This window comes from Perca flavescens, chromosome 1 (genome assembly GCF_004354835.1).
Source record: "Perca flavescens isolate YP-PL-M2 chromosome 1, PFLA_1.0, whole genome shotgun sequence".
NCBI lineage: Eukaryota > Metazoa > Chordata > Actinopteri > Perciformes > Percidae > Perca > Perca flavescens.
The window spans coordinates 24,115,293-24,187,074 of record NC_041331.1 but is presented as its reverse complement, the minus strand read 5'-3'; the positions used below and the strand labels follow the sequence as shown (position 1 = coordinate 24,187,074).

Below are 71,782 nucleotides of genomic sequence, written 5' to 3'. Positions count from 1 at the left end.
AAGGGGGAGAAAGTATGAGGGTGGGGGTTGAATTTCGCTACCAGCATCCTTCGCTGTCACATTCTTAAACGAACAAGTGTACCATTGGCTTTCAGCACCAGGGACAGCGCCCGTGTTTTCTTCTTTTTGCCAGCCGTGAGTCTGGAAACCAGATGTTACCCCCAAAGCATCAATCTCAAACTTAACTCAATAAAACTCGGAATGCAATCAGATTCAGAAGCTATAAAAACGAGCCAAGCAAAAGTTGTAATGTAAAGCAACACGTCGGTTACCGATTCAATCCAACAACTTAATAATGAAGGCGATACAGTAAACGCTCCTATATGGTTTCTTAATAATTCATCACAAAACATCAACTCCGCTACAAATATGTAATGCTTGCAAACCCAGTTAACGATAAGGTTCGCAAAATTCCGATCTATAGCTTTAGTTGTCCTATAATCACAATAAACAAAGCGCCGTACTAAAGATGAACAGTCTACTTTGATTACATTTGTCGTTTGTCATTGTCTTACTTCCAATAAGAAAACATACAGCTGATCAAAAAACAAGCAACCGCACTTAATCCCCTCGTTAAACCCAATAAACTCTGCTGACCATCAAGTTAAAAACTCACTTCCTACCTGTCGTTGGTCTTTACTCTTAAACACACTTGTTTTAATCGTCTGCCATAACACACTGCTTGATTTTTTTTTCCTTCTCCGCGGAAACTCATTGGTTAGACTGGCGAGGAGGGAGTAGGCTATTTAGAGAGATGGGGAGTGGAGAGAGCCCAGCTGCTGATGTAAGGATGAGGCTTTCGCTGGGACTCGATTATTGGGAGTTCGGTTAAAAACAATGACTGTATATATTCATTTTACAGTCTATGGTTGAAAATCAAATCTTAAAAACAGGACACGAGACTATGGAAATGCAATACAGGGGATTTTTTTATTGATTAGGAGATTTGGCAGCTTTCACAGAGCATGGAACCCTGAGATAAAAGCGGGAAATATGGGCATAGCGTTTGTGTTATTTGCTTCCGGCTAAAATAATGACGAACTTGAGATATGAACAAATCAGTGAAACACATGTAAATCTAAGGGTAAGACTTGCAATATCCTTCACACTTCCTTTAAATTGAAGTTAGTCTCTTTGCACCAATAATCCCAAACATGCTTAATTGAGGGGGCTTAATATATAGGCTACATTCAGAAAGACATATCAATCAGATTTTTCTCCAGCTTCAGCCTACTGTAATGAATGTGTCATACTAAGCATTAGCATCATTGATTAGCATTATGATAATGTTTACATATTGCATACATGGCACAGTTCTGCATACAGTAAGGTAAGCATTTTACACTATATAGATAGATGTTCCAACTAAATGTTTACAGTATGGGCTCCATCATCATGTGAACATAAAAAGGGGAAACCAGATGATAATCCTCTCAGTAGGACCTACTGCATAGTTTGTCAATTTGCACTTAGAAAATAAGGCTTTGTCTCACCTCAATAATAAGAATGCCAGGGATACAAGTGAGACATTTCACAGCAAAACAACAGGAACTTAAAGGACGGATCGTCCAGTAGCAGCACATCACAAAGAAATCTCCATGTGGGAGCTTCAGACAGACTTTCTGCTCTCTTAACTTTATTAAAAACACATACACCCACATGTATACTGTATATGCACATACTCATACTTAACTTTAATGTCTCTCACATTAAAATGATCATGAGCTGATTCTTTTGACAGCAATGTATGTTACATAACTTATTGTTTCTACACGTTTAAGCTTGAACCTTTTCACAGTCCACCCACAAATGTATTATTTTCATGAATGTATTTCCAGACATTGCATAACGTTTATAGATTTTTAGATCGCGCTGACTAAACAGCAGCCCTTGAGTTTTTGCTACACCAGGGTGAAGGCCATGAAAGACAAAGGAATAGACTAAATGACTTGGGAAATTTGGGTTCATCAAAATTCAGTGCAAAACCAAAAATAAAAGTTTGACTGTTTAAAAGTACCTTTCATGGTTACAGTGCACTTTATGATAATATACATGTGTAGGCTTCAGCATTTTTGTTCCTGAAGGCAGTGAAATTACATGATTCCGAAGCTATGATTCTGAAGTGTCCTTCAAACAGAAAGAACATTATTTTTCATTAGAGCTTTGCAGAATTACGGCTGCCTTTGATTTCAAGAGGACACGGCTAATTCTTTGAGAGTTGAGCCACTCAGAAGCTTTCAGCTGGTAAAATGATGATGTGTGCAGACAGGCAGGTCAATCAAATTATTCCAACAGCTTAACAAATAAAATAAAAACTTTGCTCCCTGCTTTTTAATGATCTGCTCTGTAAAGCTGATAACCATGCAACTTACCCACCAAACAACACAAATGCCACACTAATTGCTCCTACAGGTTGATATTATTAGTGAAACTCTTTAAACAAAAGTAACAAATACACGCCTGGACACACTGTGTTTAACATGGAGACTGGCTGCTTTCTGACATTGCCATCCTGCAGTTTTTTTTCAACCCCACAGCCTCTTCTTCCATGGGTATTCAGAGTCAGTAGGAAGTGAATGCTTTGGGGCACACACCTGAGCCCTGTTACGCCACAGCTCCAAACAACGGCCATCTGCTGCTGCTGCTGCTGCATCGGTTCAGCACCTCACAGGACGTTCCCTGTTTTTACACATGGATTATCTATTCAGATTCCCCCCCGCTGCTTCTCCCCAGTCACTGACCACATTGCGTGTCTGGGGTGTTTGTGTAACATCATCCACAGTTTTCCACCAGCAGCTCCCTCGGGCAGAGGTATTTTTGCACATAGGTAGGTTTTTAGGACATTATCGATTCTCAAGTCTTTCTAATTGGTGATGGCAGCTGCAGCATCCCTGTTAATGGTAATCAATCACTGAGCTTGTGTTTCAGCAGGCTCAAGCTCAAGTAACAGCTCACTGAACAGAAACGTTATCTCCACGAGTTACCTCTGTCATACTGACCTACAAATACTGTGGTCAAAATGATCTCAGTTCCCTTTTTACCTGATGCACACTTCAGAGGGGTGACGCTGACACCACACACACACTACCTCATTGATTTCAGTTGGACAGAGCAATATTAAGTAGTCCATGTAGGAAGTATTTGAGAAGTATTCACCAGAGAATGTTTTCTTGCGTGATAAAATACTCAATCAAATATCAAATTTGCCCATTGTTTTTTTTTTGTCAATAGACTTCTCAATTAACTGACTAATAGTTTCAGCTCCGTACCAGTCTTTAATCATATACATTGACTGAACACAATTCTCTCATCAGCCTGTTCCTGCTTATCAAAACTGAGGAATCATACATCTTGCACCACAAGTGATATTGACTCGTGTACCATCTGGTATTGCTTTTATCACAGTTAATTATAACACATATAAAAGTTACATCACTGGCAAATAATAAAATGTGGAAGTTGTCAAGACTGGTAACACATTTAGAAAAGGTGGAAAGAGGAAATAGTTCCCAGAATCCATAGTGTCCTGTTACATGCAGTGGTGGAAGAAGTACTCAGATCCTTTATTTAAGTGAAAGTAGAAATGCCATAGTCTATAAAAAGTAATTAAAAATAATTAAACTCCATTACAAGTAAAAGTCCTGATTTCAAAATGTTACTCAAGTAGGTATTATCAGCAAACTGTAATTAATGTATCAAAAGTACTTGATATGCAAAATGGATCCTTTCAAAGTGTTATATTATTCTAGAATATTATATTATTCTGTTTGTATCACTAACAAATACACGTAAGAGCATTTTAATGTTGATGTTCGTCAATGAAGAGCCCATTTTAGATACTTTGTATACTTCTGGGTAAATTAGTAGTATAGTACAGCATCATATAATATGTTTTTAAAATGTAATAAGTAACTAGAAGGCCGAACTAAAAGTGTCAAATAAATGCAGTGGAGTATTTCCCTCTGAGATGTAGTGGAGCAGAAGTATAAACTCAAGTTTCTCAAGTAAGGTACAAGTATGACAAAAGTCTACTTCAGTACTTGAGTAAATGTATTTAGTAACATCCCACTACTAGTTACATTGTGTTTTAGTAAAACAGATTATTTTGCAGTTCGCTATCTTATGGATAAATTTAGGACCATCCATTTAAGTTTCCGTTTCAGCAATATCAATCACCCCTGGTCCAAAATGTCTCGACTGTCCACTCACCTTTATTATCTGAATTATTTATTTGCGTTCAGACAGCTAGAGAACACAGAGAGACACTGAAGGAGACACAGACAAGGACATTTAGTCTCACCCATCCACATTTTTTCAGTCTGTGTAACACGCTCGGCTTGGGATCATTTTTGATAGTGGATATTTTCTAACGGTGATGACGACTAACGCATTCGAAATAGGCAATCTCACTCAATAGGGCAGTTTCTCTGATCCTGTGTTGTTTTCTTTATTAACGTTTGAGTTCTTCATTGAGAACACCACACCACATCCACCATGAGCACATAGTTCAGAAATGTCCAGTGTCTTGTTAGTCATGGCAATGTTTCATATTAACAGTCCGTTTGGGTTCATGTCTGCCATCATGTAACCTTCTGTGTGAAAATTCAAATTCAACTTTGCCCACCCTGCAGAAGCGGAGTGTAAAAATTGTCCCACTGGGATGGGATTTTTTCTCGCTTCCTCTGCCTTGTGGGCCATCATTGACCTTCACTTCTATGCATTAACATACTGCAAATAATGTACAGGTCTTTGGATATTATAATAGTCGGTCATGTTTAAGAGGCTCTGCCTGGTTTAGACTCTTCAACGGTTATTTAACTGTAAAAATGCATAGAAAGCAACACACACACAGCACTTGCATTGTCTCCTTTGTGGTGCAGGTAATATATTTTCCCAAAGAAAATTCCTACACACACACACAGAGGTCACAAGTGTGGGTGGGAATTTTCATTTTACCTGGACGTTTTAATGGACATGTACGAGCTTCTATCACTGCTTCCTTCTACTAACTTACTGACATATTAACTCAATAAATGAAACAAGTAACACACTGTTAAATTCTATGGCAATTACACTGTCATATTAGGCAAATAACTAATAGATTTACAATTCCTCAATCCCTGCCCTTTAATGCTTTTATTTCTCCATTAATGAGATACATTTTGTGACTCTAGTGCCACCTACTGCTGTAAATATGAGCCTAATATTCTAGACTCTGAACCCTAATTCCACATTTTAGTTAATGGGCTGTAAATTTCAGACTGTCAATTCATTATCTGAAAAATCTTTAAGTACAGGGAGTGTAAATTATATATATTTTTTTTAACTTTTGTGTTACTAACTGCTCTGATTTCACTCCACGTGTCCAGGATTCAAATCTTTGAAGTTACTGAAATGTCCACAAAATAAGATTTGATCATGCAATATATAGGACTTAGATACGGAGAGGTTTATGCCGCGACGCAGAGGTCCAGGGTTCAAATCAGACCTTTGACGATTTCCTGCATGTCTTCCCCCTCTCTCACCTAGCTGTCCTGTCAAATTAAAAAGGCAGAACCCCCCCCAAAAAAAAGGTCATCAAGTTTCAGGTTTGTGGATTTATGCATGCTGGCTGGTTGCCATGTCTTACCGACACTTGAATTTAACAGAGCCATTGTAACATGCCTTTCCTACAATGACAAGATTAAATTTCTGCTGTCATAAAGGTCTATTCAAATTAGTAATATTAGATTTTTTTTTTTTTTTTTGCAATTTGTTTGTCTGCTTTGTTTTTATCTTTTGGTCCTTAGTAAAAATGGTATGGCTGAAATAAACTTATTCCAAATGTTTCAATGTTTTTACTTCTGTCCATAGGTGCAATCTGAACCCAACAGTTATTTTAACACATTGACACATCAAAATCACATCTCACCTGCGTTATCTGTAAAAGTGATCCAAGTTGTAGAATTGACACTCCCTGATCTGTATGGCTGTATTATATCAAGTCCCTAATCTATGACTACACCATTAAAACTCTGAAAGGAGATCATAATCATGACATTATCACATTCATCGTTTTTAACACTTTATTTTGCAAAGTTCCATAGTGACTATTTTCACTTCTTCTTTTCCACGTCCTGCTCAGCAGCCTCTTTGGCTCTCTTGGCACGTATGCCAAAGAGACGAGCATTGGCGCGGGCCATACGCAGGCTGGCGAAAGCCTTGAAGTTCTTCTCATCCTCCGAGATAACCCGAGCCTTCTCCTTCTTGTGCACCTGGGAGAGAATAAAAAGATAGTAACCATGTATGACACTTCTAGATATTGCTTAATATCTCTCTGCCAAATGACAAAATCAAGCCAGTTTAACAATGACTGGTGCAAATAGAAGCCCAATTTTATACCATCAATATTTTGGGACAACCAATTTGCTTTTCCAGCTTGATTGTAAAAAGCAGTCATCAGAAAAAAAGGTTCAAGTGTTTCATCAAAGAAATACAGAGATTCCGGAGATTTGTCATCATCTGACTGCTGTGATGCAAAACAGACTGTTCTCATATTTTCTCAACAGTCATCACTAACGACATGATGGCGTATGAAGGTTAAGGTCAGCTGGTGTGCAATTTCAAACATAAATGCAGGCTTATTTTCCACATGTAACTAAATAACATTAATTTCCAGTGATCTCACTGTAATCTATCCTAATATACTTTTGGATATGATGTGTTGGCTGCTAATGCAATCTTTAGGGAATTAAAACTTACTGTTTTGATGGGCATGACTGGACCAGCGAGCTGAGTGGCCATCTTGAGTTCCTCCTCCTGAAAATATTACAAACAGTTAATTCTTCAAGACAACAAAAAACATCCATATTGCTCAGCAAGGCAAGTTATGAGGCAGATAAACATCTAGCCATCAGCCGCATTTGGGTGTTCTTGGGTGAAATTACTCAAATTAAAAAGGCAAAGTCCAGAAAAAAAGTAAGGTTGGTTATTCCTTTGCAACCACAGCAATGGGTGTTATATTACATACCTTAATAAGTACTGAATCAAATATGGGGTGTACAGGGATCTGATTTGTATAAGTAAAGGTGCACTGATGAGTGAGGCATTCAGCCTCCATTGTTGTTCTGACCATTTAATGGAAGTTTCTGTAACATAACAGGTCCTCAGTGATATCAGCTAGACAATCTCATAGAAAACTTTGAAATTCATCACTACATGGGTGAATGTATAGTTAAATTTGATTGAATTTGAGAATTTTATTAGTGTGTCCCCAGTTTCATTAGGTAACCCTCAAATCCCATGCAATCAAATAAAAACTCCTGCCAAAAAATAAAATAGCATTAGGAATGCAAATTAGGATATTTCACCAAAGTTCAAATGCCAAGGTACACAGGTTAGGGCTAAATCTTTGAGCCCTGTCAGAGACAAATCTCTATACTTTAACATGCACAGGGAATAAATTAAATGTTTTCTACAGGGTTCTTTTGGATTTTATACATTACTCGTAAAACCTGTTGAATTCGTTTTTATAAGATTGAACAATAGTAAACAAACATCTCAAATGTGTACAATTGAGAGATGACTATGATGACTTACCACATGCTTTTGATGAATGTTTAACACTTGTTTTTCTCAGAAAAATAAGACCACACAATCAAAAACCTAAAACAATCAACATGAAAAGACACTTACAGTGCTGTCTCCCTTCTTGGGAGCAGAAGCTTTCCTGGGGAACAGGATGAGCTTGGAGCGGTACTCCTTCAGACGCTGCACGTTGGCCTGAAGAGATTCTGTGGATCTGTTGCGACGGCGAGAGTCAACTGCGATGCCGATGGTGCGGGCTGTCTTTTTGTGGATGCCAGCTGCCTGTAGAGAGGAATACAGCACAATAAGAGTTAAAACATAAGAAATTGATAAGATACTGATGTTCAATGTTGGACATTCAATTTTGAGTAACAAAATGTAGTCATCAGATAAAAAGGTTCAAAGTATTCATCAAGTAAATACAGAGATTCCGGAGATTTCTCATCATCTGACTGCTGCGAGGCAAAACACCAAGATGGTGGTTATAATTCTGAACATGTCTGCCAATGATTACATGTTAGCCCAGGTATGTGCCATTTTCTATTTACATGGGAGAGAATTTCACTTGCAACTGCAAGCTCGCAGCTCAGCATTTACTTGCACATTGGCCAACAATGAGTGTGCCTACATATAAATTCATACTTCAATTTTTGAGCCTAGTCCTGACTGGCCTGAGTCTTAGTAAGGATAATTATGTGTTTTGTAAACATAATATAGCATGTACCAGGGCAAACGTTAATATCAGTATTTGCAAATAAAGACAAAAAAAAATTAAAAAATACACTCAATAACACTCCATTAGTAATGATTCAACAATATAATGGTGCACAGCGCTCCCCACTGCCTCAGTTTCTTTAGTGGCCAGAAATATCTTGTGTGCCCATTTTAAAAGGCCTGACATTTTGCAGAAAATTGGCTCAAATTTGCTCAGACAATTTGGCTGCTGTGGAGGATCAAACTCCTGGATGCGACTTGTGATTTTACTACACCATAGGCATCCATTTCCCTCTACAACTTGAATAGAATTTGGTGATTGAAATAAAGGGTTATTACTCATGAAGATGAGGCCGTCTGACAAAAGCAATTGGTACTGTATATACTGTGAACTGTGCAAAGTAGACTTAACAGTCACTATTACTGGCATTTGAGCCTACTTCTTGTGAAGGAAAGCAACAAACAGTCCACATGTTCTGAGGTGATGCACATCAACAGTCATTTAGCCTTCCTCCCACAGGAGGCACATTCAGGGGAGGAAAGTAAAGGTAGAGTTTGGCAAAAACATCTAGTCTATGAGCAGCACTTTGTTTTTCCTACAGCCGTTTTTTGGTTGGGTGGGATGCATGATTCATCACAGAAGTTGAGCATGACCTGTTTTAGATCCACACTAATAGTCAATAGCATTTCTGAGCTGGAGGTCACCTTGATAAAACGCTAGTTTTTAGAGTCTCAGTCATGATGACATGTAAATGTGTTTCTACCTGACAAAATCAAGACAAAATCAGTTACGTTAGTGCTTTCTGCCCTGTCAATGGATTAAATTATTTGAAACACCGTCCAGTATTTTTGGACAAAATTACTGGGTGACATTGCTGAATAAATAATCATGCATGTTAAACATTAAACAGCTAGACAACTAGAAAGGATTACCTTGAGTTCCTCCAGAGTGAAGCCACGTCCAGAACGAACCTTGGTGTGGTACCTGATTGTGGGACACCTCACCTGGGGCCTCAATGGTCCAGCGACAGGACGGGGAGCGATTAGACGGGCCTTAGCCTGACGAGCCTTTCGCCTAAAGATAAAAGGCATCTTAGTCAAAACTACAGTAATTAAAGCCCATTTTCAGACCCAGGAACTTTAAGAACTCAGAAACTACAAAAGTCTGGTTTGCATAACCCTAATTGTGTTTCCACCCATCTCCACTATGACAATAAGGCAAATAACAGAATTAGGAAAAAGACATCTTTTTCAGACAAACAAAACAAAGTGTCAAAGTTCTGTATGTTAGTATTGGGTGACTGAGGTATGAATGAATTTAATTAAATGGATGCTAACGAGAAAAGCATTAGTCCAAAGGAGCATGATTGAGCGTTTAGCAGTTATTTGTGCTTTCGTACATCAAAGAATTGAGACAATTTTCAAATAGCTGTTTTGTTTCTCTCCCTCCCCCACTAATAGTCCTCACACTTAAAGTCTAGCAGAGGAATTGACTATATACCTTTGTGTTTAAGGTTAATCGTTGCGTTTTGTTGGGATGGTCCTGTAGTGGGAAAAAGGGTGCAAGCAGCAAACCGTGTACTGCAACCTAACTGTAGGTTAATCTTGGACTTGATCAATCCAAACCACGTCTTGTTTACAGACATGAATGGGATCCTCAATATAACAAGGTAACTATAACAAGATTACTGATACTTTCACTGAACACAATCGAAAAAACTTTTAAATGCACATGCATTCACATCAAAGCAGGATCACCAATGTAAAACTTGGTGTACATTATATACATCTGCTATGTCCTTTCAAAACTCCTGTGAGTTCAGTGTAGTCCAATGGCTGCAAAACAAAAGTTGGAGACCAGATGTTTTCCAAGCAATACATACGGATTTGCCTTGCCTTCAAGAAAGACCCTGGTTTTGACTAGAACAACTCACACATCCACTATTTTGTTTAAAGTCCACCATAAGATTAGTTTAAAGTTGAAGTTTGTATCACTATATGTTAAGGCATGCACACAAAATAAATATCCTGTTGACATTTCAATGTAGCAAAATGTGATACAATCTCATTTAATTATTTATTGCCAAAATAAGTTTGTCTTTGCTACTCCTCCATGATGCCAATGGAAGGCGTGTTAGCTTGAGTTAGCATCTCTATTTGAACACAAGGCAGTTCTCACCTGCGGATCTTCCTGGCTGGCTGGTTGAACCAGGTGCGCACTCTTTTCTGCCAGTCCTTGTGGAAGTGAGGATTCAGGAGCATTCCATTCCGGCTGGGGGCCATGGCTGCCTACTTCTTCCCTGCGATACAGCATGACACACGGACATGAGCAGACTATCATGCCGGCACACCATAAGTACCCGGGGCTACATCTGAGATGCTAGGCTAGCAGGTAAACGAGGTCACTGGCTGTTCTGATGGGTAATTGCCGTAAGCGGCTGCTACATCTCATAACACTGGTCCATGCCATTTCGGCATTCGTTAGGTATGCTTACTTTTATTTTGAGCAACACTGATAAATATGTTGGCCTGTAGCGGCAATGCTCACAGTCACACACAAACACCACTTGATCAGGGATCACTACTAATGCAGATGTTATTCAGCAATTTAACGAAGACATCTTTAGACAATAATCACCTTATTTCAAAGGTGACAAAACACTCTATTTCAGGTTGTAAGTGTAATTGACAACTACCGATAAAATACCAAGGATTACACTAGATTCCTTCTAAATATGTAGAGAAAAAATATCTTACCTACTAGGAAGGAAAATGGCCGAAAGGAAAAAGGAAGTTGTAATGCGGAGGATTGTGGGATATGTGTCAACCAGCCAATGGCCGAACAGACGTTATCAAAGAGTATATAAAGGAGTTTTATACGAGAACAAGCTATAATACTTCCAGCCGATAAAAAGTAAAATGGAACAAAAGATGTCCGATTAAATAATGTAAGAATAGATAATATAGTATTAAATGATTGTGATAAAAAAATATATATTATAAAAAATACATCATTTTAATTATATAATCTATTTGACGTCTGTACAATAAGTCGTTATGTTATATTTTTGGAGGTAGCCTACACGATACATGCACAACCTAAAAACAAAGATTTTGTCAGTATTTTTCCTAAAAAGTTCATATGCGCTCAAACCATAGACTGTAAATCAGTTAAACCGTGCGCACCGGAAGTAAGAACGCAATCATCTTTGTTATGATGCAGAGAACTCCAACATGTTACAGTCTGTTATGTAGCATATGCGTAACAATATGAATTTTCCTACAATTATTGTTATATAAGTATACGTTGTTGATATATAGCCTTACAATAACACTTAAACGGCTGTGATAGTTTTTTAATAGGTGTAGTCTAATTTAGGTTTGCAAAGCTTTAGAATTATGTGCTCATCTTGCTATACTTTAAAATGTATTTTGCAAGCTGATGTTTGATGGAAATATTTCATGATGCCATTTTGTGATCATTAGCCTACATTACAATAATGTAATTTTGTGTTCACAAGTTTGACTTACAATCAGATGTGAAGTGTTTTCACTGGCCACTAGATGTAGGCCTAGCACCCTTCATTAGCAGTCAGCAGTAGTCTTCGAATAGTACATACATAGACAATTATTTGTTATGGTAGAAACGTTTAGCTGTAATAAATGACCAAAGACAACACTTTCAATCCGGTCATTTCTATGTGTTAAATATGATTCTTGAAAGACTAAAGAAAAACGAGGTCAGGGTGTCCCTCTGTTTAAAATGACTATTATTAGCATTTCTTGTTGGAGAGTCAAAGTTTACAGTTAACAGTAGAGATGACCTGCTTTTTTGCCCTTGCTCCTGATCCGAGTCCTTTCATATTGAGAGAGAATAGTATAAGTACGATTCAATATGTAAACGTGACTGTTTCTCTGGTAGGTAGGAGTTGAGTAGGGAGGATTTAAAATCTATGACCAGGGGCCCACTGTCTCATAATCCATCCTCCTCACATGAAAACAAGGCTTGCGTCTCCATTTGCTGTAGACACAGAAAACAGTGGAAGCAACCCTGCTCTATTAATCAATATAATAAAGTAGAGCTGGTCAATATATCATTATTGGGATATGAGACTAAATATCGTCTTAGATTTTGAATATCAAAATCCGATATAAGTGTTTCTTACCAGACTGTTCCAGCTCTTCTATTTGTGCCTTTATTCACTTGGTTATTATATTAACATTACTGATGATTATTTATCAAAATCTATATCTATAATTACATGCTACAAAACTCAGGTCTGTTATATGTACAGCACGGACCTGGGAAAGCTTCTGTGAAACGTGACACTTTTTTTAGTGGGACACAAGAACCAAATGAATATCAACTGTGAAAAATAAATTCATGTTTCAACTAGTGACTGCTATTACGTTTATCATTGTTTGTGCCTGTCTGGTTCATGTGTTCTTCTATATATTTTTTATATTTTTATATATATATATATATATATATATATATATATATATATATATATATATATATATATATATATATATAGCAGCCTACAGATTAAATAAAACGATTAATTATACATTGGCATCAGGGACCTTAATAGTCAGGACATTTCTGTAATTCCTAGTTTTTGTAGGCCTACAGTTTTTTATCCATGACAATGGACATTTACATTTTAACGATGATGCACAGCACTGTAGAAAAAAAAGGACGCATTAGTCTCCACTAATAAGAATACTTACTTATTTCTTACTAATTCCATGTCTAAACACGTGAATACATTTTTCTGTGCACTGCTGTTTGGACTGGTTTCTCAGCATGTCCCTGAGTCAGTGAATTCATTGAACACAAGGACTATTAAGAAGATAATTATACTATAATTATACAAGAAATGACTGTTAAAATGCATTTTAAGAAAATCATGTTTATTATTTGAGTAAAAAGGTATCAGTACAGAGAAATATGCTGTTTTTTGGAAGACGTGAATTATACACTATTTGGTCAGCACAATATACCTTCTCTTTAGGAAGTTATTGTAAGAACATTTGGTTATAAAGTTATTTGATAAAAATGTATTCTAGAATAAACCATGTGGCAATATTTCAGTAAGTCAGTTTTAGCCAGGAAAACAAATTACAGCTTTTATTTTCCATTATCAGCCTGAGAGTCCAGTTTTTTGTCCACTCAACGATTTTAAAACCACTGTTTCATTAATCATTGATTAACTGCAATCTCTGCCTATCTTCACGCGAGGGCAAAGGTCAAGGTGTGTGGAAACTATAACAAGCAACAAGAAGCAGCATACTCTGTCAGCATATGTACAGCTGCAGCAACATGATATGAACAGGTCTACAGTACAACAAAGTAGAGGTTAAGTTATATTGTCCTTGTTGCTGTGAGAATTGGTGCCATCTTAACACCAATGCCATTACAACACGTCTGCATGTTTACTGCAGTTGCCAAGAATGCAAGAATGTGATTTGTATTTAATTTTAAAGCTGTTGGTAGGCGGGGGAAATCACAGAGGGGTCAGGACCAAATTTTATTAAATGAATGTGACACGGCTCTCACAATCACTTTTCAGTCTTTTATGACATCGGTGCCCATGGAGCAAAACATGATAAACAAGTATATTGACAGATCTTGAAAGTAAGAGCCCTTAAGGTCGGCTAGTAGCTATACAAATTCTAACTTAAGTGGAAGATGTTACTGAGGATTTTTTATTATTATTTTGATAGCACAATTCCAGTATCAAAATAAATACCACAGATAAGAAAGTGTCACAAGATGTTAGTAACCCTGCCTACTAATCTTTGATTGCAATTACATTATAAAAACAGCACAGTGAGCCTATCCATTTATTCTTCAAGTGACTTAATAAATTTATCATATGCAGCTTGATCCATGAGGCCTTCGAGTTCTTCAGGCTTTTCAATCGTCATCTTGATTAGCCACCCTGAAAAGTAAGAGTTCATTTAAAAAAAAAAAAAAAAAAAAACCTGTTCCATGGTTTGGCAACTTATGATTTATCTTGGCAACAAATCTACTGGGAGAAATGTAGTAGAAAAGAAAAAACAATACTGTCACACTTACCCTCTGCATAGCAGGCTTTATTAACAAGTCCAGGATTGTCTGCCAGCTCTGTGTTGATTTCAGTCACTTCCCCTGCCAGTGGTGAATATAGCTCACTGGCAGCCTTTACGCTTTCCAAGGCACCAAACTCCTCTAACACACACACACACACACACACACACACACACACACACACACACACACACACACACACACACACACACACACACACACACACACACACACACACACACACACACACACACACACACACACACACACACACACACACACACACACACACACACACACACAAAATGAGAGATACTGCTGGACTCAATAACTTAAAAAACGCAGTGTATTTCATGCTCTTACCCAATGGTTCAAGTCTTTGACCAACTTCAGGGAGTCCACAGTATACCACATCACCTAATGCTTCCTAAAATAAAAGAAGAAACTGTATGAAATATATAAAAGTGAGTACAAGCTGTAATCCATGAATGTGTTACATGTTATTCTGTATTTTGAAACATTTAAGGCTGTCTATTTTCTATATTTGTTAATTGTCAACAAATCCCATTAAAAGGGCAATGCCAACTTCAGTTTAGTCAGTCAGTCTATCAATACTTCCCCAGCCTGTCTGTCGTTCTCAAACCAAAAGCCCATTTGTTTCCACTGAAGAGAACATCTTTAAAAACAGGTCACAAATATATACTTAATTCTTTTAAAAAACAATAATTAAAACACAGACTATCTATATACAGATAATACTAAGTAGGATCAATTCATTGTTGGTTTAAGTCTTTTCATTGGGTTTGTTGACAAATACTAATACTACATGGCAATACTGACAGTGAAACATAGGGGACAAATCCATCTAAATATGAAATTATTGGTCACCTTTTTTAAATAATAAAAGGCATAGTTTAATAATATAAAGAAATGGGATTTTACAGATGCAAAGGTGTTAAACGATGCACCGTGAGTCCATCCCAAATGGTATCTGTTGTACACTTCTTTTCTTTTTAATTGGTGCACTTGCATCATGCACTTTTATGTCTGAACACCGATGCAAATAGGTGAATCTTCCCATCCCTAACTCATACACAATAACCTGGAATTGCTGTACCTACGGCTAAAGACACAATTTCAGGTGCGCGTGTTATCTTAAAATAAGTGTTATAATAAGTGAGTGTTTAAGTTAGCAGAGACTAAGTACATTGTCCTAGACCACCAGAAATGACTATTTCTGTATAATACTATATTCTATGTTTCTATAATAGCTATATATTTTGGGCTACTTTACAAGGCAGGTAAAATTGACCAGTTAGATGTAATATGTCCTAAAGGTAATGGCAGGGCTGTGGTACTTGAGTCCACTGTTTTTTTGGTCTCATGCCTTGTTGGACTCTATTGGCTATTGAAAACTTGTCAAGTTGTTCCTGGCTACTGATTCCAGATCAGTTGTACAGAATGTTGCCTAAATTCTATGAATTGATAAGTTTGATGTTAGAAGATAGATCATTTGTGTTTATAAATCCATCCTAACTGCTTAATCACTACTATTACTACTACTTCAACAGGATAAGGAAACTATTTTGAGACTCTGGAGTTGTTGAAGCCATTTCAGACTCAACAAACTTGAAGGCGTTTTAGAGAACTGCATGAAAACTGACTTGGTCATTCTTAAATTAATTTGTTTATAACTTTAACACCCCATGAAGACTATTAGTAGCCTGAAGCCTATAAAAGCATATCAGTGTTAACTATAGTGATTTTTGTTTCCTTTACAGCTTGCTCATTTGTTTTACAAGGCTATTTCATTTACAGTTCACCTTTCCAAGACGCTGTGGGTACAACACATGGTCAGAGTTATGGTCAGAGTTAACATTCCCAACTAGGAAAACAACGCCTCCAAGTATAGCAATTGATTTTCTAAAAGCTGCATTGACAAAAGACACCTGCCTTCATTCAAAGCTTTGAACATCTAAAGGTAAGTAAGTGCCTGCCCATGCGATTTTCTGCACTTCACTGCAGTTTGGCATTAATCAATTGTCTCAAACAATAGTCATAAAACAGTAAAATTAGCTTGTTACATTATAGTACAGGTGCTGCAGGTGAGGACAAAGTACAGTACTGAACTACAGACATTAGCCTGTCACTATTTTTAGATGGCCATCAGTAAACCTCTGAACCAAGTGTGTCATAAATCAAATGATTAGTAAGAACATCCAACAACCTACCTGGGCATAATTGCTGATACCAACTATGCCAATTTCACCTTCCACTCGCACCCACTCATGCTTATCTGTGAACTTTAGGGCTGCGGAGAAAACAAGGGAATTATTTAGCTTTGAACAGATTAATTAATTTGTGTGAGTCAACAACATGAAAATATATGAATCGTGAATATCACACCGCTCTTGCAATGATAAAAAATAAACAAACTTGTATCAAGAGAAGCCCACCAGTGTCAAACCAAGGCACATAATTTGGATGTCCAAAGAACATCTCACTGTACTATGGACCAAAGCTTAAGAAGAGTAGGCTGTTTCTTATGCAACACCATGTGCTGTCAATTATAAAGACTCTGTAGTTTACTGGTTGCATTGAGACAACCTAAAAAATTATCTTGTCAAAAACACGAGCATCATGCAGATGCAATTTTAGATGCTGACTGACAGTGTTGACAGAAAAAGGTGCAGTATCTGGTTGAGTCAGATCTGAAAAAAAAAAAACTGCTGTCATCTTTACAATACCCTGAGGGAAGAATCACAATGCCTCAACAATTCCCAGTGTTGGCATCAGACCATGCAGAAAAATACAGGTTTGAACCAGATTGTTAACTGTGCAAGATGCTGATGCATGGCCGGGGAGAGCAGTCAGTCCTAAGAGCGTAATATTCCTGCTATAAAAGAGCTGAAGTAATGTTTTTTTCTAATTATTAAATGCGTGAGACCCTTTAACATTTCACATGTAGGAAGCATGATGAATGAAAGCAACAACTGGAAGAAAAAAATGTAATTGTTGAAATTTAAAAACCACATGCACACGTACAATTCATCACTATTTAACAGCAGGATCATGGGTGACTTCTGTTAAATAAGCTACTTGGTGCACGAGACATAGGTCATTTGCAGTCAATAATTAACATCCCAATTTGGAGCTCGTGGTCTGACTGTCTTTTCAATGACATCAAAAATAAAGCTTGGTTTTATACTTTAACACAACTTAAGTTGCAAAGTTTTTGTAGGCTACTTGACAGCCACCTCCGAGTTAAAAACAAACTTTTAGCCGCCCTCCCTGTCGCATTCCTCTGCTCCGTTGTGGGAAAGTAACGTTAGCACCACAGATAGCACAAACTGCGTGAGTTGTTTCGCCCATTACAGATAGACAGGAATGTGTGACGAGCCCGCCTGTTAGTATAACATTACAGCTTCTTTGGAAAGCTGTTGGAAAGCCATGTTAATGTGTTTTGGGGTTTGTTTGTTTTTTACCTGTGGAAAGGGCCGAGGTCGTGCTGAGTATCCGCGGAGAGTCGCTCCTCCACAGCAGCCGAGTCGCTGAAATCTGCGCTGCCGACGAGAGCTGAGGCAGTCTGGGAGAAAAGTTTGCAGAGAGGCACCGTAGCGCTGCTCTCATCGCCATCTTCAGTATGCGTGTCTAATGTTCAGACCGGTTCAGACTTATCGTTCACTTGCACTTACATTTTACCGCGGGAGCGCGCACCATCCCACTGTTTGCGGGTTCCCGCCGGGAGGCAGGAGAACAAGGATGGTGGGAGGAGGGTAAGGTCAGCTCGAGTTTAAAACGTACGTGTGGCGTCTTAAAAAATATATTAAAATAATGCAGATTGCTTTTCACTTAATCAATGTTTATCATAACAAATGTGCAGTGTCGGAAGAAGTATTTAGATCTTCTACTTTAGTAAAAGTATCTATACTCAACTGTAGGCCTACAAATACTCCATTAGGCTACAGATATAGTTACTTAGCCTACTGCCTTTATAGTAGCCTACAAAGGACTTAAAATACCAAAAATAATTTTTATCTACCGGTATGTTTTCATTAAAATATTAGTAGGCCTACTAGGGTAATGCATGATCATGTAAGGACTAAGCATATCGCGTGGTCGACAGAGATGGTAAAAGTACTAACTCCCCGTACTTAAGTAGAAGTACAGATACTTGTGTTAAAAAAAATACTCTGGTAAAAGTAGAAGTACTGATATAACTTCTTTACTAAAAGTAAAAGTAAAAAAGTACAGGCTTAAATTGACTTAAAGTATAAAAGTAAAAGTAGCCTTGCGAATATGGAGGATATATTTATTCATAATTCAAATTGAAAGAGAAAACGAAAAGAGATAAAATGAAAATATTTTTTATTTGATTACGCTACTAGGAATAATCATGCCATAATTCAATTTAAAAAATAAAAAGGAAGGGCGCCCAGATAGCTCAGTTGGTAGAGCGGGCACCCATGTATAGAGGTTTACCTCGATGCAGCGGGCGGGTCGATTCCAACCTGCAGCCCTTTGCTACATCATTCCCCCTCTCTCTCTCCCTTTTCATGTCTTCAGCTGTCCTATCACATTAAAGGCCTAAAATGCCCAAAAAATAATCTAAAAAAAATAAAAAGGAAACTGAAAAAGCAAAAAGCAAAGATGAAATGTAAAATTATAATTTGAAACTGTAAAGTGACAATGTTAAAAGTCAAATTTAAAATGCAAAGCTTAAATATTAATGCTCAAAGTGAAATCTTAAATTGAAAGATGACATTGAAAATCACATAAATCGCAATAACAAAAGAGAAACATTTTCTAAATGTGAGCCTTTGCACTTTATAATTTTTAATTTTATTTTTCAATTTTATCTTTTCAATTTTACATTTCGTATAATTGCCCTTTGACATTTTAAGATTCTCCTTTTCCATTTGGATTTAGCATTTCCATTTAGATTTAGCATTTGGCATTTCAAAAGCATATGTAAATGAGGAGGCATGGCCTAAAGGCTGGTGGGAGGGTCTGAAACGCAGAGGCACCTCAGGGACAGCAGGGGGAGATGACTGCTGGGAAGCACATTCACTATGTTTACATGCTGCCAATTAACGTTCAAAACCGGAATATTAGCAATAACCCAGTTGCACACGGCCATGTAAACACCGGCAAAAACCTGAATATGCTCATATTCCGGTTTTTAAAACCCCAAATATGCTACCTGGGTTACCCCTTTTCTAACCCGAAATTTTGGTCATGTAAACGGGTATTGGCATATCCCCATCAAAAGGAACATTGATTTGTGTTCTGCGCCTGTTCTATTCGCAAGGAATCTTGGTCTTTTGAGTAGAGGAACTTCTTGTATGCGCCAGAAAACATAGTTATAATAATAATTATATACTATAATAATATAGTTATATATATATATGTCAATGCAGAAAACCTGTGCGCAGTACCGGAAGTAAACAAGAAGTAGAGGTAAACATGGCGAGACGCAGCACAGCACCACACTTTTGGAGCGAGGAGGAAACCAATTTCTTTATTAGTGTGGTGAAAACCATGAATATAATGTCTTTTGTTGACGGCAGAAAGTACCGAGATAGTGAGATTTATAAGAAGGTGACCGAAAAGTTATTGCGTCTTAATGTTGTCCGTACGTCCAGACGCTAACCGTGCGTCGGGATATTGCCAATTGATTACAAATTCCATGTATACAAGAGTAACTCTCTCTGCTCACGCACGTAAACGGGTTATTCCGAATGTTTCAGAAACCCGAATAGTGACCTTAACCCGACCATAACCCGAACACTGACAGCTTGTAAACGTAGTCACTGTCTGAAACTGCTACTGCTAAGACAACCATTGTCTGGGAGACCAGATTTCAAGACATGGGAACCTTTCATTGTAACAATAGTTTATTAAAGAACACTTATTTTAACATTTTGTTATAATTTGAAGCATAATGAAAAAAAAAACAGTATTTTTACGCTTATTTTCACTTTTATTAAAATACAAATACTTTTTGCAGTCTCAACTACTGTAATTCAGATTCTTCCACAGAACAAATGTTTAACTACATAATCATAACTGAATTATAACAATATTACAGTTGCCGGCCAAATATGATAAAATTGGACCTTATTGCTCCCCTATAGGATAAATACAGGTGTCACAGCAGCAATTACAGATATGTACAGTAGGAAATAGAAATATATAACAAGCAAAATAAAAAAGGTACAAAAATTATATCATATAAAATAAAAAAATGTACAAGCTGCAAGCAGTGTTGGACGGGCCCTCGCTCTTCTGCGCATTGGGGTTACTGGTGGACGCCGCTCCTTGTGACCGTGCATTTGCGCTGCACTCAGACACCGCAAATCGTCACCAATGAAAAGGGAACTCCCTGCTGAGTTCAATGATACCTCACACCAGACTCTACATCATACAGTTTATTAGATGTGAAAGGGGGTGTGGTCAAAGCATAGGGGTCGGGGTAAACGTTTACCAATAAAAAATGAAGTCTCTGCTGAGTTCAATGATAGCTCACATAATACTCTACCTTAAACGGGTCACACCCTATGACGAAAAGTTTTTCTTTTAATAACTTTTCATCTTTAATGTCTTAAGATGGTACAGACAAAATTTGAAGTTGATCGGATGAAATCTCCAGGAGGAGTTCGTTAAAGTACGACATGTGGAAATGGCCAAAATCACACTAATTTTGAACTTTCAATTCAAAAGGGCGGACTTCCTGTTGGGTTTAGGTTATGGCTCGAATGAGCTTTTTGTATGTCTTGACATGCTACATATGTGTATCAAGTTTCATTAGTCTACGTTAAACGTAGGCCTACTGCAGGGGCTCAACCATCGAACCATTTTTGTGCGCCTATTCCCAAAACCCGTAAAATATAAAATTTTTCACTAGGCCTGATGCGTGTGCAAAATTTGGTGAGTTTTTGAGTAGGCTATGATAAGGTCCCCAAAAAGGCGATTCATTGCGCGGGAAAAAAAGAATAATAATTCCTTCAGTTTCAATAGGGCCTTCGCAGCTGTCGGTGCTCGGGCCCTAATAAAGTGGCAATGTGTCAGAGAGAGGGAGAGTCCTGAGTCTAGTGTTGTCCATTGATCCAGTGGTTACAGAATCAGCTGTTTATCAAAGTCAACATTCCAAATCTTGCAGAGACAGAGAGCGTAGGTATATGTAAGGAGATAACATGGGCACAGGCTAATTATTGCTAACTAAAATGCTAGTTAACATTAGTAATTACACTTAAACAGCTAATGTAAGTCGAAACCTGCGAGCTTCTCCTGTACTATACGGTAATTCCTCTACTATGTGACAGTAAGTCGCGTGGTTATGACACAATCGTTAGCCTATTTTTACAAAAACGTCTGCTACGGAGCCATAACGTGAGATACAAGGTAATGGAGCCTTTTACACATTTTCATGTTTTTTTAGAAATAATCAATGGACAAATAAAGTCTTTAAACGCTTCAGATGTAAGGTTATTCACTGTCAAAGTGACGTCAAAATGAATGGCAGTCAATGGAATGCTAACGGCGGATGATGGCTTGTTAGCATCAAAATGCCGCCATAGGAGGTATGCGTTGTGAAAAGAGATTTAACCCCTTGGTAATGCCCAGCAGTCAACTACCCCTGCTTTCCATCCAAATGGAAAAGGATAATCTCAAGATGCCATAGGACAATTGCCAAATGTAAAATTCAAAAGAGAAAATTATAAAGTGCAAAGGCCAAAATCAAATTATTAATTTTTTCTATTTTAGATTTTAATTTAAGTATTTCCATTTAAGCTTTTCCATTTCACATTTTGAGTTTCATATTTGATATTTCTCTTTTCTTATTTAAACATTTGTATTTAAGCTTTGCATTTTTTTATTTGACTTGTTACATTGCACTTTACATTTTCAAATTATCATTTTACATTTCAACTTTGCTTTTTCAGTTTCCTTTTTTAAATTCAATTTTGGCATGATTTTTCCTAGTAGCCCCGTTAAATAATAATATTTTTAATTTGATCTTGCTTCACATTCACACAAATGTTACTAGAGTGCAGGGTGAGAAACTTCAGTGGACATGGAAAAAAGGCTCTTGATATGCCAATGCCTACATTTTAAATGCCTGCCAATAGGCCTAAAACAGTATGTATGATTAATAATAATAATCTGACCTAGAAGCAAGATATGAATTTAATTGTGATTCTTTGAGAATCCACAGATCCACTTTCTCCTTTTTAATCTTCCCTTTAACATTTAAAGGAATCTACATTTATGTGTGCATGCTCAAATATGGCTTCTGGAAAGAAAATAAAAGATAAAATATGAATTACTAAACAGACACTATTTAAGAAGTTCCCCATACTTTGAGTTACAAATAACAACCACTAGATGGCAGCAGCGAATAAGAAATTAACTGACAGCTAGTTAATCTTCAAGCCACAATGATTTGCCGCGAATGAATGCTGCCGAATCTGTCAAGTCGTCTTGTAGTGGTGCGTCAAGTGCAACGTATATTCCCATCCAGTTAGACTGAATTCTTCTCCAATTAGACTGAATTCTTCTTTATTTTGAATTCTTCTTTATTTTGAATTCTTCTTTATTTATTATTACTTCCCATCTCTGCAAATTGTTTAGATTATACATGGTTGAAGTTAGGATTCAAGTCTGCCAATCTTCCTGACAATGGTATTTTTTTGCAATGTGAGAACAAGGCTGAGAGGAAAGAGAGGAATGCCACCTGACAAGGAGACTCCTCTCATAAGGAGGCTCCCCTCACTGATGGTAAGTAATTGTGACAGCACTGCACATGTTTTTTAAGTTTCATTTTTAGTGTGCATGGCAGATAATTTAGGTGTGGCAGTTTGCAGGGTAGGCTCAGCTGTTTTATTACATTTGAAAAACAGGATTTTGAAAAACACCTGTAGCAAAGGGAATCTCCAAAAATAGGTAGGTAAGTAAAATGTTTTTTTTGTGATGTTTTCTTAACATTACTATGCGTTCCCCCAGCCTGCCTATGGTCCCCCAGTGGCTAGAAATGGCGATAGGTGTAAACCAAGCCCTGGGTATCCTGCTCTGCCTTTGAGAAAATGAAAGCTCAGATGGGCCGATCTGGAATCTTGCTCCTTATGAAGTCATAAGGAGCAAGGTTACCGCCCCTTTCTCTGCTCTCAGAATGATCTAAATCTAAGCCACTGTAAACCTGACAATATGCTATAAACTCTTAGGCTCTTGAAATACATTGAATTTTGTTCTGTCAAAGACGGACCACAATCATCACAAGAGAGCAAACAATGTTGATTCATATGTACTTTATTCAGACATACCCATGTTTAAACATCTTCGCAGAGGAGTACGTAATGTATGGAGTCTATGAAAAGTCTCAGACAGAATATAAGCACACCTGGTAAAAACAGATGAATATACTTAAAAATATTACAGGTTCTTGAGCTTATGTGGTTATCTACGGTGTATTTAGTAGCCAGAATAAAGCCCCCCTTTAAGTATCTCAAAGTATATTCAAAAATAATATTATCCAAGTTTGCATAGAACAGCAGATCACGCATGACTTTCTGATCAAACACCATTGATTTACTGTCTAGATGACACCAAGGATTAAAATGTCTCCTTACATCAAACAAGGAGGACATGGCAAATATGATGGCAAAAGTGTAAGAAATACAAAAGAAAAAAAAAGAAGCATTCGTCATCGTTTACCAGCCAACCATATAACTGAGAAGATGATTTCCCTTAATGACAGCAAGAAGCAAACATTTGACAGACTAACATTAATAAAAAACAGAACCTGTAAGCTCCACTGATGACTAAAGTGAGGTCAGGGCTCCTACTCGATACGGACTCCTGCACACATCAGATAGCAGGAGAGGTCAGAGGTCATGTCATTAGACAGAGGTGCCCTCTGTGGGCGCTGATGTCTTACTGTCGTCGGGCTTCATGGCTGGGAAGAGCAACACCTCCTGTGAAAGAACAAAACTGTCAGCACAGGAGGTTCTCTCTTACAGCATGAACATAAAAGAAGAAGACTCCTCTTGAGATGCACTGGGGGAAGGCACCATGTGGTCACACATAGTACATGATCTTATTTTACTGTAATTTGTGAATTTGAAAATGTCTTTTTATAATTACGGTTTTGTAATTAATTTTTTTGACACCATGTACTTGAAGGAAATATTAAACAGTTAATAATTTTAGGCTCTTAACGGTCCATTAATGTTGCCTTCAAGTGCCATCAGACTATAGTAACACAAATGGAGAACAAAAAAGGCAAGAATTACAGGGAAAAGAGGTGAAAGTATGGCTGCCAAGTTACTGATACATTTTACAATTGTGTTACTTCATGTAACATTGGAAATGGGATTACAGAAAAATATTATCATCATACACTGATGTAATGTTTCGGTTTTCTAATTGTGAACATGCAGACTATAAGACTGTACTCGGTACACAGCACTAATTATGGGAAAACTGACAGCACTGAACAACTTTCCAGTATAGAATCAAGTGATTTTTAGGTTAGGCCCCTGGTTATTTTGGGTCAACATCTACGTCTGGAGAAATCCCTTTTTTCAGTTAATCTCACTGAACAGATTTCTTTTTGACACTGTCAAAGTTCAGGTCAGTTTGACTCTAAACATGAACACAGTGCCCTATGTTAACCAGTGCTGGAATTTACAGTAATTAGCAAGACTTTCTTATAGCACAAACAAAAGTTATGTTTACATTCAGTGTTACTAACCAAAAAGTATTGTGTGTATCCCTGAGGTCTAACAAACATTTGCAAGCTGCATTGCAACAGATCTTTAAAGTATTTAAATCCTGTATTGTTAACATCCATATTTACTAGCTTGCCTCTTCTTACCTGGTTTTGTTGGGAATTACAACTACCTGTTGATCAGTATAAAAGTGTGAAACCATTAGCACTTGCATGCACGTGAGTCCTTGTGAGACAAACCACTCATAGAAAAACAGTTCCATAACGCTACTAGTGAGTGGTTAAAAGTCCACAGGGAACATTTAATCCTCCTATTGGTCGGTTTGGAAGACGGTGACAAACAATCTACTTCATCATTGACATAAAAGGACTTAAAAATGGCCGCATCTGCTTGCATCATGATTCATACATCAGCTTTACCTTGATGTTGTTGGAGTCAGTGAGGAACATGGTGAGACGATCGATGCCCATCCCCCAGCCGGCAGTTGGTGGCAGTCCGTATTCCAGAGCTGTGCAGAAAGTCTCATCAATGAACATGGCTTCATCATCACCCTCAGCTTTGGCCTGAAAAAGATCCCACTCAAATGATTAACATGCACCAATATACCAACTTCCACTGCAATAGTAAAAAGTAAAAAAAAAAAAAGAAAGTTAATGCTTGTATACACACCATGGCTTGCTGTGCGAAAAGCTGTCTCTGTCTTATTGGATCATTCAACTCAGTGTAAGCATTGCAGATTTCCTTCTTCATCACAAAGAGCTCGAAACGCTCCGTTAGGCCTTTCTCTGATCTGTGCCTGTAACAATTGATGAGGTTTCAGTATGAACCTGGGCACTGCATTTTTAAAAAGGATAAATATAAAGGTTGAAATAAGTCTTTTCTCACCATTTTGCTAAGGGACTCATGATTTGAGGGTGATCACAGATGAATGTGGGGTTGATGCAGGTGACCTCAAGGAAATCTCCAACCAACTGTGGGAGGGAGAAGTAATTAGTGACAGATCTTAAAATATAATTGAAAAAAAATCAATAAAGCGTACATCCGATGGAGAGGTTTATCAATAGAGCACCTTGTCAAGGAGGCGGGCAGTGGTTCGGGGTTGAGGACATTCAACTCCTTTCTGTGCACAAAGCTTGTCAAAGAATGCACGCGTCTCTGAAGACAAAAGAATAAAAAGGGAAATATAAAGAGAACTCACAAATGAGCTTACAGAATATATAAAAACGTGAAATATAGAAATAACATGAAGAATAAACTCTACATTTGTGATAGAGACAATGAGAGAGATGTAGAGAAAATATGTGACAGGAGCAATGCAGTTTATCTAAATGGAGACAAAAAGGCATCAATACAAAAAAAAAGGAAAACGACAAAAGCTACTCTCACATTTCAGAGAGAATTGTCTTCTCACGTAAAGTCCATTTGAACAAATTCTCACCATCACTGTCGTAGCTGGTAGCAGGCGGAAACTTCACTCCCATAATCTTCTCCAGGTCGTGCGTCATGCTTACTCTTCTGAATGGCGGCGTGAAGTCAATCTCACAGGCCTGTCCCTCCGGACCATCAGGGTGATAAGTCACCTTGTATCCTCCAGTGATGTGCTTCACCATTCCTAAAGCAGAGAGGACAGCACAGCGTTTCTGCCAGATGACATTATAACGTTATCTGTAACCAGTGTCGGGTGGAATTCGCAAGCTAACTTCATTAGCTAAATAACATTAACGTTAGCCAGCGGCTGCAGCGTTGACACAACGTTGAGAGCTGGACAACCTGTTTAGCCCAGAGAATTTGGCCCACCCATGAGAGAGAGATATCATGGCTTTCAAACGAGAAAAGTGGCAGTTGGTCAAGGCCACACCCCCTTCTCCTAAATAACTACAGACACAGAAATGGCACAGACTAAGGAAAGCTCATTGTGGGACTGGCACTAGTGGCTGTAATTCTGCACCAAGGCTGAATTTCAGGAAAGAGACTTCAGACACAGTATTAGGGGACCACTGAGGTCTAAATAAAAGCATCCAAAGAGCACCATGTCATGGGACCTTTAACCGGGGTAAAGTGTTTACATGGTGTTTGAGAAATCGGGGTACTGCCTTAACCCGAATATAATTGTTTTTTTAAACTGACTGTGTTAAGTAGAGCAGTTTTTTTTTTATTTGCTCATTGGACACTTTTCCTGTGACTTAACTGAAAAGACATTAAGAAGAAATGGCACAATGGTAGGGCTGGGCGATATGGACCAAAAGTCATATTCCGATATATTTTGGCTGAATATCGATATACGATATATATCCCGATATTTTTTCCGCAAAGTGAGAGCAAATGTTCAGTCAAAGTCAAAGCCAAATATGACATGTCACAAGTAGTTTCATAGAAACCGGCTATTTCAGTGAACAGTTGCAAAATGAATAAATAATAAACAGGTTTCTTCACCTGGTTCAATGCTCAGCTGTTCAAATAACAATAAAATGTAAACATAAATACAGTATAACAACAGGAGTACATTTTATGAAATCAAAGCTCCATAAGGTTTGTTTTAGTTTTTTCCAACATTTTAAATTGTTAAATTTTTCTTCTACACATTTTCAGCGCTTATTTCTACGTCCCATATTTTCTAATATAGGGCTGGGCGATATAGAGAAAATCAGATATCATGATATTCTTGACCAAATACCTCGATATCGATATTGCGGCGATATATTCTAGAGTTGACAGTTGGTGCTCTCGCAAAATATCTTCACACTTAGATTTTAGATAAATAATCATTAATAATAGAAGAGCTAGAACAGTCTGGTAAGTTCAGAAAAGTACATCACTTCACTGTAATGCAGCCTTTAAAACCAGGAAAACTTCACTGTAATGCAGCCTTTAAAACCAGGAAAAGACACTTATGTCATATCACGATATTACGATATCCAAAATCTAAGACGATATCTAGTCTCATATCACGATATCGATATAATATCGATATATCGCCCAGCCCTACACAATGGCCAAATTTATATATTTAAAATATACAATAAATTCCTGTTGCAATAGTGCCATCCTCAATGACAGATATGAATACATACATTGCATGTTATCAGTGTTCTATACAACTGTTTCATTACCGGCTTAATACATCAAATGATTTTTTATGTGGAATGTTCTCCTAATCCCAAATTGACACATAACTGTTAGGAGGTCTGCTGTTTTTACACAGGTGCAAACTTTTCTGATCTTGTTGCACCTGACGTGAAATCAAAAGTGAAACTTCAACTCTTCAAGGAAACACTTCCTCTCAGGTTGTGCACCTCCCTAACAAGTTCTATCTATCAAATTGTTTAGTTTATACACGGTTGAAGTTAGGATTCAAGTCTGCCAATCTTCCTGAAAATTGTATTTTTTTTTTTAAATGTAAAAACAAGACTGAGAGGAAAGAGAGAAATGCCACCTGACAAGGAGGCTCCTCTCACGGCATGCTCCGCACTGATAGTAAGTCAATGTGATGCCACTGCACATGCTTTTTAGTTTCATTTTTAGTGTGCATTGCAGATCATTTAGGTGTGGCAGTTTATTACATTTGAAAAACAGGATTTTGGAAAAACACCTGTAGCAAAGGGAATCTCCTTAACAAGAGTGCCAAAACTAGGTAGGTATGTAAAATGTATTAATAAAGCGCTTTTCACAGACTCGAGTCACAAAGTTCTTTACAGGGGTAGAACACAAAAACCCAATACATAATGAGACATGATACACAATCAATATTACACAATACTAAGAATGCAGACAAGGTGCATACGCATACCAATCAACGTCTGTATATTCATACTTTGCACGTGACGTCACAACTACTGGCTGGCAGGCAAGAACATCATTCTATAACGTATATTTGTTGTGTGAATTGAGTGAATTTGCTGTCAGCAAAAGACTGGTTAAAACGAGACCGATAAGAAGAGGCGTTGCAACAATGATCACACACACACACACACACACACACACACACACACACACAGCTTTATTAGTCTTTCTACATGGGTTTAGTTAATGATCGGGCTATAATAAGACCACGTCGGTTATGTAATCACTGACAACCGGGACAATTTCAAGTTTGGTGTGAACCGGGATATTTTAGCGTCCCGTTGTTCAGCGTTGGCAGAAGGTTTAAAAAAATAAACTACTTATCAAGCTGTCATTCGCCGGCAGGCAGGGTGTACGTATTCAGATGAAGACTTCATCACATGACTGAACAGATTAGCAAACGTTAGCGGGTAGCTAGTTAGCTAACTAGCTAACTAACTAACTAACTAACAACACTCACCTTTGCTTTGATTATGAAGATATTCCTGTTTTTCACCTCTCATACAACAGCGTTGTTAACCCATCCACTCTTGAAAAAAAATAGCTATCTGTTCTTTTGTAGGCTTTCATTTTTTGTGCGGTGTAAAGTGACGGATTCTCTATAAGATAGATGTAAATATCTCCAAACTCCAAGTCTGGTAGAGACTTGGCCAGCTTCAAAGCAATGAAAACATCAGCAGGTGCTGTGTATGGATCACAAGTTCCGAGTGACATATGGTCTAAATAGTTGATTGACCCGTAACTGGCCACTGTTCAGCGCCATTCTATCGGCGTTTCTTGCCCGCCAGGTATCCATGGTAATGACGTCACTGCAAAGTATGAATGGGTTGTGCGTCGTTTGGATATTAACGATTCTGATTCCAATTCCGATTCATATCGATTCTTATCGATTCCGATTCTTTGAGGGGTGGAGTTGAAACGGGTCACATGCTTATTTCACAAATAAGAGGAAAGTTTTATTTTGACTCAAAGGTGGGTTGCAGTTTTCCCGGGCTTTTTCAATGTAAAATGAAGCCACACTAGAGCACCGCTTACTGTGCTCCAAGGATGCAACACAACATGCGCCTGGCCGCTAACGATTCCAATAAAGAAACGATTTGTAATTTTTGAAACAATTCCAAGTAGGAATCTGTTCTCGATGCCCAAACCTACCTGTATATGGGCGCACGCGCTACCAGATGAGCCACCCAGGCGACCAGCTAGCTTTCTATTAACTATTTCTCACTATGCTCACTACTGTATGTGTTTTCACTTACCTGAGAGTAGTTTCTCTGTGATTTCCATCAAGTCATGGTAATCAGCATATGCCATGTAGAATTCACAGGTGGTGAACTCTGGATTGTGAGTGAGATCGATGCCTTCATTCCTGAACTGACGACCAATCTCATACACTCTGTCTAATCCACCAACCACGAGCATCTGTGGTAAATATATTACGTGCAGCGTTAATATTTGACCAATGTAAAAAATTAAAATAAAATCTCCACAGGCCAGGCCCCTGGTAGTGATTGGTTAACGAGAAGGACAGCTCTGGAAAGTGATGGGTGACTGAAAATCATATTACCTTGTGGTAGAGCTCAGGAGCAATCCTCATGTACAGGTTCATATCCAGCTCATTGTGGTAAGTAACAAATGGACGGGCCACTGCTCCACCAGGAATAACGTTCATCATTGGTGTCTCAATCTAAAGTAACAACAAACATGATTCAGCAAACTAGCTTACGCTGACTAATTCTAACTGCCTTAAATGTGGAACAAATTTACAAACTAGAGCATTATAAAATCCCTATTTTTGTATAAATTCAAATGCAAATTTGTGTAAATAAACTTTTTCCACTCAAACTTAAGATATACTGTTTAATTAATTAGTTGTGTGACGTCAACCTGGATGTCTCATCACACTACAGACACCAATTCTTACCTCCAAAAAGCCCAGCTGGTCCAGGAAGCTGCGCAGGTATGTGATGATTTTGGCGCGAGTTATAAACTTTTGCCTCACGTAGTCATTGAGAATCAGATCCAAGTAGCGTTGGCGAAATCGTGTTTCCTTTAAAAGAAATTACACAGTGGTGAGACAAAAATGCTTCAACTTTGCTTATTGCCTTTTGTAATGACTGGTCACTTTGTCTTCTTCCCATCAACACAGGCTACTGTGAACACAATTCAGTAAAATTAACATCACTTTAATGGCAGTTACACACCAACCAGACGGCCAACCGTCGGCAGAAAAGCTAGTTGGACTGATCAGTCTCCCGGAGTTGGTCCAAAAAGTGCCACAGAACACACCAAAGAGACAAGACGTAATAAGTCTCCATAACAGCAGGCGGCGCTAATCTGTATTGTTGCCCAAAAAATTAAAACCGGCAGCTGATTGGACAAACGCGTCACATGGGTTTGTTTTCTCCGGAAATTCAAAGCCAGACTTCCATGGCGGCTTATTCAGAATACAATCTCATTTTGTACTAAAATAGTTCACTGAAACATGTTTCTGAAAACATTTTAAGCGAAAATAGGCCATGCAGTTGCTGAATCTGTCCTCATTTCAGATCAACAAAGGTCAGTTTAAAAGATTTTCATCAGATTTTGAGAGACTCTACTCACGCTCATTCTGCTCTCCGTTTCCGGGTGGCTATTCCATTGCCAGTGAGCCATGCAAGCGGTGCGGTATACAATGACGATATACTTGTCATGTTACTGCACATGGAAAGTCACCACACTCACTTAAACAATCATGCTTTCAGTGAGAAAACAAAAATCAAAGACTGCTACAATGGTAAAGAGCTGCTGTGCAATCGACTCCATGAACAGATGAAGGTAAACATTTTGTCCAACGGGAGAAAAGCAACATAAAACAATGAGTTTAACATTGTGTTCCTCCAAATATTGCAGCTCTACACTTTTGATTTAGCCATGTGTTGGTTTGTTTTGACCCCTTTGTTTGTTTTGAACATTTTAACAGCTTATTAACGTGCGCTTGTTGCCCCGTGTGAGCTGATGCCTCATCTGTTGACATTTCTGAATGCCTTCCTACAGTTGCTTAATAAAAGCGGTCTTTCCACACAAAAACGTAGCCTACATGTGTCATTAGTATGAGGAAAAAATTAGATTTTAACCTTGTCGGGCTCGGGCACAAATTTCTTAATGCCTGTCGGGCTAGGGCCGGGTTCGGTCACGGCTCTGTCGGACGCGGGCCAGGCTCTGACAGAAAAATTCGGCCCGATCTGGACTCTAATGGGCATTACCTTGTCTTTGAGGCCAAAGTGGAGGTGGGGCAACATGTGCAAACATGGTGATAGTAGGGTCATCTCGATGGGAATGATGCTCAGCTCCCCTTTTTTGGTCTTCCCTGGGTTACCGCAAACACCGATAATATCACCGCGCCGCAGTTTGTTGTTGATGGCTACAAAGGCCTCCTCAGACTTGTAGCTCCTGACAGAGTGAAAGAAGATAACTCACTGAACTCTCAATTAACCACATAACGAAAAACAAATAGTTAGGTGCGATGATATACCAAATAACATTTCACAACACAAATATGTGACATCTGACTGAAATAATCACATAATCAAGTAATCTTGATGATGAGTTGAGTGGTTTTGCAGTCTGTGTTTTTTTAAATGCAAATAGCCAATGAATTCCCCACATAGCAGTAGAAACATTTGCTGCAATAACGTGCACTGACTCAGTGTGTGACACCATGAAGCTTCCCAAGAACCTGAACACGTTTTAATGGTTTCCCTCCACACCCTCTTTTCTGCTCCACACCAAGTATAATTATAATTTGTAAACCACTTCACCAATCCATGGCACTCTGTATAAACTCTGTACAAATCTCCATCCGTTTGCAGTCATGATGCCTCCAAATATCAGTACAATCAGTTTTTTTTTTTTAAACCAAGGCTATCATGCTGTACCTTGAGTTTGCCATGACTTGCAACTTGACACCTTCACCTCGCAGGTCGTAGAAAATCAGCTTGGCACCAGAAGCCCTCTTTGCATGGACGCGGCCTGTTAAATTATATATCAAGTTTAACAGGTTATCTACTGATGGATTACACTGCACATATAAAATGGCAAATATGTTTAATATCATAAAATATTCCTGGTACCTGACACATTGAGAACAACATCAGTCAGCTGGTCTCCAGGTTGTAGATTATTGTATTTCTCGATGAACTCTGTAAGTGACAAGTCTACATGATACTTGTGAGGATAGGGGTCCTCTGCTGTGCCCTTCAGGTCCTCAATGGCCTGGGTGCGGATCTTGTAATATTGCTATGTTAGAGAGAAACAAATTATCCCATTTATACAAAAAAAAACATTAAAAAAATTAAGGGTATAATAAGTAAAAATGTAAGGTATATGATCACATAAATCTCTCACATTTGGGTCAAGTGTCTCCTCATCCAACCCACAGGCATTTTGTGCCGCCTGGTCAGTGGATTCCTGCTTTTGCTCCACCTGCTCTTTGACCTTGGCTTCTTTCTCTGCCGCCTTCTTTTCAGCTTTCATTCGTCTCTTCAGCTCACTGATGAGTAAGAAAGGAGCAATCAAAGATGAGTCAAAGGTTGAATATTTATTTATAATATTCATATTTAAGATACAGAAGTTTGCTGTCAATGATGCAACTACAACTGAAGTTGCATGGATGTTGCAACTGCTTAACAAAACGTAACAACTGCACACAAATATACAATTTCGCACATAACCACATTGCACGTTTTATGCTATTCTGGTGTTTAAAAAAAAATTATAATAATAAAACACAAGACCATGGCACAATCCACTACTAACAGAGACAAACACTCATGCGGAAGGGGAAAGGGGACCTCATTTTCTCAGATGACAAAAGGTTGGTTGTTTTTCTCATTGAAATGGAAAAGCCACCAACCTTTTGTCACCTCTCCAACGGATCCCGTACATTTGAGCAGGGACTGCAGTTGTACATGGGGGTGCACATTTTAACCACTGTCCCCTGACCCCAAAGGCAAGTTGGCACAGCTGCTGCCTGGCTGCCCTGACCAGACACAGCATGCTGAGCTACCACAGTCAGCAGACAGACCTGAAAAAATAGACATATATACAAAGACAGTGTAGCTTACAGCATATACAGTGGAGGCTGTCTTTGGCCCACCAGGCAAAAATATACACTAGAAGAACATAACTCTACTAGTCTGCACCAAGACCCTCGCCAGATCACAAATCCTGTCAATAAGGTAAAAACAATTTTGTAAGGTTAACTTGTAGTGAATCAGATTAGGTTTACTTTTACTTTTGGTTAGCCAGGGGTGTGTCAGAGATAGGGTTGGGCGATGTCCCCTAAATTGGCAGTAGCTCATATCTCTTTACATAAATATTTGTTTCTACTACTATGGGCCAACAGTAAACATAGAAGTGATTAGAGATACATGTCAATGCCTTCTGTAAATGGTGCCCTGCTGGTAGGTTTTACATATTGACCTACTTTCACTTAAGTACGGTGCAGTAAAATCAATCAGATGTCCGTGATCTGCGTAACGACAGTACAGTGGGACGTTTGCCTTCAACAGAGCGACAGCAATAACCATCATTACTGAGTTTAAACTACATTATCGGTTATGTTTGAATTCAATAAACAGAAACATAACTCTTGCAGCGCACATGAACAGATGCGCAATATTAGCTCACACATAAAATAGCACCCTTGTGAGGAGAAATGTTACATTAAATATACCATACGTTAAAACCAATATCTGGCACAAGGAAACGAAACCACACGATTTTGTGGCCACGACCAAGGTATAGATGCAATTTATTTGATTAAATTGTGGATCTTGTAGTTTTATTGATTAGTAAACGGCACTATTGCGATTAGCTTCAGCTCATGTCCAGGACTACAACTACCAAGAGACACAAACGAACTGAATCCTGGGATCTGTAGGCTTGTGGTGTCACCATATGGAGCCCTCGCTTCGCTATCACCGTTTGACCTGATGCAACGTTTAATAATATTGCATAGCCAAATTAAAACGGTCATAACTGCTAAAACAACAAATTGTTGGAGGAAAACAACACTGCGTTAAGGGTTGATAATGGTTAAAATGCGATGGAATAAAAGATTAAGCTCACTTTTTGCTGAGTTTCTCTTCTTCTACCGCTGTAACGTCAGCCATGTTGTAGATGTTGCGCTCAGAAAGATCAACCGTCGCGCACGTACCGCAAAAACGCGAGAACTTGATGGTGCGTTTGTTTGACTGTCGGAAATCAGAAGACTAGAAAGAGAGTAGAAGAATACTTTACACAACACAAGTATATCCCATAGACAGTATATCCAGAGTGTACCACAAAAAACGGCTTGCGGACCATAGAGGCTGTAATTTTTACTGATACCACGAAAGCAGCATGACTTTTATACAGTGGTGGAGGGGGGCGGGACGCGATTTAAAAAAAAGAAAAAAGTGCAGGGTGGTAGGAGAAGATTCATGAATATTCATTAGGGAACTCATCCCTGATTGGCTTGCCCTGACATTCTTACCCTAACCATAACCAATCCCACTCCTTTTGCGAGAGGGGTTGTTGCCGATTCTGTGGTCTGTCCTGGGACCAGCTGGTCTCTGGCAGGGACCAGTGGTCACAACCACTAGGGGCGCTAGAGACACTAGTTGCGACCAGTGGCACAGCGGTCATGACCAGCTTCTTACTGGCACAAAGGGCACTAAAATTACTGGTCCCGACCACCTCCTCTGTGATCTGTTCTGTTGTTTGGACCAGTTGAGTGATCTGTGGAGTGGTTATTTTTAATACAACTTTTCACGTTTCTCAAAGTGTGAGCAGAGTCGCCTAATGTGAGAAGCCATAATAGTTTGTCTATCCAATGCTATTGATCACTATTATTAATAAAAATCATAATAACAATGATTAAATTATCATTATTAGTCGTAGTTGTATGAGTAGTACTATCGACTATGCAGGTCCATGTCTTCCTGACTGGTTTAAACTTTACCACAAAACATTTAAGTTCATGACAACATAGGAAAAAATAAACAAGGAAGAGGACAGATTATAAACATAAAATTATGGGTTGGAATTATATAGGACTTTTCTGGGCACTGAAAGTTGCTCTCTTTCTTTATATATATATATATATATAAAGAGATGCTATTTTCTGATTGGCCAATGGGTCCTGATAGGGCCTCTTGTGGCTTTCTTCTTCTTCTTCTTCTTCTTCTTCTTCTTCTTCTTCTTATTATTATTATTATTATTATTATTATACATTTGGGGCTTATATTCAATGACATTTCAGTTAGGCTATAGTCAAAGACACACAAGATGGCTCAAATCTAAAAAGAGTCTGATCATGTATATCTCGACGAATAACAATAAAAACAATAAAAGTCAAAGATTACTTACACAGATCGTTGGAATGGGCCTGGGAATCCAAGGAATCCAAGCAAAGTATATCCTAGACCTAGACCATATTTTCCCCCCTTTGTGGATTTAGAATGAGCATACGGCGTAATAATCATCTTTTTACGGCTGCTAAAATTGACGACACTTTCAAACAGTATGGGCCTTTCAACATGTAAAGACTTTTTCCTAAATAACATCTTTCTCAGTTTCACTGACTTGGTTAGTAAATTCAACATCACTAAGTCAATTTTTTTTCAGATATCTTCAGGTTCGTCATTTCATTCAAACACACATCTCATAATTTTCTCAATTGCCTGAGCACTCTGATCTGGAGGACATACTGCAGACCCCTCTAACCTTAAGAGGCCAAATCTCTAATATATAATTCAATTATGTTCAGTTCAGTTCAGTTAAGTCACTTTACTATCCCAAATGGGAAACTTGATATGCAGTCAGAAGTGAAAGATAAAAAGAAACACATTCATGCCACATATAAATAGGCAACAATACAAGACATGAGTACAAAAAAGATTTCCTGTGTAATGCACACAACAGAATTTATCACCACTGGAACAATCTCTAAAAACAAAACAAGTACTACATTACATGTGCAAATTAAGCTGAGTTATTGCACATGGGACAAAGGAGTTTTTACCCCTACTGGTCTTAAACTGAGGTACTCTAAATCTGCGACCTGATGGGAGTATTACAAACTTAGAGTGAAGGGGGTGGTTTGTACAGTCTAATATAGACCGGGCCTCGCGAAGAACTTGCTGGTCAAAGATAATAATCAATAAAAGATTTATAAAATAAGGACATCATTTTCCTATCTACATTAAGTGTTTAACTTCTAAGGAAGTACAAATGTTGCTGTCCCTTCTTACAGACTGCATCACTATTAACATCAAACTTTTTTTATCAATGACAGTTCCCAGATACTTGTACTGTTCAACAAACTCAATTTCAGTTCCCTTAATGAAAGTCTTAGATGGTGGGAGGAATACTTTCCTAAAATCAATGACCATATCCTTGGTTTTTGTGGAGTTTAATTGGAGAAAGGCCTCATCACACCATTGGACAAACTCATCCACAACTGGCCCATGCTCAGATTCATCTTTACGGAGCAGGCTAATGATGACCTTATCATCAGCAAACTTCAGAATGTGCCTGTTCTCATGCTGGCTTCTACAGTCATTGGTGTAAAGAATGTACAGCAACGGGGACAGGACACAGCCCTGAGGAGAGCCAGTGGAAGAGGAGCGCTGTTCTGAAAGCCATTAACCCTAACCCTCTGAGATCTACATGTTAAAAAATCTGCAATCCAGCCGACAAAATTTGCATCAAAATTAAAATAGGTATGCAGTTTCCAAGCTAAAATATGTGGTTGAATAGTATTAAAAGCTGATGAAAAATCCATAAATAAAAGTCTGGTATGAGTGCCAGGACCTTCCAGGTGCTTATACAGAAAGTTAAGTAAAGTGATTGAGGCATCTTCTACCCCCATCCCTGCTCTATATGCAAACTGCTTGGGGTCTAAAGCCTCCTCCACCATAGTTATCACTTCCATTTTGACCAGCCTTTCAAATGACTTCATGACCAGTGAAGTCAATGCCACTGGTCTGAGGTCATTTAGCACCTTAGGGGTTCCGCTTTTAGCCACCGGAACAACAGTGGACTCCTTCCATAACTTTGGGACCCTTCACTGTTCCAGAGATATCCTAAATATATTACAGAACACATCACAAAGCTGTTCTGAACAGTGCTTTAGCAATCTTCCTGTAATAGAATCAGGCCCCATGCTCTTATTTGTCTCAACTCTCTGAAACTCTACCTTAACATCATGAGCATCAAACATCTGGCTCGGCTTTGTGGAAGAGGAATACTCTTTGCATATTTCTCTAAGTTGCTCTGTGAAGTCATGAGTCTCAAATCTCACTTTACAGTATATCCATGGATCCTATCAAAGCAAAATGGGAAGAAGAGTTAGGGACAAATATATCAGATGCTATATGGGACAGAGCTCTAAGCTGGGTGAATGCAACCTCTTCTTGTGCACGTTTGAATTTGATTCAGTTTAAAGTTCTTCACCGTATGCACTACAGTAAGGTTAAACTGGCCAAAATATACTCTGACATGGATGACATCTGTGAAAGATGTAGAATGGACAGAGCAGATTTACTTCACGTGTTTTGGTCATGTTCCAGGTTGAGAGAGTTCTGGGCTTCAGTATTTGAGGTCTTAAATGAAGCCTTTGATTTATATCTACAACCTAGCCCTACAATGGCCGTGTTTGGGGTAAAAGGGGGTGATATTGTAAGGTCCAATGGGAAGGAAAGTGTTGCTGCTTTTGTCACCTTAATAGCACGACGGAGAATACTACGAAAACATCTACACCACCAAAAGCCTCCACATGGCTTTCTGATATTATGATGTTTCTAAAAATAGAAAAAATCAAATACTTTCTTAGAGGATTAACAGAACATTTTACAAAAACTGGGCCCCTTTACTGGCTTACTTTGAAAGACTTACTACACGTCCCTCTTAATAACTGCTAAGATTTGTGAAGCACACTGATTACACTATTTGCTATCATGAGTAATAGAAGAAAGGTGTTTTTATTATTTTTTATTTTTTGTTTCTTTAGCTTTCCTTTCCTCAAGGGTTTGTTGTGGGTGGGATGGGGTTAATTGAAAGAGGTCTTGTTATAATTGGCATTGTAATGTTGCACTGTATCTTCTCTAAAGCAATAAAAATACTTAGCATACAGCATATGATCAATATAATCACACCTGGCATCAAAATTGGAAATGGCTTCTTATTGGCCATGAACTGAATCACCAACCGTTTACTTCATTTCATTAGTTTAAAGGCAGTGGCCATGTAGCCATGGCATGATCGAAAAACCAATTGAAAATTAATCTTCAATTCTCAATGGAAGACACGGACCTGCATAGTTGATAGTACTACTCATACAACTACGACTAATAATAATAATTTAATCATTGTTATTATGATTTTTATTAATAATAGTGATCAATAGCATTGGATAGACAAACTATTATGGCTTCTCACATTAGGCGACTCTGCTCACACTTTGAGAAACGTGAAAAGTTGTATTAAAAATAAACACTCCACAGATCACTCAACTGGTCCAAACAACAGAACAGATCACAGAGGAGGTGGTCGGGACCAGTAATTTTAGTGCCCTTTGTGCCAGTAAGAAGCTGGTCATGACCACTGTGCCACTGGTCGTGACCAGTGTCTCTAGCGCCCCTAGTGGTTGTGACCACTGGTCCCTGCCAGAGACCAGCTGGTCCTGACCACACGGATCTCCATTATCAATAATAATAATTACAATAATAATCATAATATATATGATATAGTGTATTTTATAGACAAAATATTGTGATCTCTGACATTTATCCAGCTAACAGTGCTGCCAAAACAACAGGAAAGGGGAGAAAATACTAAAGCCGCTTCACAGACCACAGGGACCACAGGGAAGACCACTGAGGAGCTGGTCGCGACCAGTGTCTCTAGCGCCCCTAGTGGTTGTGACCACTGGTCCCTGCCAGAGACCATGGTCCTGGGACAGACCACAGAATCGGCTACAACCCCTGCTGCCTTTTGCTTAAACCTAACCAGAGTGATAGAGAAAGACAATATCTCTATGGCTCTGAACCTAACCAACCCAACCAGAGCAGGCAACGAGTACTAGCCATTCAGGGATGAGTTCCCTCATGAATATTCATGAGTCTTCCCCTACCACCCTGCAAAAAAAAAAAAAAAAAAAAAAAAAAAAAAAAAAAATAGGCGGGCAGGACATGTCCTACTGTTCCTCCTCTGCAGGAGGTGTCCGAGAGGGTCACTAAAACGCTATTCACCTCCAAGGACGTTGAAGTATTACAGTAAAATGTTTGTTTCTGGCAAAACTGTGCTGTACAAAAGTGCTGGTCAACAGGAAATTTTGACCTGACTAAATTGAATGCTTGATTAACAGAAGTGTTATATGGCAATATATATGACTAGACAGTCTATATAAATTGCTTGAAATGTAGGCTGTTGAAGAGTTCTCATTTCAATATACAGTTACAAAAGGTGCAAATAGGCATTGGTCTGGTTAGTGATGAAGGATAGGCAAAAAGTGATATGGTAATAACAGTTAACATGAATAGACAGTCTATAACATGTTGAATGTAGTGAAAAACAAAAACAGTTAGTTTAAATAGTGGACTAGGTAGTGATTTAAAGATCAGTGAAATCAAACCAGTTAGTGCAAATGGCATGAATGGCAGTCTATAAAATGCTGAGATGTTAGTAAAGTTAGTCAATATTTACAGTTATTGCATGAAGCAGTCTATAAAATGCTGAGATGTGGTCAATATGTACAGATTGTGGTGTACAAAAATTGTGTGACACATAGGTTGGAGGAATGACAGTTGAGCAAACCTGGGCGGATGAATAGGTCAAAAGGGCGTAAGCAGAATATGACAATAGCAATGCCTGTGCAAATATGCAATGGGACGTGACAGAGATAATGGAATGCAATAATGCAAGGGTGTGTGAAAACAGAACATGAATGATGGAGAATGTACAGTGATCGGACAGGAGCTCAGACAGACGTACTTTGAAGGCAGTTAGTGAGATAAGGGTTTTGAGTTTCAGGGTTTTTTGAAGTGCATTCCAATCATTTACAGCTGAGAACTGGAAGGAGTAGCGGCTCCAAAGGAGGTGCTGGCTTTTGGGGTGACCAAGGAGATGTAACTGCTAGAGCGCAGGTTGCGGGTGGGTGAAGCTATGGTGAGCCAGCCAACTAATGTATAGAGGTTGCAGTGGTGGGTGTTCAGGTGGGGCTCTAGTTACGAAACGTATGGCACTGTGGTAGATAACATCTAGTTTATTCAGGAGAGAGTTTGAGGCAGTTCTGTAAAGGACATCACTGAAATTGAGAATTGGTAAGATTGTCATTTTCACCAAAACGAGCTTGGCAGCATGAGTGAAAGAGGTCCTGTTGCGGAATAGGAAACCGATCCTGGACATTGCATTTATTTAGTTGATGCTTATATCCGAAGCGACTTACAATAAGTGCATTCAACCAAAAGTGCAAGAATCATGAAAGTACATCAACTTCATCAAATGTGCTGCTAATTAAAGTGCCACATTTAGAGACAATAAGAGATAGAGAAAGATGTATTCTTTTCTTTTTTAATATAATTTTATGGGCCAAGTTGCAGTCAGATGAGATCTGCAGTCCTGATATCTATAGGTAGTTCGTTCCACCATTGAGGGGCCAGGAAAGCAAACTGTCTGGATTTAGTAATAGTAAGAGTAATATTAGAGAAACATGTAATTTGGTTTAACCATAGACTGTTAATATTAATGTACTTTAAATGCTCCACAACAGTGACCATTTACAGTCTATGGGTTTAACACAAGAAATAAATTGAATGTGCAAATAATAAGCCAGAAGGGATGTTATCATGATGCAGCTTAACTGTCATAACTGTCAGGCATAATTGTCATCATTTGGTTTCCAATTTGAAGGTGATCCTTTTTTTTTTTTTTTTTTTTTTTTTTTTTTAGGTCAAAGCTTGGTTAAGGGTGCTTTCCTAGTATTGCACAAGGACTGGTAACATATTGGTAAAAGCATTTTTTTATTTCCTATACTGTTAATCACAAATAAGCATGTGAAGCATATCACATTCTGTGGAAAATGGGAACACTTCTCAACACCCAGAACTCTCTAAATACCTCATAATACAGGGATGACTTTAAAAAAAAGTTTTCCATTAAATTTTCACAGAATTTGCAGAAATAAAGCTTTTGGTGGCTCTAAAAGCAAGATAAGATAACACTTGGACAAGGGACACTTGCTGCAGATTGTTGAAATGCCCTTCACATGTTCAAATGTTTAGGAGTTGAATAAAATAAAGGTTGAATGTTTAGGAGTCTGACATGAGTGTGTGCACTTCTGTGTAAACTATGGTGGGGTGGGGTGCTTTGGCACAGTAACAACTAAAACTATCTAGAATTAACGCCTTGCGGTTGTATGCCTCCGCCAACCAGTCAAGTTGCAGTTTACATCCATGCCTGTCTAGACTCAGAATGTATGTATGTAGATTTGGAAGCAACTTAATAAAAAGGCATCAAGTGTATTTTTTGGCGGAACATGGATGTTTCACACACATCTTCAACCCGGCAGCACAGAAGATCTAAACAATAACCACAGTTTCAAGGTGGGCAGCCAAGATTAGTGTCACCAATTCAGTATGTGACCAAATGCCTCCCCTTCTCTTCCTGAGTTATGGCATTGTATAATGGTCAGGAAAGTGTTTTTGCAGAACAATATGATGTCACAGTGAAGTCAACCTTTGACATTTTGGATATAAAATGTCATTGCTTCATCATTTTATCCTGTGTGCCAAATTTGAAGAAATTCCCTCCACGGGGTCCTGAGATAAATAGTGTTCACAAGAATGGGATGGACAGACAACCCCAAAACATAATGCCTCCAGCCATGGCTCATCCCGCAGCAAAGTATTCTTCTGCAGTAACTTTGAATAAAAAAACGTGAAAAAAAAAAAAAAAAACTCAAATTGTATAACATTTAAAGTATATATGTTTAATATAGATAGCAGCAAGTTTACAGAAACAGAATTGCAAAAGAATGAAAAAAATCCCCAAAAAAGCAAAATATGAAGAAAGGTCCCCCTCCCAAAGGGTAATAATTTGACAGTTGTTCACATGGTTAGAAAAAAAAAAATATGAAAACATTCCCCCTTGCTATTTCCAAGACTAAAAATATGCTGTTTACTAAAAGAGTGACAGTTAAAGATGTAACAGAAATGTTGAGAATGGATTTAGGAAAATAATAATAATAATAATAATAATAATACCAGACTTAGAACAAATTACATGAAAATGTATGTTTTGCAGAATTTGTAATTGCTCTAAATTACAGTATAGGACAAAACAATTCTAGCATGCATTGAGAAATTTGCATTTGTTTTTAACTGATTAAAAATCGGTTTCAGGCGGCACTCAAAGCATCAGAAAATATTTCAACAAGCAACATAAATAATAGAAAGAACATCTACTTTGGTTTCTACTTTATGCTGTTTAGAAAAATATATATTCAAAAACTAACAGATCTACATTTACAGTATATTAGCTGCATAGCAGTTTCAGGGAAAATGTGTCTGCATCTACGTTGTATAACATAAATGCAATGGATACTTCAGTACAAACTAGTTAGATGCATGACAGAAATTGCACAACACATTTATCAACCACAACCACATTTATCTGGTCACTGTTGTTGAGCATTTAAAGTACATTTAAAATCTTTTGGCTTAAAACATTCTAGTTAATGAGGACTAATCATCACTGGCAGAACCTGGGGTATTAAACAGGCAACAATGGTAAAACATCCATCTGGTCGCTACTACAACATCTCCTCGAGGCACATGTACATTTTTTATTGGTGTCTAAAGTACCATTTTAGGAACAAAAATAACACCTGTGACAGCAGATTTAATTTGTTGACATTAAATTAATGGGTAATATTAAAAGAAAACCACTTGTTCTATTGCAAGAAACAGAGACAGTTAGAGTCTGTAGTCTGTAGGAAATATAAGAACCTTTATCAACAATCCCCCTCTTTTCCATATAGTTAGTAGTGACTGTATAATGAGTCACGCTTTTACATATTTCTGATCTCCAGTTACATTGGAAACACACAAATGAGGAAACTGTAATTTCAAAAAAGTAATTACCTCCCCAGTATGTGTATAAAAGAGCATTTTGGATCTAAGTGAGACATTTACAGCCATGCTGTATAATCATATTCAGTTCTATATATTTATAGTAAAAACACTGACATTTGTTGGCCCTGCTTTGAAGGATTTCTAATTTTTAATTAAAAGCTGTTTGAATGTTCAACTATTTGGTAAAAAAGGAATACAGGGCCAGCAATTCAATTATTAGCCTTGAACAACCACATGATATGTACATGAAGGCTTATATTATAACAAAACACTAACTTCACAGCAATGTGCATAATATTCATAGTGTACAAATCACTTTACGGTCTCTTTTAAAGGCATCACCACCATCATCACAAGGTGCTAGTATCAGCAGGTGTGGGTGGGGGCGCCAGATCACATTGCTGTCATCAATATAGTTAGAATATATCTGAACATAGCTGATTACGGGAAACTATTTAGATAATAAACAACACACAAATAAATTAAATATGCTTCTCCGAAAGAGAGGCACATGTACTACACAGATACAAAAAAAAAAAAATAATATCTAAACTTCAAATAAACCAAAACAAATAAAATCATAAATACTAAACACTGGAAATTTTAGTTCTTCTATTTCACAATTTGAAGAAAGCCAATCCCAGATAGCTCTTTTCTCCAAAGTCAGGTTTCCTTCAGGAGTAGGGTCCCTTTAAAAAACACTCATAACCACTCAAACTGACACGCTGTAGTGACTCAAATCACATTAGCCAAGTTAACATAATCTCTATCATAAAATAATAGCTGTTTCTGACTTAAAAGTGTATAGAATGTAAAGGTGTTTATGTGTTTCTAATAAACAAAACAAGACAACGACTGAGGCATAAAACGGGAACTAATTCTGTCATCATCAGAGACCAGCCCCTTGTTCATGCATACACTTAAAGTAAAACTAAACATGACACAAATACAGTTTTCTGCCAAAAAAACAAACCTCACAACCGAAAAGAAAGAAAAATGTGGCAGCAGGGCATCGTTCTAATGAAATCATCTATGTTTCTTTAAAAAAAAAAGGAAATAAAAGCTTATGAGCCATAAAACTGGCCTGTCATCAGGATTTATGCAAAGCAAGATTCGAGTCAAACTTTGGTCCTGAGGCCACTAGCCAACTGCTGGATGAGATGTATAATGTTGTGTACAGTTGAGCCAGCAAACAGTTGCTTCTCCTCAACATTCACTAAATCCATAACATTACTAAAACTGGTAAAACAAAAAGGCTTTTCTCTAGCTTGTTTAAGAATACTATTCCACTTCATGCGTGCCTGACGCAGAATTATGACACTAAAACACATAATAATCATAATAATAATAACATTACATTCTACTCCCTCTACTGTAGATGTGTTTGAGAGGTATATGTCAACTGAAATAATATCAACTGAATAAAAACGACTCGATCGTCTCGATCTAACTAGCTAACTCATTTCCTAATTTCTCCAGATTTCTTAGCGGGTTTTCAGGAATAAATAATGTATTAGTTTTTGGGAATGAATAGTTGATAGTTGTAACAGAATGTAAAAAAAAAAAAAAAAAAAAAAAAGAAAGAGTATCTTCTTCACTGTAAACAATGAGAAAGAGGCGGCTGAAAAAACAACCCACCACCTCTTGTGGGACTGTACTGTACCCTCGATGAGTAAAGTGGTCACAAAGAAAAGCATCATAAAGTGCTGAATATATATGTAAAAGCCTTCGCCAATATTTGTTATTTTTCTACCGCCACACTTTCTTAAAAGATTCACCCCTTTAATGAATTAAAAGGAGAATCTGTTATTTAAAAAAAATAAAAAATACCAAACTGACATAGTTTGTTTTTGATGAATACAGACTAAATGTTAGCCGGAACATGTTTGCTTACTGATATCATAAAGTGCTATCTGTACACTGTGGTGGAGATGTTAAAGTATTTTGTACTGAAAGAAATGTTTCACAGCTGGAGGTGACCATCTTCACTGCACTGCCACACAGACAGCTAAAATATTCTTTTACAGGTATTACTTCACCAAACAGGTCTAGACAAGACTCAATCTAATTTAGCCAGGCAACAAAATGCCACATTACTAATTACATTACATTAGTAATACACCTACTGAGCACTGTTTCCTTCTATGACATATTATTAATTAAAATATACTTTGTGGGCTACCAGAGACAGCTTGAGTGAATATATGTATATTACTGGCTGCTACAACATTGATATAATCAGCACATATAGAATAAAGACGCTTGTTTGTGATTACACATCAGATTTTCCTACTTTTCTTCTACCTCTCGTTTCTCTGCCTCATCTCTAACCCGCTAACTTTCTTTCAATACACTTCCTGCACTGTTGGGTGAAAATAATTTTAAACCACGTCAACAGCGGCTACCTTCCACACCTTGGATGTCTTCAACCATACATACCGCAGTTTCTCTAAACCTTCCTGCTACACCGCACGCTCCGCCTTCCACGCAACAAAAATACAAAAGAATATTAAAGGGAACACGATTCATGGAAACCACTTAACACTCTGGAGAACACTTTAGAAAACACCACGAGAATCGAAAGACGCTGCAGATAAAAATCACTGACAATATATCTACAGATGCACACACAACTTCACAAGTTAATGAGTAACAAGACCACTAAGCTACTGTTCTTTCAGAGGAAAAGTTGAAGGAAAGCACCAAATGCTGCTTTTCTCAAAGAACAGTAATGACAAGTTGTCTGTTCTTGCCTGGAGCCTATCTAATTTTGCATGTTTGTTACAATGGGGAATCAGTCAGTCATAAAGTTAATAGGAGACATTCGCTTTCTCGGCCAGCCCACTCAGCCAAGAAATTCCAAACCAAATTCCTGGTTCACTGTCTGGATATTAATTTGTCAAGTTTGTCCTTAATAACGAGATAACAGATATCATCCATGCCACTCTGGAGAATATTCATGAGGAGGAAGAGACTTATGTTGTCTCAAACTTCATGATGCGAGACAAATTTACAAATCTTTTGCTGCATGGGCTTATTAACTTGACTTTTTTGTCTACATTTTACAATTATTCCACCTGTCAAAATAAAAGACAATCCGTGAACCTGCATAAAAGTTAGTATGAACGGGTTAAGTTGCTGCCTGAGTCCTGCAGACTGACCAGCAGGTCATCAATTTTCTCCATATTTTGAGAGGCACTCATGCTGTTCTGCACAGGCCCAGACTGAGACAGGGACTGGCTGAGCAGGGACTGAATGTGTGCATCACTCTCTCTTTGGTTCTGACCAGACTGGCTGATGGCAATAATCTGATCTGACAGCGTGTTTCCAGGAGTGTTCATCAGCTGGCCACATTCTGTAAGGAAAGAACAGAATGAGTTTAAAAACCTCTGCAAGTCTAATATTCATTATAATATTCAATAGCCATTTCTTTGCACTTTTCATATGCACACATACTTTCATATTCAACTGTAGTTCAGTTGGGTAAAATATGAGTACATTTATTTCAAGTGCATTGAAATTAAATGGAACGACAATTAGCCTAAGACTACTGCAGATGAATTTAAAGACTACGGCTAAACTTAACACAATAATAAGTATTTATTTTCAACTCACAGTATGTCTTATGTATGCAAAACGTGAACTTTATATTTTATGTTTTATACCTCTTGTTTAAAACGTTTACGTGGTTATCAGTTTTAACAATGGATAGTGTCTTAAGATATCACCATATGGGTCCACTCAAAGACAATAATAATATTACAGTGAATTCTTGGCCATTGACATGGTTATCAAGCAATTAAGTTACAATTACAAATAATTAGCAATGAATTACTAACTAATAAACTAATGGATCAGATGAAATGGACTAAATAAAAGAACTCAGATATTATTATTATTATTGATATATATATATATATATTATTATATTATCTCCATGACAACTGAGCAACTCCATTCACTGAGGAAGGCCACAAGATGTGGCTGAAAGCTTCAGAAAGTCAATGGACCTTCTGATGATAATTTTAATAATTTTATTGCCAAAATAAATAAATATCTAAATCAATTATGACATTGATAAATTAATGTTTTTTGGGAATTAAAAAGGGGATTTCTTTTTTTTACAGGTTGTACCTAGATTTCCCGCGTAGTTCCTCATTTACTTTCCCATTTGACAACTCTGCTATCCTTTATGTGGTGCGAGGAACTTTTTCAATTTGCTGAGGGTGTTCACAAAAGCGCTCATTGGCTATCAGTCAGTTTTGTAGATGGACCATGTAACATTTGCCATCTGCACTTGTTGGCATTCATTAAAGGGATACGCCACCGTTTGTTGAAATAGGGCTTATCATGGTCTCCTCTAGCTGTAGATAGGTGGGCCAACGCATTTTTTGTGCATGCATTGTTTTAGTCCGGTGCAACACCGGCAGTGCCGCCGCTAGTTAGCTTAGCATAGTGAATGGAATCCTATGTTGCCGGTTAGCATGTTGTGAGTAAAAGTGAGCAAACAAAAGACAAAAAAAAAACCTAATTACTTGCACTGAGACAAGAACTGCGTTGGCCCACCTATCTACAGCCAGGGTAGACCATGATAAGCCCTATTTCAACAAACGGTGGCATATTCCTTTAACACTACCTCAAACGGTTCAACAGCGTGCACCTGAGTAATCAATTTCTTACCGTTCTCAATCCCAAAAAGGAAAAGGCCAGGTTGTTGAGGCTGACTAGGCTGATTGATGCTCCCACTGACAGCGGTCTGAAACAGAGTCCCTGGTTGTTGAACAGGAGAGGAGGTGGTCGTCTGGTGGTTTGCCACCCCGTTCTGTGAGACAAACATGGCTGACTGTGCGAGCTCCTGAGCTGCCAGCCCCCCCTGCAGGGAGGCCATGTTAGACTGAGGCATAAAGAGGCCCACAGGCTGCTCCTGCCGGTTGTTTGAGCTGCTGCCCAGCTGCATTGGCTGTTGCTCCTGAAACATGACTTGCTGTCGTTGATCGGTGGGGTTCCCTAAGGCCATGGGCTCAGAGCGATCCTGCTGGTTTACGGTCACCATGCTGGCCTGGGAAAAGAGCAGAGAGGGGTTTTGGGGCTCTTGGGAAACTAGACTGCTGCTGGTCAGCGGTGGCATCTGGCCCTGGCTGCTGAACAGGAGGTTGGAGGCCTGATCCGGAGTGGACAGGGGGTTGTTGCAGAACAGAAGGCCAGCCTGCTGTTGCTGCTGCTGGCCTGGAGAGAGTGTGTTTGCAGATGGATGTGGGGAGATGTTCTGAAACAGGGAAGCCTGCTGGGCCGGCTGTGTGTGGGGCTGAGGCTGGGAGGGCTGCTGCTGCTCCATGGGGCTTCTTTGTTGGATGGGGGAGAGCTGTGTCTGAGCCTGAAATACTGACTGTGGTTCAGGTGCAGGTGTTTGTAGAGAACTAAGGAAGGCCAGCTGCTGCTGCTGCTGCTGCTGCTGCTGCTGCTGTTGTTGTTGTTGCTGAGCACTACTAGTTGTGAGCTGAGAGGGCAGGGATGACTGAGGGAGGAAAAGTCCCGGGGTTGAGGGCCGTTGGTCCGGAGACTGTAGTACTGTCATGGTATTTTGGAAGAGAGCAGCCTGAACCTGCTCCTGAGAGGCTTCCTGAAACAACCCACCTTGTGGATCTTGTGTTTCAGCCAAAGAACTGGGATTGTGGAACATGGGTGGTGAAGGGTGTGAGGGGGTCTGCTGGAGGAAGTTGGTCTGAATAGAGAGCAGATCACTAGCCTGCTGAAATAGAGCTGCTTGTTGCTGCTGCTGCTGCTGCTGTTGTTGATGCTGCTGCTGTTGGGCCTGTTGGAAAAGAGTCCCCTGGTTTGGCACCACTCCTTGTGATGAGCCCTGCTCTGCATTCTTGGCCTGAGGGGCATCCTGAAACATGCCACACTGCATCTGAATCTGTGACTGAAACAGCTGCTGCTGTAAATTCTCCAAAACCTGCTGCTGTTGCTGCTGGTGTTGTAGCTGTTGTTGCTGAATGTGTTGCTGCTGAATTTGCTGTTTTTGGATCTGTTGTTGGTGCTGCATGTGTTGTTGCTGGTGTTTGGCCATTGAGTTGTCAGACTGAAGTGGTAAGTTACAGAACCCTTTGGCTTTAAGTTGCCTCACTGCCTCCTCCAGCTGGGCTACTTCATCTGGGGGGAACAGCGGCAATTGCTGCTGTTGTGGCGCAGGTTCTCCACACAGCCTCCCCACAGCTCCAGAGCCGCTGCCGGGCCTCTCCTGTCCGAGGCCCTCCCTGGGCTCCAGAAGGAACTGCTGTGATCCCTGCTGGAGCAGTGAGTCAGCAGGCACCGAGAAAGAGCTGGCGGCTGCCATGTCCTGCTTCTGGATAGTGCTTAAGGGCTCTGTGTTGAGAAAAACAGGTGCCTGGCCTTTGTCAGGGTCACCTGCAGCCTGAGACAGGTTGTTGGAGAATGGTCTGTTTTCATTTAGATGTCCTGCAGTCATGTCTGGGTTCTGCTGGGCTGGACACAGGTCACCAGTCTGCTGAAAACACAAAACAAAAGGTCAAAGATGTACTTTATTTTGATTTTGTTGACAGTTTTATTGTGTTATGAGCTAAATTGAATTTTACTGAACAATTATGTAATTTGAAATATCAAATGACTTCAATCCAATGGTTTTCACTATGTAAAAGTTAAATAATAAGGCATGAGGTTACAGATCAATATATCACCTTAAATACACCAGAAGATTGGAGGTTGCTGGTGACCTCCATCGGAGTGACATCTTCTCTCTTCACTAAAGGCAACATGGAAGGCATCAAGGCAGCATCTAGAACTGTAGAAGCAAGACCAAGTAATACATTAAAGGTCCCATGGCATGAAAATTTCACTTTATGAAGTTTTTTAACATTAATATGCGTTCCCCCAGCCTGCCTATGGTCCCCAATTGGCTTGAAATGGTGATAGGTGTAAACCGAGCCCTGAGTATCCTACTCTGCCTTTGAGAAAATTAAAGCTCAGATGAGCCGTTCTGGAATCTTGCTCCTTATGAGGTCATAACAAGCAAGGTTACCTCCCCTTTCTCTGCTTTGCCCGCCCAGAGAATTTGGCCCACCCATGGGAGAGAGACATCATGGCTTTCAAACGAGAAAAGTGGCAATTGGTCAAGTCCACACCCCCACCCCCCACCTTGCCCCGCCCTCTCTCCTCCTCAATAGCTAGAGACACAAAAATGGCACATACTAAGGAAAGCTCACTGTGGGACTGACTCTAGTGGCTGTAATTCTGCACCAAGGCTGAATTTCGGGAAATATACTTCTAATATAGTATTAGGGGACCACTAAGGTCTATATAAAAGCATCCAAAGAGCACCATGTCATGGGACCTTTAACTCTTATTCTTATTCAGCTATACAGAGAAGTGAGCTAAAATGTACAGTATATTAGAAAATGAACAGCTTTCAAATGGGAGGCTACAATTGTGGGCATGGAGAATAGTTAGAAAATAACCTTTAATTTGTTCTTCAAATGAGCAAGTCTTCACTGGAGAAGGCGCCTCTTTCTTCACAGGAACATCAGTTTTTGCTACAAGGGCAAACATCAACAGATTTGTATCTCTATGAGCCCACAACATTAGAAAATCAATGTAAACATAAAGCACAATAACAGTTTAGTTACTTTGATGATCACATCTTTCAAAGTTTTGTATCAAGGCGCATTAAGGATTTACAATAACAAAAAAGTGCTGATGAAAGAGAGGCCATGAATGTAAATGATCCTGGATTCCTGTGTTTAGAAATGGGCTGGGTATAGTGCTCTTGTAAAAAATTGCAAATGATTGCTAATACTTGCTCTGATCCAACTAAACTGTAGGTGGTGGTGTTCTCAAGTTGTAAAACTGAGTGAGCCAGCTGTGGTGTCAGACAGTAAATCTAAAAAGTACTTAGTAAATAATGACCTCGGAATCAAAAGTTAAAAAAAAGGGAGACAGATGAAGAGAAGCTAATGATATATTTAACAAACTGAAATTGACTGAAACAAACCTGAATCTGGTGTGTAGGTAAAAGGCTGAACATCATGGGATCTCCCAGCATTCGTCACCACATAGATTCCCACACACACTGAAGATGTGATGGCTTGGTTCTGGTACGGAGGAACCTTCACTATCAAGTGATTCTGTGGGGGTGATCATTCAAAAAAGAATGAATACTACAGTAGGTTTAAATGCACGTATCTAATCTGAGAAATCTAGTCTGAAGTTGATTAGAATACAGTGAATTAATATTGAGGAGCAATATTTCGATGAGCAGGTCATCATCACTTTGTTTGTCATGGGCATAAGGGTGACGTGATACAAATTTCGGTGACTGCAGGAGGTTGTACTATAAATGTGTGCACTGGACTGGAGGTAGAAAAAAAATGAGCAGATTGGGTTTACACAGTGATGACTGCATTCATTTATAAAAGATTTGTCTTACAAATTTACAGGTTTGGGCATGAAACACGCTCACTTTTTTTACACATCTGGATCTTAAAATGTTCATTAGTTAAGCTGATAATACAGTTGATATCAATAGGCAATAGCTGCATGCCTCAATTAAGTTTAAATTCCACCTATCAACAGCTGGTGGCACTAAAGCTTCATAAAATGCCTCAAAAAAAGAGCAGAAAAGAAGACCACCTGCCAACTTAAACAGTGCTGGTTTCAAAACACACTAAAAATGTAATTTTTGAGTTAGGAAATGCATGTTGGCAAGGCCTTGCAGATACACACCATTCATTTCAGTCAGAAACAATACACGTAAACAAAACTGTGCTTGTTCGCAAGAAAACTAACTCCACAGTGTACCCTTAACAAAAACCCAAATCCAGTGAGTTCAACACAAGAACCTTTTTCTATTAGCTGGAGATTCATCAACTCATCTACTAATTTCCATTTTGTTTACAAGGGCAAAGGGTTAAACGGGACTGTTGAGACACACTCAATAGGAGTGTAATTAGGTCAGAACACAATGAGACTACTCAAATCTTTGAACCAGCAGCCATTTAAGATGATTACATCTAAAGCCCCATACAAATCTGAAACGGCTGCTTCTATCTACTTAGCTGATTAGTAACTGGCATTAATCATTCAGTACAAAAATAACACAAGATCAATCATATTTCACCTGGTGAAACAGCTCTTTGTCAATTTCAGCCTCCGCCTTCCACGATTTATCATCTGGGACAGACAAAAGATGCAGCATGTTAACTGGAGAAACATTATAACGCATGAACCCAAAATATCTGTGGACAATCAAATAAAAAAAAATAAAAAAAAACTCACCAGAGACATTCTCCTGAAATATGACTTTGGTGTCTTTAAGAAAGTTTTTGCCAATGATAAAGACCTCTTCTCCACCCCTCACTGAACAGCTGTGTAGTGACTTCTTCAGGATTTCAGGCACTCCTGCAGGCTGAGCTGCAAACAGAGCAGATATAAACAGTTTTAATAAGAATCACTTTTACTGATTTTTTTCACCAAAAAATACCCAGGTTTTATAAAAGAAACAAAAGAAGCAGATTGTTTTAAACTTATTTTCACCCAAATTTGATTATGTCTATAATGCCTCAAAGTAATTTATTTTATGCTAAATGGTTAAACTACAGGTTTGTGCTGGATATGGCATTTATAAAATCACACTAAAACTCCACAAAAAAGGATTAAACAGCACAATAATCCACTGTCGCGACGATCCCACTTGTAGTTTATATTATATTATTTGTTTCCCCACAGCCTGCAATTTGATACATAACATTGATACATAACATTTTATAACTAACAGGGCAGTCGGAGATCACAGACCTCGCAATGTTATTTGTGTATCTGCCCCGTGACTCTGATCCACTCCAAAAAACGAATTAGTTCTACCTTGGCCCAACTACACCCTTTCACCAAGTTTCATAAAAATCAAATAGTTTTTCCATAATCTGACAGACAGACGGACAAACAACCTCCTTGGCAGAGGTAACTTAGACTTTTGTGAATGCAATTCAGGACTTTTTAATACTTTCTAAGTCCTTTTTTTTAGGAACCCAAATGTAATGCTTCTTAAGTCTTTTCAAGGCCTGCAGGTACCCTGAACAAAGATGTGATGTTGTCATGCAAAGCTAATAGTGGCTATTTCTCACAGGCCTCCAAAATGGCAATAAGAGCTCTGAACAACCTGAAGCTCAAAACCAGCCCGTTTCCTCAAACACATTTCACAAAGTTTTCACTACTCTCTACAGATGCCAAGGGGAATTCCTATTTTTTTTTTTTGGTTTTGTGGAAAGCTATTTCCCTGGATTGCATGCTATCTCTGTGTGCACAATAAAAGTCCACACAGCTCTATTGTTTTGTCCTTTCCTTCTCTTTCTCCCCTGTCCCTCTCAAAGTAGTTCTCCCAAATCCACTTACACAGAAACTTTCTTATAGACCTAAGATTCTATCCTGTTTATGAAACCAACCACACCCTCATACTGTGCGCATTATTAAATAACACTTAAATAACACTGTCTCCAAAAGTGGACATACAAAAACAGTCTCCTGACCGCAGGCTAGATTAAACTTCAGAAACAGGACCTCTCCTGTTAAGAGGACAAAATAGCTTAGTTTATAATGGTAATTATTAACTATGTAAATGTTAGCTCAGTTCATAATAGTAATTATTAACTTAGTAAATTATAGTTTAGTTTATAATGGAAATGTTTGACTATGTAAATTACAGGTCAGCTATCGGTTTTACTCCTTTTAATTCTAGTGAAACTGGTTTAATATAGTGAAATAATATACCAGAATGTCTGCATTTCCACAGAGACAAACAGGAGGAGACTGACTTACTACACAGGATTGGAGATGATGGAGTCTGTAGTGTGAGCACTGATCCATCTGGACGGGGGATGTTTACTCGAAACACCAGCCGAGCGCGTGTGCTCTTCTTCTTTGATCCAGCCACACCGATGCGAGCCTCGACATCGGCATTACGGAGCTTCAAGATCCCAACGCAGTCCACCCTGCACAGAGAGACGACGTTAACCTGGAAAACTTGCAGTTTGAACAACAACTTTACATTGTTTGCTAAACTAGCAGCTCTTTACAACACTAGATACTTCAGTGTGTCATTACAAAAAACTGATTGCCCTAAAGGGATCAAAGTAAAGTATTAATCCATTATGCAATCACTTTATTAAGCAATTGGTTTGAATTGACTGTGAAGTACAACTGGGCACATAAAAGCAACACTTGCTTTGTTTGTTTAATATAATAAAATTAAATTCTTCATTGGAGTAATATTTACCACAAAACCCAATTTCAATCTTAAGAAAAGTACATACGCTAGTGTCATGTTGGTGCTTGGATCAAGGTACACCTCGATGACAGTTGTGCCATCTATGTCCACCTCTTTGCAGGCTGTGGTGTTGCGGCCGGTCACCCTGCAAGCTTGGTAAAAACCATGAGGCTTAACACGCCCAGTGTCGTTGCCCACAAACACCTGCAAAACCACTGGCTCATTTACTCCCTCCAGCTGTAAACGTAAAAACAAAAGACAAGCAGTATATGCATTTTAAAACACGTTTTATAAAGATGCTTCCCTACCTGTCCAGCAGATGCCCTCAGAGTGTAGCCCAAGTGCATTCTGGCATCTTCTCATCAAGCAAGGCCTATCAGACCATCTTCTTGTGCAATCTAGTCAGCCTTTTAAACGCCAACCTGTGTATGTTATCTTCGGCTGTTACCTACTGTTTCTGACTTCAATGCCCGTTACTTGCGTCTGAGTCCACCTGCTCTTCACAAGCCTGGACAGTACAAACAGTGACTGATCCAGCAGAACTGACACTGCTCTGTGCCTACATTCATCTCCAGATCACCTCTTACGCTACAACAAACTGACCACGTTAATGATCAAACAATATACGGTGTATCTAGTCTGTCACCTAACTCTCTAGAAGTATCAAAATATAAGTGAGCAGATTGTCATAATATAAAATAAAAACTTGATTGGGGCATCCCTACAGAGCATATGTATCTGCAGAAAAAGACTCTTTCCACTTTTTGACATAGTGTAATCTTAACTTTTCCACCTTGAACACACACACACACACACACACACACACACACACACACACACACACACACACACACACACACACACACACACACACACACACACACACACACACACACACACACACACACACACACACACACACACACACACACACACACGCCTCTGGCAATCACCTAATCATTAACTTAACCTCAAAGGCACGCTATGGCAGAAAAGTCAAAACAGTGACCACAGAGTTAGTTATGGAGGTTCACCTTTACAGTAGGGAAGCCCTGCTGAGTGCGGTCCTTCACTGACCCTCGGCTGCCTTCAGTCAGATAGCGGGCTCGGTGCTGAGTCTCAGGCTGGATGAGGATCTTCACCTCCTTCCCCTCACTCTTCTGTGGGTATTGCATCGATAGAGTTCCTCCTTTCTGGTTAGTTTTCTGAGGATCATCAGAGCTGTGACAAAGACACCAGTAGATTACTTCTAATGCTAACATTTTATAGAAATGTTATTTCAGTTGGTGCAACCTAACTGGCATATTCCAAAATATATGTGGAACTTGCTTTAACGGATTATGGACCCTGTCCGTATTTGTTCAGAGCCCTCCCCCCCACAATGCTCTGAGCAAAACCGAGTTAACAGGCCCTCCATCAACCAAGCATATTCTATCCCCAGCTCTTAAAGCATTCAGAGTTATCTGTTTATTTAATCTGCTCTGCTTATCCTAGGTCTCTGAGAGAGGCTCTGTGATTCACTGTGGCTGACCATTGTTTGTACTTCAGTATCCTGCCCCGCCTTCTCTCTGATCTAACCGCTCTTCTTCAGTCAAAGCGTGGTGGGAAATTTAGAGCCAGAGTAGTTTGTGGAAGATTTCTATCTGTTGTGCTGTGTGATTTCCTGATACTACCTATTCTGACAGTCAGGATGAGAGCTGTATGAGATTATCCACAAGGGCCTTTTAGACAATAGTAACACAGAATGAAATACCTACTTAAGCGTTGAACTGTGCCACTACCACCTGGAGAATATTAAACGAATAAAAAGTAAATTAACTACTCAGTCAACAACTTCCTACATTAAGTGGAATCATTGTTTTCTTTGGTCACCGATGGGTGAAAGATTACAGGAAAAACTTGAGTAAATGAGTGAAGAAAAATAACACGTTTGTGAAATGATGAGAACCATATGTTATCATACAGTCACCAGATCTGATTCTAATTGAACACAAGGTGGTTGTGTTTTTGATTTTTGAGCATTGTGTTAGACAACGCTCTCCATTACCATCATCAAAAGACTAAGTAATTATCGATTAATCTGCAAATTATTTTCTTGATTAATGGATTCATCGTTTTGGGAATACAAAAATGACATTCACAATTTCTTTGAGCTCGCAGGGATGCCTTCAACTTGCAAGTCCACAACCTAAATATATTCATCTGACTGACAGCATATCCTCACATATGAGAAGCTGGAAACAGAAAATGGCATTTTTCTTTGAAAAATCACTGAAACGATTAATTGATTATTAAAATAGTTGGTGATTAATTTTCTGTCAATCGACTAATGGTTGCAGCTCACAAATATCTTTTGGAAGAATGGTGTTCATCCCTCCAGTAGAGCTTCAGAGACTTTGATCTTAAAAGCTTGTGGTGAAGGTAACATTTTACCTGAAAGCCATTGTGCGTAGTTTCTGTCTCCCCCATGAGGAATTTTAAGTAGCGACAACAACACTGTCGGAGCATCAACATGACGCAAGCTTTTGGTGATCGCACCCCCACCCCTTCTCCACGCAGTTGCTAACACGGAGGATTGAAAAACATGATGGACTCTTCAGAAGAGGTAATTATTTTGTAATTTGTGTGTACTTTGTCTCCAACTATTTTATATTAATGAACGTCCGTTACATTTAAGCCATTGACAAACGAGTTGTTACAAAGCTAATTAAGCCTATCCGCTCCACAAAACTCTCCCTGTATTTCTCAGTATGGCTGTGTTTACAAAATGGTGCCGTCCGGCGACTTCCGCACACAGAAGCTCGAGTGATGCGTTTTATGTCACCGCTGAGGAAGAACAACAGCAACGGTCAACTTTGGAGACGAAGAGGACATAAAAACTACAAGATAATTACTTCTTCTGAAGAGCCCCTCATGTTTCTTAATCCACTGTTTCCTCCTTGAGCTACTAGCAAGTGGTGGGGGTGGTGCACGACCACCGAAGGCTTGCATCATGTGGACAGTGTTGTTTTCATTACTTAGAATTCCTCATGGGGGCGACAGACACTACATACCATAGCTTTAAGACCCCCTAATGTTGTTTATTCCTTTAATTCTTCACCCATCTGCACATAACCTTTGACATCTTAATGAGCTGTAGAGGGGCATGACATGGACATTACAGTCTAAAAGGGCAATCTCAGTTGTATTTCAAACTAACTACATCGACGGGTTGCACAAACCTTCCTTTTGATCCAGTCTTGTTGTCCGGGCCTAGCTGTGACAGGACAAAGTGTGGACCTTTGGCACTGTCTGCATCAAACACGTCCATACTGGCTTCTCCTGCAGGCACAGACTTAGGACCAGGCCTTTGCCGAGGGGTACGTTTGCGGGACTTTCGTGGCACCTCTGTGTTGTCATTGTAAGAGACGGTGCTCATGATACTGAAGTTGGAGAGAGAGTCTTCCATCCAGATGCTGTTACTCTGCTCTGAGTCCAGGGATGTTTCATCCTGGCAGGACATCTGGCTGTCATCAAACAGGTCTTGCGGAGGTGGAGAGATGTTCAGTATGGTGCGGCGCTTAGAGGGGGTCATCTGGTGATGTGGCTGGGCCTCCTGGGATGTTATGATTCTTCCTCCTCCTAGCTCACTGCTGCCCCTGCTGCATTTACCATTCCCACCTTCTGCTCCGACTACCTCTGGAACCACTTTGCTACTCCTGGTGTCCTCCAGGTCAACATTGGCGCTGTGAACTGGGTTCTGTGCACTGGCTGAAGCACTGGAATGCATGGTGGGGCTGGAAGAGTTGGGAAAAGCACTTCGGGGGCCTTCCATGGTCATAGAGGAGGACATGGCATCTACAGTGCAAATAATTAGACAGTGAATAAAGGCCTCTCAACCAGTGTTGGCTAGCAGTCCGATTTAAGCAGCAAAATTAGTTCATGATTGTTTATTTTATGCTTTCGTTTAGTTAGTGTGTGTGTGTGTGGTTGTGTGTGTGTGTGTGTGTGTGTAAATGTACAGTATGTGAAGCACAGTATAGGTGTGGCTAAAAAAGGGGCCAAAGAAGAGATTAGGTGAGCAGTCCCCCTTATTTAAAAAAAAAAACAAATGAGATGAGACTTAAAATGCTTGGGAATAAACTAACTTGCAAAAAAAAAAAAAAAAAACTGGAAGAATTTATCATTGTTATTATTAGCATTTTGTTCATGTTCAACTGAAAAAAAAGTGGGAAAAATGGATAGGGAAGTCCAAAATAGTGCTATGTACAATATGATGCATGCCAATTATTGGAGCTTTTACTTTCAATTTTTTATTTTCTCTTGCTACAAAAGTATATTTGGTTGGGACTGAACGTAGCCACAGAGACAAAATAAACAAGCTTCTGACCTATGAAGCAGAGAACTGCAGACCATTTATATGCAGACACTCCCTGCTTCAGAGGGAACTTCCTGGAATATAAAAATGAGACAGCGAATGAGCGATGAGAGCTGAACAGTATTCAGATTTGTTTTTTAAAGAATAATGACACTTGGTGCTCCAGCATGCTGACATACACTGTAATTTTAAAAGCATTCAAATAGTTACAACGAACTAGATGAAGAATGGGGAAAAGTCTGGTTAAGTTGCATATAGTAAAAAGGAGTTAGACGGCTGTTAACATTCTGGATTGTTTGGTGACTCAGCTTGCAAAACACACAAGAAAAAGGCACATAAAAAGAATGGAGGTATTGTGATTTGAGCAAGTACCAGAACACAAAGACATATATTATCACAAACCAAAAACATACAATAGCAACCCAAATGTATGACCAAATAGGTGTTGATAGGTGAGTTATTATGAGTGTTTACCCTCATTTATACCCAATGCACGCCATGAAAGATTTTAAAGCAAAAACCGTGCCGCAAATAAAAAACAAATCATTATAACACTGTACTGATAAACACTGCAATAAAAAATGTGTTCACTGTGACATCTGTTTGAAGAAACATCTTTTTGAAACCAAAAAATAAACAAAGAAAAAAAAAGCCAGTTTTCAATTAAACTTATAGTTCCATGTAAAGTAAAATATACTTCACCTTACTCCTCTTACAGACACATTTTCCACCAGGCCAGAGCGCTGCAAGTGGCTTTAATGGATCACTGAAGTCCATGGATTTACTGAAACTCACTGTAAAGCCTTGACGTTTCAATGAGGTGCAGAGCAAAACAGCTACAGTGAAGCACACTCTAAATGTAAGTCATTTTTATTTTTAACTGTTCTTCTAATGGCCATTTGGGATTTTTTTTTAGAAATGGATTGAGATTAAAGAAATAGTGCTTGACTCAAAAAGCCATATACAGTAAATGCTATATTTCAAAACATTATCTGACCCCGGCATGACAAAGGAAACCATTTATGCATGTAGGTAAAGCCAATGAGAAGGGTGTGGACCCTTTTTTTCCCCTACTTCTTCCAGTGCTTATTTTTATTTATTTTTTTAAGATTATTTTTTGGGCTTTTCCGCCTTTCTTTGACAGGACAGCTAGGTGAGAAAGGGGAGAGAGAGAGAGGGGGGAGACATGCAGGAAATCGGCACAGGTCGGATTCAAACACTGGACCTCTGCGTTGAGGCATAAACCTCTAAGTACGTGTGCGCCTGCTCTACCCACTGTGCCAACCCGGCCACCTTCCAGTGCTTTTTAATAGTAGATCACATCCACTTTACTCTTTTATCACTGCCCTTAACAGTTCATATTTTCTCTTTAATTATTTGCCAATTGGGAGGGTGGGCAGTCAGTGGTCCAAAAAAGGTTTTGTGTTTGGACACCACTATGTATTAAGAGAATGCACAATGAAAATGCGCAGGGTCAAAGGAAAAGCAAAGAAATGTGATGCTGCATTAGTGTCTCTGACAGAAGCATAGGGTTGGATTTCTAAGAACTAAATATGACTCTTTAAATATACTTCAAACCTATACACAAACCAAAATGTGTCCTCTGTTGTATATGCACTGTACACTCATCTTGTTTTGTTCTTTTGCAATGTTTAATGTCAGCATAAAACCTGACAAATTTCAACTGCTTATTTTATTGAAACTTTTTCCAATGACTGGTAAAAGATCTGTTTAAATGAGTGATCATGACACATCCAACAATACATCTGCTTCATCTTTAACGCACCAAACAAATTGTTTTAAAAGTGACCCTTTTCCATCTGAACACACTGCAAGCATAATGATCATGATGCTATTAATTTCTTAAAAAGGACAAAAATTGGCCACAGCTTCAAATTAGGGTATTGTAATATCTCATTTCTGGACTTCTGAGTTTCTCTGCCAATAGGATTTTCTTCTGTGAACAATAGCTCCACCTTGGAAGTGCAAAGTGGTCAACAAGGTGATTACAGCCACTCAAAGCTTCCTAATTCTCTTAAAAAAATAAAATAAAATAAAAAAAAAAAAAAAGGTGAAAAAAGCAGTTTAAACAACCAGGTATTTTGTGCTGAGTATGCAACACTTTTTAAATAATGAGCTCTATTGGGCTTTCTCATCATTATCGGGTTCTGTGTACGGTTTAAACCATTAATCTATTTTAATCACCCACATTTCAACACTTTGTTGCTGCAAGAGACCACAACATATAGTACAGTAGATCACAAGTATTGACAAAAATCAATCCCACTGACAAAATATTTCACAAGCAGGGACAGATCGATGGCATATTCAGCTGATTTAACTCAATGAGGTTTTTTTTTTTTTTTTTTTTTTTTTGGGCCTGACGTGAGGATCACAGAGCAGTTTGTCTGACAGGCTTTTCTAAGTTTTCATAAGCAGAAGTTTATTTGTCTACAGGTACAGACTGTTACATAAGTTGTGTTTTTTTGGGGTGAGGCATGATCAGTCCTGCTGGCAGAGGAGAAATAAAGTTAAGAGGAGCAGGATCCTACCTGATGCTAGAGCAGCTGAAGGGGGAGGCCCTGCCTCTCCGCCGCTCTTTTGACTCATGACTTTTGGACTCTGATGAGTGGAGGAAGGCAACTGTAGCTCTCTGGGAAGAAGGTCATACGCTGATTCTGTTGAGAGAGGAGGGAGCAAATAAAAGGGACGATAAGGTGACGTATTAACAGGGTCTTAACAGCTATTTTTGGTAAAATGAGAACCACGATTCACACTGGAGCTCAATGACCAATTTGTTCAAGAGATGAAACACGAAAATGACATGACTCCCTATAGTATTGAGTTATGCTGTTCTCAGAAATACGCAGTGTTACACAGTGTTGGCAATAAACCTGATAAATGACAAGGAGCTATGTAGCCTCAGTTCTAATGCCAAATGGGTTGACGCCTTTATTACTACCAAACTCTCTCTGCAGCCAGCTGCACATATGAAAGAATCATCCTACACTGTTCCCGGTCCTCTACAGATGGTGGAATTAATTAAAATAAGAAACAAAAGCCCAGTGCACAATTAGTTTGTTGATAGACTCAGAAAAGAAAGAGGAATTAAAAAAACTTGACAGAGTGGCAATAAATATGAAGTGACCTTTTTATGATGATGATTTTTATCAGGACTTTCACTTCATTTGAAATGTCATCTTTACTAGTTGGGTAAAACTAGTTGCTGCATTGATTTAGCATTGCGCGTCTGTAACATTGTCGGACTCACAATGGACAGTAAAACAAAGGACCAAAATTGATGCAGCGGTACCAGAGAGTCTTTTCTCACCTTTTAAAACAAACGATCCACCGATTAATCAAAGATGAATCAGAACATCAATTGATGATGAAAATAATCAATAGTTTGTAACATTATTGTTTACCTTAACAAACCTTTCTTAAATAAAGAGGTGGAAAGCTAATATCCAAGCTACATTTTCTCTTTATGGATTATGGATGGCCTCTCACAAGACTGTCTAAAATGGTAACTCTGGGCTCTGAGTCACATTGGGGAAGACCAAACCAAAACAGCACAAAATGATGAGACTACTGAGGTAAAAGCAAAAGGTGTAGCACACCGAATCAACAGCACATCTCATTACAAACAGGCTGCAGGGTCGTACAAAGCCTTTCTCTCTCCTCTCTGTACCTCCCTCAGGGCCAACAGGACATTCGGAGGGGAGAAAGCCTTGGGTCAACAGCATGACAGCACTTTTACTAGCAGCCTGATTCATCATCCAAATATTATGGTATGAACTAAGAGCGGCCATTACAGTCGCCTGACTCTCTTCTCTGCCAACTGCCAGCTTTAATTACTTGCAGCTGAGTCCCAGGGTTTGGTGTGTATATCAGATACTTAACCCTCCCATTGTTACCACTCGCTGTGTACAATAGACAAACCTGGGACATACTGAAACCAGCCCATGCCTCTTCATTCCCAAAGCCCTCCAGTCTCTTACAGCTCACTTTAGAAGAGCAGGGAATGCTGGTTCCCAGAAAGAGAGCTTAAATCTGGACTCAGCAAACTTGTATAACTCACACTGAACCACACATACGTACAGGATTCTAGTGTGGTTTTGCTGGTTATTTGCTAAGTTCTCCAAACATAATCAAATACACACACACACACACACACACACACACGCACACACGCACACACGCACACACGCACACACTTTCTCTGCCCCTGCATTTACACTTTAACTCTACAGTCTTCTTGGGGCTCACTGACTGCACATGCAGCAACATGTGCTCTGAGTGAGCAGCAGCACTTCCAGTAAACAGATTGCCAACCGCACAGACAGAAAATATGTACTCTTCTCTCAGAGCAGTGGTCTCAAATCACTGGCCAGCCTGTTCAAAGTGTTTCCACAGTCCCTTGACGTTTTTAAAGACTGAAACAAAATTGTATTTTGTGGCATATTTGTGTGTTCATTTGCAGACAGAGTGCAATTCTTTATTTACACTTGAAAAAAACACTGTCCCTTTCACACAGGAGAATATTTGAAAACTAAAAAAGGTCAGCCTTGTTAGCGGCGAAAGAAACTGTACAAACTCACACACCACGTGATGTTTTGATTTTAACTTAAGACTGCAGTCATATTGTGCAGACCACAGACTTTTAATTTGCTGTGCGTTTGTGATCATTTATAATAACAGATTAAAGCCTGAACAAAAATATTCACACTGACAGACTCACTCACTCACACTCATGCTATTAATACAATTTGCTGAATATCAACTGAATTAAAAAAGTGTCTACCTTCATTAACTGTTTCACAAATGTAGTTTCCACTCACGTTCAATGTAAACAGAAGGATAAATAAACAAACCACATACACTTAAAATCCAAGTTTCCAAGTCTGAAATCTTGCATAAAGATATATTTTTGCACTTTATACCCTCACCATACCTTGTGATATGTTTATATATGGTAAGTAGTGCGGGCTAAAGGTGAAAAAAGAAAGCACTCACCATGTGAATGGCAGGACTTACACTCCCATTCATTTCCCTCACATTCCTGCTGCTTGCTCTTACTAGCCCTGGCACCTGGGGCGTGGCACTGGCTTTTTGGCTGAGTGACTGATTTAACTCCCCTTCTGTCCCCCTCCTCCACTCTACCTACCGCTCTCCCTGTCTTGTTTACTGTGCTCCCAGACCCTTTTCTGTACTTCAACTTGTTCAACGGGTTAGTGGTATTATGATGTGGAATCCTGTCAAGCAGAAATGAAGCAATAGATTAACCTACTTATGTGTTGAAAAATTCAGGCTACTGTTTTAAAAGGTAGATGTATTGAACTTGGTGGAATAAGATTAAAAGAAAGTGATGGGGAAGATACAATTAAGCTCAGTATATTTGGAGATAATTCCAAGCAGCAGAGGAAAAAAAGAAAACAGTGAAGGGGCTGGCACCTGCAGCAAACCATGTACAACAACCCTGAAATGTTTACAGCCAAGCCTACATAAAGGCTGCCAGGGACTCCATAGCAACACAGATCAGGGGACAAGTCTTTTGAGCGTTTGCGTCTCTTGTGAGATAATGTGGAGCAAATCAGAAAATAAAATCCAAACTCAAGTGAAGAACTGGGCATTGCCATTAACAATGCAGGATATTCCATGAACAACATGAAAACATTGTGTCAAAAATCTGACTCATCTCTGTAAAATGTCCCTACATATTATCTTATTTGACACCACCCATTACTAACAGATTACACTAGAACTAATACTCTTTATGATAGGAGTACATTCATGTTGACACTGTACTTTATGTTCACACTGCACTAAAATAGCATTTGTACAATCAATGGTTTTAGCAACATAAACTTTTTAACATAATCTTACTTTTTTAACCTAACCTCACTTTAATTATACTTAATGCTTTTATTTCTTGCACTGTAGCTAGGTTACTTTATACACTCATTGACTCACTCTTTTCTTACTCTTATTTTTACCTTGAATTTGACTGTGAGCAACTGCAACTGAACAATTTCCCTGAGGGGGTGAATAAAGTATGCTGATATCATTCATGCTTAATTGATGCATACTCTTCATAATCTAATGCAAGAATCAGATCAGTGTATGATAGATCACAACTCTATCTTTAATATTAATAAACAATCAAGTCATTGAACTGGGCAATATCTTTACATGGTATGAATATCTTTATTAGAGCCCGGCTGATAAATTGTCATAGCACTGAAACCTTTATTATTCAACTGCAAAATGCCCTGCTCTGGTCAATTATTCTTAAATGATCAAATACTGTATAATAGATCCTTATGATCGTTTGTTTATGTTATATTTTTAGGTTTAAAATTAATATTGGCTGATACATCTTTTTTTAACCCTCAAATATTATTATATCATATGTGATACCTATCACCTAGAGCTTTATATACTGCAATATTATGATGTAGGCCTAACTTATTTACTTTATGTTTTCCTGGTTTTAAATGCTTCATTAAGTGACCCAGACTTGAGCTTATCTACAAGCGGACTTACTATGTCAAAAGGCTTTTGTGTGTGCACATTTTCTGAGACTACAAATAGCCATCCCCAAAATGCCAGCCAATTACATCAACATACTTCAAGATTGAGGTTTTTTTGGTGACACTTCCAATAAAGGTAGACTTAATATCAAAAGTCTCTCTCTGTATAATAAAATACAGTTCAACAGCAACACAAACTGCAACTCATGTGTTTAATCAACACCTCAACAAAAACTGATTATAATTTATTGCAGGAGTTATCACTAGGTGTACCTAATAATAAGCAGGCAACTGAGTCTACATTTACAAGCTGTACAAACTTGTCAAAGAAATATGCGTATTGTATTGTGAAAGTGGAGTGACAACATGATGAACATGAATGGATGCGGAGGCGGGGTGAGTATGTGCGATGAAGTGAAAACATCCGGTTGTGGTAGGTGTTCTGCCATCTGAAGCTATTTCTTCAATGACAGGTGGCAGATGAGAAAGGCTATATGCGAGAAAAGCCAAAACCTGTGACAACTCGTAATAGCAATGATAAACAGACTGACGTACGCCAATTGCAGGTTATGTGGTGAGATATCAATGAATGCATGTCGTGCCTGCAATGCTTCCAACACTTCCTGATTTTGTTAAACATCCACCGATATCACCAAATTTTCTCCCAGCTCTCATTAAGAAAATATTGTTTTAACCTACACACGCCTTGATCATTTGTTAATATTGCGCAACAAGAATGATTGATATTCCACACATGAATTAATGCATTTCATCCTGACAAGTCATTCATTTAGACATGAGCTGTGAACCCTTGTCATACAGTGTTATCTGTTAGAGTGATCAATATTTCATCATCATGGTCACAAATAATGAGTTACATTTTAATCAGATTATCAGAGGTAAGCATGGAAGGTTTTATATAATTTTACTGTTGAATACAGATAAAAGGCTGATGGAGTAATAAGTTGAGTAATAAATAGAGCTCTAAATACAGCATACTGCCCAGCCGCTGCAGCAGCTGACGCTAGCCACCCCTTGTCCTGCCAGTTTAAGTTACTTCCCTCAGGCCGTAGGTACTCCATGCCCAGATGCAGGTCAAATAGACTCCGAAACTCTTTTATCCCGACTTCTATTTCCATTTTAAACAATTTGCCAGAATTGTTTTAAATGTATGTATTTTACTATTGTGGTTTAGATATTGTGGGTATTTTATGTTTAGCTGTATTGATGTTTGTCTTGTCTTTATGTGTGTCTGCTGGCTGTACAAATAATTGCCCCTCGGGGATAATAAAGTTACCTTGACCTTGACCTACTGCATTGTTCCCATTCTTTTACTCCACATAAACTAATATATTACCTCATAACAAAATATGAGCTACAAGTGGAACCCAGGTCACATAATTTTCATTTTGACTGCAGAGCCTGTCACTTATAAATGCCGAATGATGGCCATGATGCTCTGGTGCCGTCGGAAATTTCAGCGGATGTCACGCTTTTCGCCGGATGTCCGTTACCTTCCGGTTTCTTTGTGTTTTAATTTTAAACTCTGGTGGACTTATGAGGACTATGGTTAACTGCTCCTCAGATCTCTGCAGGGTAAATCCAGACAGCTAGCTAGACTATCTGTCCAATCTGAGTTTTCTGTTGCACAACAAAAAAAACTTTTGAACATACACGTTCCACCAAAACAAGTTCCTTTCCGAGGCAATTTTGCGGCGGCACCGTGGCTCCGTCCGGCGCTTAGCACCGCCCAAGACAATTGTGATTGGTTTAAAGAAATACCAATAAACCAGAGCACGTTTCTCTACCATCCCGGAATGCTGTGTGGACTAGCCAGACCCTCCTCCGCAGCGCTGTGGAGGAAGGGGTGGCAATGTGAGACTACCCTACAGCATACTGCACAATATCAGCCATTATAACTGGAGGTGTCATCATTGCATTAACCACTTACTGCATTCAGAAAGGATCATCATGACACCACCATTATATTTGATCAAATATTCTCCTGATGAAGAAACAGATGAAAATTGCCACAGTAGAGCAGAGATGTGTGAAATCCCAGTTATACCTGTTGAATAATAGACGTAGCAACAGTAGCATGAAAACCGCACATTTCATCATTTAACAGCAATTTTAGCGAAGATGTGGACCATCACAAGTCTATATTATTATAATATTAAAATCTATTTATTGCAGACTTAAATGAACAGAATATCTAAATGACCATAAGCCAATATTTCAACCTTGAGCATCTTTCTAGCCTTAACCACCTTGTGCTGATCTTACTGTCCAAACAGTGAAGGCTGCTTAGGCCGTAGATAATCTTACAATCGTAATTAAAAAAGGTGAATCCACTAGATCACTGTGAACAAAAGAAAGACACATCAAACACTGCACACAATATCAATTAATATTCCTTGTAGAAGGTCTACATGCAAATTTACATGGGACCTACACCTAAGCCTACAATTTAGGGTAAAGAAACACCAAAGCGAAGAATGGCTGTGTTTTGGCTGTAGTTCAAGTTTGGTGATAATTTATATCAGCTTCCCTTAAAAATATGCGCTCATACTGTAGCAGCTATAGTGAAGAATTTGTGGCTGCAGGTTTAAATTAGGTCAATCCCAAATGAAAAGACAAATGTAAACATTGTCTATTTTGCCTAACGATTCCAGCAATCCCAATAATCTTTGGGTTCTGACATCTTTTAAAAAAAAAAGTCCCACGTTATATTCCTTCTACACGGTCATTTGAAAAAGCAAAGGTCTGTCAGGCTTCAATCAGGCTAAGTCATTTGTGTCACACCAGGCTCAGAGTTTGTGGCACGTAGCTCTTTCAGTCAGCTAATCCTGAAGTGACCAGGAACGACCTCCAGGCATCAGTTTACATGACTTGCTTTCAACACCCACCCACCACTATCCTGACTTCACAAAAGAGCCCACTGAAGCTCATGTGAGGGCCAAACCACCCAGCTACAGGTCAGGTTTGAATACAAAGTGGGTTGTTAGTTGTATTTAATGTCCTCACAGCAGTGCAATGGGATTACTGTGTGTTATTTGTGATTGAATTCAAATGGGAAGATATAGTCAAACTGGCTGAGAATACTCTCTCTCTCTCTCTATGTACAACACATCTGCCTTTGGCTCTGTGTTTATCAGTGGACTCAAAGAGATGAAACAGACACTGAGCTTAACATGAAAGCGTGACATCAAAAAGCAGAGGAATTCAAACTATTTACAGAAGACAACACACACACACACACACACACACACACACACACACACACACACACACACACACACACACACACACACACACACACACACACACACACACACACACACACACACACACACACACACACACACACACACACAAAAATGCTTACACATGACTGCCTGTTTTCTTTTGAATCAGAGATCTCAGGAAAACCATGCTGAGGCAACAGGAAGAGCCTTTAGTAGCAACGCACACACACATTCATGGACAGTGTGACATCACCAAGCTGCCATGCTAGCCGCATTTGGTCTAAGCCTGGAAAGGAATCACAGCGAAATATAATGTATAAGTTGCTTACGGTCTGTAAAATAGTGAGTTTTTAATTTCCATTTTATGGCAAACATTTGGCTCAACCAACAAGGGATTACAAGACACCACTACTAGCCTGGCTCTGTCCGAAGGTAATAAAATCATCTACCAGCACCTTTAAAACTAACTAATAAACGTGATATATCTTGTTTGTTTAATCTGTTGCCAGGCAACTAGCTGAGACTCTGGGAATTTGCTGCTCCGAGCCAAGAAATAGTCTGCACGTTACCCCCCACGTAAAATGGAAAATTGCTGTTTTTACACTTCGGTTTTTGTGCGGATTGAACATTGAAGTCATACATTAGGGGCCCTATTTTAACGATCTGAAACGCAAGTATCAAACGTGAAACGCAAGTAACTTTGTGGGCGGATCTCGGGTGCTGTTGCTATTATACCGCGGGATAAATAACTCTGCTCCGGCCTCTCGGGCGCATCTCCACAGTCTGGAGAGTATTGCTGCAGCCATGGAGCGTGGGCCTCCAAACCCACCACCTGCTCCTGTTGTTCCCTTTCCTCCTCCCCCCACTCCATCTCCATCCACCCGCTCCATCAGTAGCGCATCGAGTGTCCAATCCCGCCGTAGTTCAACATCACGTCTCCTTAAGTCCTCTAATATTTCCTCATTTATGTCATCAACACATCCATGATTCATGGCAATGTTGTGTAAAACACAACAAGCCACAAAGAATGCTGCGATTTTTTGAGGAATGTACTGTAAAGTGCCTCCTGATCTATCCAAACACCTAAAGCACATTTTCAGTAAAATTTTTCTTTTTCACACTACATTATGGCCAAGCATGCGCCCCTAAAATAGCATCTGAATAATGCGCTACTGACTTTAGACCAGGTTTTTCCTGGTCAGTGGCGGAATTGTTTTCTGAAACTGCAAAATAGCATCAGGGAACGTTTGCGCCGGAACACGCCTCCTCTTTTCGCTGAACCGCCCCCGGGAGCGCAAATACATTCCCTAATTTACAGACATGCGTCTGTGGAGGGAAAAGTCCGCTGTGCGTCGGGTGCAAAATAGGAATGATACATGCGTCGGTGTACAAAGTCAATTGCTGAGTGCAAGATAGAGCCCTAGGTGTTAATTAGTGAGCTGTAGAGGTGCTGATATTCTGATTTTGTAACCTTTGGACAAAGCCAGGCTAGCTGTTTTCCAATATTTCCAGTCTTTGTGCTAAGCTAAGCTAAACTCTGTGGTAGCTTTATATTTACTGTACAGACATGAGCGTGATATCAGTCTTCTCATCTAACTCTGCCAGAAAGAAAAATTAACAAAAGGGGGAGGAAAAAATGGTGCATGGCTGGGGTCAGTATCAGGCAGGCAGGTATACATAAACAATTTCGGCAGGGGGGAGATTGTTGGTACAACTACTTCCAGAACCGTTATACAGCTTGTCTATACACTGTACAGTCAGTACATTACACATTATGGTTGCATGCCAGTTTGTAAGAAAGTGGGAATCATCTTATTGTCCAACATATAACCGTGAAGCTGGCAATGGTAACGTTAGCCACAATAACATAAAGTTAGCTACATACATTACAAAGTGACCTGTAAAGAACACTATGTTTTGCCAAAATTACATTGCATGTTTCCATTATGAGGAAGTCAAACTTGTGGTTTATATCTGATGACACATTGACTCAAGTCAATGGTCATTGACTTCAAGAACCCTAACCATAACCCTAACCTTAACCCTAACCAGAAACACCATTGAACCACATTGTGGTCATGTTTTGATTACTTACACCTTTAAAGACTCAAAGACTCCAGTCCACCACCTATGTGCAGTGCATCTACAATCACATCACAGTGAGCAGGATCTAAAAATAGCTTGTGGCATCCAGAAGTCTTGTTTTGGAAACCTTTCTGATGGAAGCTATTGACTCTATTGATAAGAAAGTGGGAATAAACATAAAATAGCTGGCACTGGGTCAACAT

At 38.9% G+C, this 71,782-nt stretch overlaps 4 protein-coding genes and 2 non-coding genes across 9 annotated transcripts; all 6 read right to left on the bottom strand.

The window, feature by feature from the left end:
- Positions 1-6,051: 6,051 nt before the first annotated feature.
- Positions 6,052-11,138, bottom strand: rpl13 (ribosomal protein L13). 2 transcript variants are annotated; one of them, XM_028582763.1, is made up of 6 exons: positions 11,038-11,138; positions 10,460-10,580; positions 9,214-9,355; positions 7,675-7,848; positions 6,742-6,798; positions 6,052-6,254 (listed from the first exon to the last, which is right to left on the bottom strand). In XM_028582763.1, the coding sequence occupies exons 2-6, from the start codon at positions 10,561-10,563 to the stop codon at positions 6,096-6,098; spliced, it is 636 nt and encodes a 211-aa protein (XP_028438564.1). In that variant the 5' UTR covers positions 10,564-10,580; positions 11,038-11,138; the 3' UTR covers positions 6,052-6,095. The 2 variants fall into 2 exon arrangements, with proteins under 2 accessions (XP_028438564.1, XP_028438574.1); XM_028582773.1 differs by lacking the exon at positions 11,038-11,138 and adding an exon at positions 10,919-11,014.
- Positions 6,421-6,500, bottom strand: LOC114561508 (small nucleolar RNA MBII-202). Its single transcript, XR_003693371.1, has one exon. It is a non-coding gene; the product is annotated as a small nucleolar RNA MBII-202 (small nucleolar RNA).
- On the bottom strand, positions 7,934-8,013 carry LOC114561516 (small nucleolar RNA MBII-202). Its single transcript, XR_003693372.1, has one exon. It is a non-coding gene; the product is annotated as a small nucleolar RNA MBII-202 (small nucleolar RNA).
- Positions 11,139-13,400: 2,262 nt separating the features above from the next.
- gcshb (glycine cleavage system protein H (aminomethyl carrier), b) lies at positions 13,401-18,129 on the bottom strand. Its single transcript, XM_028579599.1, has 5 exons — positions 17,842-18,129; positions 16,588-16,667; positions 14,720-14,783; positions 14,366-14,497; positions 13,401-14,228 (listed from the first exon to the last, which is right to left on the bottom strand). The coding sequence occupies exons 1-5, from the start codon at positions 17,990-17,992 to the stop codon at positions 14,131-14,133; spliced, it is 525 nt and encodes a 174-aa protein (XP_028435400.1). The 5' UTR covers positions 17,993-18,129; the 3' UTR covers positions 13,401-14,130.
- Positions 18,130-23,647: 5,518 nt separating this feature from the next.
- kars1 (lysyl-tRNA synthetase 1) lies at positions 23,648-35,298 on the bottom strand. 2 transcript variants are annotated; one of them, XM_028584784.1, is made up of 15 exons: positions 35,035-35,298; positions 33,818-33,988; positions 33,310-33,454; positions 33,036-33,201; positions 32,841-32,934; positions 32,169-32,355; positions 30,848-30,973; positions 30,491-30,610; positions 30,183-30,345; positions 26,525-26,698; positions 26,156-26,241; positions 25,972-26,057; positions 25,756-25,882; positions 25,506-25,649; positions 23,648-24,330 (listed from the first exon to the last, which is right to left on the bottom strand). In XM_028584784.1, exons 2-15 carry the CDS (start codon positions 33,958-33,960, stop codon positions 24,256-24,258), a joined length of 1,836 nt encoding a protein of 611 aa, XP_028440585.1. In that variant the 5' UTR covers positions 33,961-33,988; positions 35,035-35,298; the 3' UTR covers positions 23,648-24,255. The 2 variants fall into 2 exon arrangements, with proteins under 2 accessions (XP_028440585.1, XP_028440596.1); XM_028584795.1 differs by lacking the exon at positions 33,818-33,988 and having other exon boundaries at positions 35,035-35,295.
- Positions 35,299-44,937: 9,639 nt separating this feature from the next.
- On the bottom strand, positions 44,938-59,805 carry nfat5b (nuclear factor of activated T cells 5b). Of its 2 annotated transcripts, none has more exons than XM_028581941.1 (12): positions 59,726-59,805; positions 58,578-59,193; positions 56,391-56,577; positions 55,403-55,593; positions 54,909-55,081; positions 53,373-53,507; positions 53,215-53,267; positions 52,090-52,222; positions 51,557-51,631; positions 50,780-50,883; positions 48,762-50,589; positions 44,938-47,436 (listed from the first exon to the last, which is right to left on the bottom strand). In XM_028581941.1, the coding sequence occupies exons 2-12, from the start codon at positions 59,186-59,188 to the stop codon at positions 47,198-47,200; spliced, it is 3,729 nt and encodes a 1,242-aa protein (XP_028437742.1). In that variant the 5' UTR covers positions 59,189-59,193; positions 59,726-59,805; the 3' UTR covers positions 44,938-47,197. The 2 variants fall into 2 exon arrangements, with proteins under 2 accessions (XP_028437742.1, XP_028437748.1); XM_028581947.1 differs by having other exon boundaries at positions 48,762-50,586.
- Positions 59,806-71,782: the final 11,977 nt, after the last annotated feature.

Excerpts from the sequence above, each read along its gene's own strand:
- rpl13 (XM_028582763.1), bottom strand. The coding sequence starts at position 10,563 with ATGGCCCCCAGCCGGAATGGAATGCTCCTGAATCCTCACTTCCACAAG. Across the intron at positions 9,356-10,459 it reads CCAGCCAGGAAGATCCGCAG|GCGAAAGGCTCGTCAGGCTA; the intron begins GTGAGAACTGCC and ends TTTTATCTTTAG. Across the intron at positions 7,849-9,213 it reads TCACTCTGGAGGAACTCAAG|GCAGCTGGCATCCACAAAAA; the intron begins GTAATCCTTTCT and ends TCCTCTCTACAG.
- nfat5b (XM_028581941.1), bottom strand. The coding sequence starts at position 59,188 with ATGTCCTCCTCTATGACCATGGAAGGCCCCCGAAGTGCTTTTCCCAAC. Across the intron at positions 53,268-53,372 it reads ATTTCAGGAGAATGTCTCTG|ATGATAAATCGTGGAAGGCG; the intron begins GTGAGTTTTTTT and ends TGTCTGTCCCAG. Across the intron at positions 47,437-48,761 it reads CCTTTTTGGGATTGAGAACG|AATGTGGCCAGCTGATGAAC; the intron begins GTAAGAAATTGA and ends CTTTCCTTACAG.
- kars1 (XM_028584784.1), bottom strand. The coding sequence starts at position 33,960 with ATGCTGTGTCTGGTCAGGGCAGCCAGGCAGCAGCTGTGCCAACTTGCC. Across the intron at positions 32,935-33,035 it reads TGTTGTTCTCAATGTGTCAG|GCCGCGTCCATGCAAAGAGG; the intron begins GTACCAGGAATA and ends ATAATTTAACAG. Across the intron at positions 26,058-26,155 it reads CTGCCCGCCTCCTTGACAAG|TTGGTTGGAGATTTCCTTGA; the intron begins GTGCTCTATTGA and ends TCCCTCCCACAG.
- gcshb (XM_028579599.1), bottom strand. The coding sequence starts at position 17,992 with ATGGCGATGAGAGCAGCGCTACGGTGCCTCTCTGCAAACTTTTCTCCC. Across the intron at positions 16,668-17,841 it reads GACCTCGGCCCTTTCCACAG|CCCTAAAGTTCACAGATAAG; the intron begins GTAAAAAACAAA and ends TTTTCTCCGCAG. Across the intron at positions 14,229-14,365 it reads TAAAGCCTGCTATGCAGAGG|GGTGGCTAATCAAGATGACG; the intron begins GTAAGTGTGACA and ends CTTACTTTTCAG.